A 72,089-nucleotide genomic window follows, 5' to 3' on the forward strand; every position below is an offset into this window, starting at 1 on the left:
AGCACAAGCAATAAACACAGCAGCAACTGGATTCACTTGATCACCCCAGCCATGCAGTGTATGCTGGTGTATGCCGGGCGCTTCCGAGTATCCAGCCTGCTGCCACAGTTTGTGTGTTACTGAAACTGAGAAGGTGGCCTATTAGTGTGGTTAATGAATCATGAAGAACGAGGGTCAATTCTCAGGTTGCAGATGGTCCATGCCACCTGACATGTGCCACTGCCAACTGCGGCTTGAATAAATAAGTCATAATGGGCTGCCTGATCATGCAACCCAGCCCTGAGAATGAGGAGTGAGGTCTGGGCCTCCTCCCTTCTATTGCCTTATGCCAGCTTCTCAGGATTCCTGACCATTGCTTATACTAGCTGAGACTGAAACACTTGGCTAGAGGAGGCTGCCCCTGGCTATAGTGGCAGGGTAATGGAGATGGAAACGAACAGAGCCCAATCCTGCCACCCTCTGTACAGGCGGCTAGTGTTTCTGTGAAGTAAGGACTGTCATTCAGAGACAGGGCATGTAAAAATTGCCCATTAAGTGAGACTGTAGAAGCCATGAAGTGCTTCTTTGAGCCTAGCTCCAGGAAATGTCACCGGCATCTCTCTCCATTACTCATAAATATAAGAACGATAATAATCTGCTGTCATCTCTTTATAAGGCTAAACAGAAATGAATAGAGGAGCAATAGACAGACTGCTGGATCTATTTCCGTCCATCATTCCAAGAAGGCATGAGTGCGTGCCCGCACGCGCAAACACACACACACACACACACACACACACACAATTAGACACACTGAAAATGCTCATTGCTCCGCATTCCAAAGCAATACATTTTAATGTGCATTAGAATGAGCTTTGCTATCAGATCTCTGTGAATGGGACTATTACTGTGGATTGCCTAATGCAGGATTTCCTGACCTGGCACCCTTCAGATGACTGGACTCCAACGCTCACCACCCTGAGCCAGTGCTAGTCAGAGCCTTGAATGTAACACAGCAGGATTCCTCATCTGTAACATTCAGATGACACCTCTCCACCAAAGCTAGAAATGCTTCTTTAAATCTTTGGAATGGCTTTGGAAGAGCTGAAGTTTCCTTACCACTTGTAACTAAATCAGTGTGGGAAAAGAAATAACAAAGAAACAAGGCAGGGTAAGAGATGGACAGACACAGGCTGGCTTCAAACAATGAGGGTTGAGTATGGATCAGGTGAGGCATCCAAGTGCAGAATAGTGGCTGAGGAGTGGAGAAGGGCATGATCTTAGAATTTAGGAGCAGGGGTGTCTCTGCACACGTGCTAAGCCCCCGAATTTTTTTTCAGTGTCAGAACTGAGCTCACAGCTTATCTCACAAAAGCCACCCCTGGTTTTCAGCCTAAATTGCCCCCCCCAGCAACTTAATTTACGTGGGGGAGGGCATTTTTGTTGTCAAAACAACTTGGTGATATACAAACGATTCCCCAGAGATCTATCAATTCCAGTCTACCTTTAGCCCATCACTGTTGTGAGCGAATAGCAAGTTGAGGCACTGTCTGGAGCATCTTGGAGTGCTTTCCTATGGGCTGGCTTTCTTCTGGGGTGCTGAGGCCAACTGCATTTCTTGTGCTCACATTCAACCTGCCTAGTTTGTAAATCAATGCAAAAATTACAAAAGTTCTATAAGCTTGAGTGGGGTGGTGTAAACTGGTGTCCTGCAACAGCAGAGGGTTGGACCTGTTAGCCTTCATGGCCCTTCCAACTCTAGTATTCTGTGATTCTATGATTCCAATAGTGACCTTCAAAAGGTAACTAAATTTTCTGTTCCTGAAACTCCCATTGCACAGAATGAGGGAAGTTGTTTACCTGCCCTGCCCAATATTCATCCACCGGCACTGAAGTTTACCCTTTGTTCTTGCTCTCCACTTCCAGATGTTCACATCACCATTTCTCTCCCCCTCCCATCTCTCCCCCTCCCATCTCTCTCTCTCTCTCTCTCTCTCTCTCTCTCTCTCTCTGTGTGTGTGTGTGTGTGTGTGTGTGAGAGAGAGAGAGAGAGAGAGAGAGAGAGAGAGAGAGAGAGAGAGAGTCACCCATTCCAAGATTAAGCAGGATCAGGCACTTCCGCCTATACAGAAGCTATATGTGTGTGTGTACGTGCAAGCATGCATCGGATTGCAACTTTCAGTGGGTATTTGTTACACTTCTGAGTTATCAATTCTGTGAATTGCTTTTGAGCTCTTCCACTTGTGCTGTTATTGGAATAAATTACTTGTCTTCCAACTAGCTAACTCTTCATGGAGCCATTACATGACAAGCCATTTTGTGGTGGTGTCTAGAGAAGTCTTTCAAATCCCCCAACAGGTTTATGGGTCCATAAAGGTTGGGGGTGCCTGCAAGTAGGACTAAACTTGGCCCTCACCACCTGGCCCAAGCATAACCAACAGGATCCAGCTGCATTGGTGGAAGGGGGATTTGCAAATATCCTCTGAGAAGGCCTCATCCTCCACAGGAATTATACCATCATCATCAATATATAGACCCTACTTGTACAGCCTGCCTTTCATTTGTAAATTACATGTGGCAAATAATAGAAGACCAATAACATTATTGAACAGAACAGGGAAGATTTCTAAAAGAGCAAAGCTGTAAAACATGCTCATTAACCGAGATCGAATTTAGCTGAAGGAACAGAATGAAAACAAAAGGGTCAGAGACATTGTCATGCCCACCATAAGTCATGAGGCAATCAGCAAGTGGCTAGCAGAGATATTGTTTCAGGGGAATCATTAAAAGCCTGCAGGCGAGAGAGTGGCTCCCAGGCAAATAGGACAGGCCTAATCATAGCTTATCAGAATAAACATCCTGAGAAACTACACCCTCTGGGACCTTGTCCAAAGAGGCTTTGTTTGCTTGCTTCTTTATTCTAGAGAAGATAGTTCTTTAAGCCAGAACCGATCCAGTTAGCAAAATGTTATTTCCCCAGGGTCAAAACCTATGTGTGGGAAAAATGACAGTGGGGTTGTGCATTTCACTGTGCCCCCAAAGTGAAGGTTCCTGGAGATTTAATATCTCACACCATCTTCGTTCTAAATCATATATGGAGTTTCCACAAGTACGGGAGCTCCTCTGATTCAGTTATGCTGAACGTGGGGACAGTGAAAGCAGAGGTAGAAGGGGCACTGATACTTTGGTGGAAGGGCTCAATATATAGCCCTATTAACCCTTTCACCATGGGGCTCTTGAGTAGTCACTGCCAGAAAGCAGTCTTATGGTACAGAATCCCACTGCTGCAAAACTGCTGTAAATTGCTGAAACTTGCCATGCTGGTATGAACCATTTTCCATAAAGCATCACTTCTGCTGAAACTAAAACATAGCTAAGATGAAGCAACAGCTAGGCCAAAATTTCATGGCCAACACACATAGGTATTTCCTATGACAAGCAGCAGCCCAGCTCAGACTGAGCCAGTGTCAAGGACATGATCAAGTTAGATCAACTCCTGCAGGAACTGGTCTCAGAGTCTTTCTGGAATTGTATCCAAGGGCAGAACCATGTCAAGGTAAAAGTTAGAGTAAGGGTTTGCATGTAATAGCAACCCAGCATGGAAAATCACCAAATGGTAAACTGCCGATGACTGGGCTCATCATGGTTGCTTTGCTTCCTCACCCCATCTCCTTTCTTCTAGTGGTATTCCAGGGGCCATCACATGGTGCAATGAGGCTGCTTTGTCTGACAGCAATAAATGTGAACCAATTCCAGTTTAGTGTGGCTTTGTGTAGTCTCTGCTGCACAAACAGGGCTCATGACCTGGAAGCTGATCAGGCAAACCGCCCTCCTTCTCCAAAGAAGAAGATCTTCTAGACCTTTAGAAGAAGATCTGGGTCCCTGATCCACTCAGGCAGAAGAGAGGGGAGCAACCAGCTGAGCAGAGCTGACAAGAACTGGGCAGCTGTCATCTGTGCTCTCTGGCTAGCTGCTTGGCAAAAGCGGCAATGGCCACTCTTGCCAAGCAGGTCTCTTTTTCCAGGGATTACCACAAGATGGATTGTGTTGGCCAAGTTGGGGTGACACAACAAAGAAGAAACCCTAGAACAGAGCTTCTTCTCAACCATGATACATCACAATGGTCAATCACCCCAACTGGGTTTGGACAACTTGATGCACAATCATCTATAGCAATCAACAGTTGTTTATCATACGATGCAAACCTAGTCCAATTGCAATCAGTTCCTGGATAGGGGGGCACTACAATGGAATTGCTTGACAAGGGAACTGTTGCCACCTTCTTCCTACTTCCCTTTGCAGAAACTGCTATAATACAAGGATGAGATCAGAGCAACAGCTTGTGCAGGTCCAGCTTGAGCAATCTCACAGGTATACTGAACTGGTGGGAGATCAGGAGAAGCACTGCAGTAGCAGGCCTTGCACCCATCCTGCAAAAGCTCATTATGTCTTCCATACAGAGCCTAAACAAACACTTGCTCCATCACCAGGAATTTGTTGCCAGCTCATAAGTCCTATTTTTTACCTTTTCAATTTGCTTAACATCTGTCAGTTTGCCATTGTACTTCCACACCTGACTGTGCTCCCATTTCTTCCCTGTGACTTATTTCACCTTGCCCTTTGCCTTGAATCATCTTCTTGAAGGACTTTCTGACCAGTTTTTTGCTGAAATCGCTGCTCCTTTGTTCGTAACATTAAAAGTTCTGATCTTGGCATGAAAGGGCCTCTTTCCTGCTCTCCAAGGCTCTTTTTGTCCCAGTATTTGCTAGGGTCCATTAAGTATACTAGCTATCATATTCAATGAATTGGCTTTACAGAGGTAAAAGCTGTTATGCCAATAAGTAGCTTGTAGTGTTCTATCCTGAATGTTTGGCACTGTGTCATATGTACAACTGCAAACAAAGCAATGACTTGGATTCAAAGGTGCCCGGCTGGTGCATCTCCTATTTCCCAGTTACAGTAGACTCTTGCCCAAGACAGTTTACCACAAATACATTTGCGCAAATACTTGCCCAAGACTTTGCAGAAACCTTTTCCCAGTTTCCTATTATAGACTGTTAGCATTTATATGTTACTGGCTGTAACTTCCTTATCCATAATTTCTTCTAGAGTTACAATACCAGAATATATTCTAGTGCTGGATTTGGAGAAATCTGCTAATACTTGTGCAAGAGTCTAAGGTACAGACATAATACATTTTCTCCTCCTCACAATTTCTTGGATACAAGCCTATGAGATCCATTGATGCACATTACTGATTTTTACAGGCAACTTTTTTCTATGCAGATTTTTTTTTTCCTGGGTACATGATTACATAGAGAAACATTCAAATTGCAGTTGCATTGAGAGATGGCAGCTGATTCACCACAAGTTCAACCTGCTTCACAATATTAAGCAAGCAGTTCTGTGTACCAAAAAGTAAAAGCGTACAGTGAAGTTCAGCCATGAGAACCAGTCCTTGTTATGGCAATTAATGATGGATTTCTCTTGTTCAATTTTTTCATTTAAAATATAAATGATAATGTCTATAAATCTGCTGATGACCTACAGTATCTGTGTGTCCTCTTTTATAGAGGACGGTAATCTATTTTGATAGAAAGACAAAGAACTATCAAAAGGAATTGCTGAGCATTTAACTTGCCCATCAAAAATGCATAGGCAATCGTTCATCTGCTCACAGTCTTATGCAAATTGTGAAATGGACATTTCTATTTAAACTGTAACCATTCTAAATTTGCATCTATATCTATACAATAGAAGATGCCATGAGTGGGGGGAGCAAGATACCACAGTACTGGGTACACATATACTTTTTGATAAGGATGTGTGTTTGAAAAATTAAAAAACACACACCAAGAAGAGCCCTATTCTTACTAATTTCAGAAGTAATAAATATGAATGAAAGTTGATCCAAATTCACCAATGCAGAATGAATTGCTTCTCTTCCTGGTTTCTCATTGGTATGCATAGTCTTTTGGATTTATTTTAGATTTAATGACTTGCACTTTTTACATTGCAAAGTTCCCAGTCCAGAAAAGATGCAAGCAGTGTTCAGACTGGGTTGCAAACTTGGGAGTGGGGGGATTCCAAAAAGGTATCCTTCTCCCTAACCCCCTCCTCTTCTTCCAAGGTCTCTGTTGCATAAGTGTGGGGTAGGGAAGGCAGGAAAGGGTATAGGACAGTGTGTAAGGAGGAAAGCAACATGGGATCACTAGGCCCATAAGCCTCTCTGGAGCCCATCACAGACCACATCAAGGGAAAACAATCATTTTTGTTTGTTTTCAGGGTGGATCATGAGCTGGTGTCACTGCTGTCATTCCACCCACCCTGTCTGCATGTCTCAGGATGTGCAGAAGACACCAATCTCAAAGCCTTCCAACTAAAGAGTGTCTATCCTTATTGACCAGAGGATATTTTTCTATCCGTTAGTGACTGAAGAGATATTTATTTATACATTTATTTGTTTGATTTAGCAAACCACATCCAATAGTCCCAACTGGGACTTTCTGGAAGGTGAGATGGTTTTGACTTTCTCTCTAATCTTAGGAAGGGCACATCTAAGGAGAAAGAGTAGAGAACTGTTCCAACTCAACTTGTGCTTTGAATCAGGAGACAGATAAACAGAGTTATAAGCTAGATAAAGGTAACACTCTTTGCTGCTTCAAGAATAGCAGCTTGAGAACAAATTGAATAGGGGTCAGTTTGTTCCACTATGCTCTGTCTTTAGAACTGTAAATAAATTGTTAGAGAAGTGCTTCCTCATTCAAGGGAAAGCTTACCACTACCATTATTCCATTATATTATCTCAGGGAAATGTGATGCTCAAAACAATGTTAGATGTTAATAAAAATAACATGCCTCCATTTTGCCTTTCCCTCCCCTCCCCTCCCCTCCACTGACATTGGGAGAAAAGTGCTATTGCAAACTAGTAACCCAAACTGACATAAGTAAACAGAATTTGAAGGTCACAGTATTCTCTAGAAATGTGTATACTCCATGGGGTACATTCAGACAAGTATACTGAGAGCAGATCTTTTAAAATTAATAGGATTTAAATTAGTTGTGGCCAACTAATTCCCATTGACTGCAATGAATCTACTCCAAATATGGCTAAGTCTGGATCCCCCTCCCATTTTGAAAAATTAACAGCAATTTCTGTTGTGCTTAAATTATACTGCAATTTAAGAATACATTATTAGGTTTACTATAGACCCAGTAACTTTCATTTACTGTTACTCCGATTTAAAGTTTTCTAAAAATGAAAAAAGGTTCTCATCTCTACAATGTTTATACAATTAGAAAAATGCATTGCAATCATCCAAAAGAATACATGAGACATTTCTAATAGATGGGATTGCTGCACTATAAAATGAAAGACAGAAGACACAAAGTTAAAGTAGAAAACTATCTGTACCTCTAGGCTATGCTCCTATTCATGAATTTTACACACAACTACCTTTCTAAAACATTTGGCTTATTACCATACCTTTCTGTGCCATTCCTCTTGTGCAGCTAAATAGAACTGGTTTAACGTTTGCGTCTGCAGCTACATCTCTAAGCTTTCTGAAGCTTTAAATAGAGCAATATTTGGAATGCATTGCACCTGCTTCTCTCACAAGCGCCAGTTTTAAGTTATCTGCATTCAACAGTTGTAAAACCCAGGAATTTAGGATCTCATACTGCAGTTCACTCTGCTTGTTACTTGTACAGAGCAATGCATTTAGACAACTTGGATTATGTTTTCTGCAGTCAAATCCTAGTGGACAATGAAAAAAGCTCTCTCCAGCTGTGGCAAGCTGCTGCACAATCCATTTGTCAAGGCATAAGGGCAAAGGAAATTGACTCACTTTGCCAATTAAGATTAGGTGTTAAATTAATTTTCACTCAAACTTAAAATGGGGCAGAATGGAAAATCTGACCATCTGACAGTTTTGGGTTTGAATATTTTCATGGGTTAGCTTGGAAATCAAAATGTTTGATTAGCTCCTGATTATTAATTTTAAGACAGTGAAAGTGCATTCTGACTTTTCAGATCTGGTGCTTTAATGCAATGGGGTGCTCCAGTCTCTGGAAATGAGATCATCAAATACCAGAAGAGCCGGAGTGTAGAAGATAGCGCAAACTTGTTCTCAATGCTCCACAGCACCCATTTAAAACTTCTTCCAGCCTTAGGCTAAACTTCATTTTGGGGCAGGTCTCTCTCATGTACAGTATTGCAGTTGTAAGTGAAGCCAAATGCCCAAGAGGAGTAGATCAAAGGCAAAAGGAAAGGCAAAATAATAAAATATCAGTATATTTCAGCTCAAACAGAGAAGAATCATGTCCAGCTGGAGAACCCCAGAGTTCCAGCTTGGGATCCCAGACATCACCCCAGGTCTGGGGTTCTCCATCCTTGCTGCAGAGGGCAGGACTGGAACTTATGGATGAAAAAAGTAAGGACAGATGTTAGCTAAATATTAGGAGAAATTTTGTAACAGTAAGAGCTCTAATCCATGAAACAGACTGCCTGGCAGTGCAGTAAGCTTTTCTTTGCTGGAGATATTGCAGCAAAGGCTGGACAGCCACCTGTCATGGATGCCACAGTTGGTAGATCCAGTACTCAGGAGGGGTTGGACTAGCTGACTTTCAATTCCCATGACACTCTGTTCCCGGAAGCAAGCCTGCCTTCATGCCTAATTTGCCCCCTTTGTCCAAAAGGCTGCTGCGAGAGGTCATGTCACCCAAACCTTTGAGCATTAACTGACTTTTGTACCAGACACTGGGATCCAATAGCATACAAGGGCCTACTGCTGCAGATTTGTAACGCTTCCTCCCACTAAGCCTACCTTGTATTTGCAGTGGGGAAAAGGCTAGTTCCCCCATCCCAACTCCATCATCCTTTTTCCAGAAATGTGTAGCAGTCGCAGATCTAGAACAGTGTCCAAAACTGTCACTGAATTAGGAGAGTCTACTTTGGGTGGGAGGGTGGTTTGTTCTTTTTTTTTTTTGTAGGAATAAATGTGTATTAAGAGAATTCAAGAAGAATTGCCCCAAATTAATTTCAGCTCTAGTCTGCATCTAGTTCATTACACCACATTTATACTTTTATCTTCTGATATTAATATAATGCCCATTTCACTGAATATTTCTAGTAGAAAGTACCTTGGATCTCATCCTGCCCAGTCCAGCAATTTCCCAACTGCAGAAACCCTGGCTCATGGTCACCCAGCCTTCCAAGATATACTGTTCCACTGCCAAGGGAGTTCTAACCACTAGGATGTTTTTCTCAATGTTTATTATTTATTATTATTATTATAACATTTCTATGCCACCCCTTGCCGAAGCCTCGGGGCGGCTTACAACACAATAAAATACATTGAAATACAAATATGTTTACAAGCATTGGAGCAGCAGAAAATAAAGTCTCCTCCAGCTCTGACATGAGAGCTCTTCATGTTTAAAGACAGCTAACACCTCTCCCCATAAACTTATCTTCTCCGTGAAACATTGACACTGTGTGCAGCTACTATGAAAGACAAACTCCTTGTTCAGCATAATTAGGAAGGAACTGAAAATATAACTGCCGATATCATACTGCCCTATGGTGTGCAATGCATTTCCAACACAGTTCTGGTCCCTACACCTCAAAAAGAACACTATGGGGAGATGCAAAAAGGGAATGCCAAACTAATACAGGTATTGGAGTGACTCCTGTTTGAGGAAATGTTACAACAGCTGGGCTTTTTTAGGCTAGAAAAACAGTATGGGAAGACATGATAAAGGTGTATGAAAGTATGCGCTGTGTGGAAGAAGTTCATAGGGAAACATTTTTTCCATCTCTAATTTCAGAACCCGGAGTCTGAAGCAGATTATGGAGAGATTCAGGATAGTTAAAAGGAAGGACTTCTTCACAGAGCACATATGAAAACTATGGAATTCACTTCCAGAAGATGCAGCAATGGCCACCAATTTGGATGGTTTTGAAAGGGGACTGGACAAAGCCATGGAGGAAAGACCTACCAATGGCTACTGGTCCTGATGGCAGAGGCAGCAGCCCTCTTTAAACCTGCTGCTGGAAAGTTGGGAGGAAGGCAGGCTGCTTTTACATGTATGCCCTGATGGTGGGATCATGTGCACAGCTGGTTACCCATCTGGTCTGATCCAGTAGGGTTGTTCTTATGTTCTTAAATATGCATGGGTATGTGTAGCTTCGTAATAGAGCTTGGATTCCAGATTACTCACCAGGCCAGTTGTCCTTCCACTTGACTTGCTCCATTGTATAGTTTGTATGTGGAAACTGTGCATTATTACTATAAATTGTTTTTAGTACTTGCAAAATGCTGAGAGAGACCCAAAAGTGGGAATCCTGACATAGGCATAGGACCTGCAGAAGAACATTCACACTGCTTTTCAAGCTTGAGGGCACCATGCTATGCACGCTCAAGCAGAAGTTCTACAACTCCCAGTATTTCCCAACCAGCCATAATAGTCAGGGAACATGGCTGTAAGTCCAAATATGCATGTGGCTGCATACTTTGAAAGTCTAAAACTTGACATGCTATGGTTCCACACTGTGTCTGACAATGGCCAAACATATGCCCTGGGGAAGTACACATACCAGGCAAGAAAGTGATATTCATCTCCTGGTGGCTTTGTCCCAAAATAGTCCAGGAAAATACATGTGTTTACATGAGGACACAACTGACCCAGAGTAACATCAGAGGTGACCAGATTTAAAGCCATTTGATCAACAGAGCAACAAAAACGTTGGCCCATTTCATTTGTCACACATGCTTTCTCCAAGATTTGATTCTGATAATGTAGATTTTGTTCCCATGCAGGCACTCATGAGAAATATTGTAATATGTCAGATAGGAAATAAATTACTCAGGTTAATTCATTTGGACTCCATGTCTTAAATCCATTTATCTGTAAAAACCTATGCACATCTTCTCAGAGATAAACCCCATTAAATTCACTGGAATGTACTCCCAAATACATATAAATTTGTATTGGGCTGTAGTCTACTTAGAGGTAAATTCTACTGAGCTCAATGGGATTTATTTCCAGTTAAGTGTGTCTAGCAGGGATGGGAACTGGGTTGCTCCAAGGGACTGGACTGACTCTCTGGACAAATCCAGGGGTCAGATTGCATCCATGGAGCCCTCCCCTTCCACATAAAGACTTCCCCTTCCACATAAAGACTTGTCCCATTCTTCCCTTCACAGGAGGAATAAATAATATTTGAAGCCACACATGAAGTTTCCAGTAATGAATTTGATCTTGGCAATCAATATCCTAGCAGGATCTTAGTGTGCATTGTAAAAACACTGTTTAGCAATTGGAGTAAAATGGTTTGAATAGAAGAAAAGTAGCTCATTGTACACTGTTGGATTTACTTCTGAATAAACATGCATAATTTCACACTGCAAACCCCCAAAATGGGTACATATCAAGTCCCCTGTAGATCTCCACACTTCATTTCAGCTTAAAATTCACTTTTATTGCACTTTCCTTCCACTCTCCTCTGTTTATCAGTCTTATGTTTATATTGAAAAAATTCCACTCAGTCCAAATGAACAATCAATTCTGTGATTTAACTTCCCAGTGGTGGTTTGACTTCATCAGAATAGCTAAGCAGAATCCTGTATTGAGAAGAAGATAAATGGGAGGCTGGCATTGGAAAATGAGCACATTTTATGTGCTACAACACAGATAAAAATGACCCATATGATGACAACAATTGTTGTCATCATATGGGTCATTGTCTAGGATTGTTTGCCTAATTGTCTAGGATTGTTTGCCAGATTTGTGTGTGGCTGGGAGGGTGCAGTCTGATATAACATTCTATTTCACAGCTTTTGGACACAAAATATAAAGAACTGAAATACTGGGGTGGAGAGAGTGAAAAAGGGGTTCCACATCTTTGCAAAACACTCTGTTGGCTCCGCCAGAGTATATGCAATCTCCTATTTCATACAGGAAATAATTCATAACCTATTCTGTGATAAATACATCACTGAAAATACTCCTATCTACCAATTCATGGGGGAGGGAACCAAAATAAATTAAAAATACTTTCAGTTGTTTCAGATGTGATGTTCAGCAAGGAAACAGGTAGCACAGTTGGCCTACACTTCTCATACACAGTGTTTTTCAGTCCCAACAACAATCTGAGCACCCCAGGGAGATCTGGCTCTGTAAACCGAGCTTGCTCATCTTCCCCTTGATTAGACGAAGAAATTCTGGATTAGACGAAGAAATATGAAGACCAGGATGTGCAAGAGAGCTGCATGACCCTTTCCTCTTTGCTCTTTTAGTGCCATGCGAAACAGCTCAGCCTCTCTGTGCCTATTCCTCGAATGTACAAGACAGCATGTTTCTAGCTGTCACGTTGTAAAGTCTTGCTGATCAAAGGCATATCCCCCAGCATCTGCCAGGTGGAGCTGATCCTGTCTATAAATTCAGATTTTTGTGCAGTTGCCTTTTGTGACCTGCCAAATTCATGCAAGAAATCAACACAATGGGAGTCAAGAAAATTATATAACAGTTTCCTACAGCGTTGTTGCCATTTTTTCTTTGACCACATCTTAAAAATTATCAGAGAAAAATGAGGATATTTTATGACTTTCTTGTAGTAATATACTATTCCAAGATACTATCTCACAGCTGATTAAGCAAGAGCAAAGGGGACATGATGAAGGGAACTTGCTTGCAAATTCCAGACTGTAGGCCAGGGCAATTACTGTTCTTTGCAAAAGGAGCAATAAAGCAATTGGGAATCTCTATTTGCACTTTGTCCTGTCTGGTTTCCACTTCAGTTGTTCCACCCACATCCAGCAGGCAGCGGTCGAGTGAAATAACCACTTGTCCTGCCCCTGATTAGAGTTTGGTATTACCAACCTCCCATGGCACCAAATGTCAAATGTTCCTTCATAGCTGCAGGGTATTCTAAGAGTTAAAAATCATTAAGACTGAACCTGCAAGGTCATTTCCATGCAGTAAGTCTTCTGGAACCAGCAGATAGGTAGGAGCAGAACCAGAAGGCTCCAGGTTTTCCAGGGCTCTTGGGCCAAGACACCTTCGGTGAGTCTATCTTCTCAGTCTGTCTTCTCGCATCACCCACTTCTATTGTTCTTTCTGCTTTTTCTCACCAACAACATTACTTGCTTCCTTGAATGCCAGTGAGACAATAGGCAGTGGCATCTACTGCCCTTCCTTTCCAACACTGCTGCTGGGGCCTGAACAAAAAGCAATTAAAGAAAGGAGCTGTAGTGATGGAGGAACAGCAACTGCAGGGGACTCTGTTTAATGGGTGCCTAACCTCCATGCTGCCTTGTTGATTATTCCAAAAATGATGAGAGGCCTAGAAGAATTAGCATTGTTACATACAAGCTTATATCTAAATGAAGGTAGTCAACTAGAGCATCTTCAGTCTGAACTTATTGCCTTTATGTGAACCATTAACACCTACTCCTTCACAAGGGGTACCTTTTGCCATAGATGAAAAGCTCCCTCCACTACTGTGACCTCAAGCACCTCCATTTTTGTTGGGCTGCACAAGAATACAAGAACCCCTTTGCATTTCTTGATGCAGAAGAGTTTTAGTTGCTAAATTCAAGCCATTAACTTTTCTCCTCATCTTCATTTCAGTTTGTTTTGCAGGGGCATAGCTCTCTGTTTCAGTGAGTTCATTCCTTCTTATTTTTACTGAGCCATTTTTGATTTATACACAGGAATAAGTCTCCATCAGTGCATTGAATCAATTAAGAAGTTGCCCAAACAGGACTGAGTAATCCGAGCAGTCTGCAGGCATTTAACATCTTTTCTACTGCTTGCTTTCTTTAATTGCAATGATATCTGAATGCACGATTTTATTAAAGGAGTTACTCCCAGGTTCAAGACCTCCTCACTTCTGGCCACCTTGTAGGTCTTCATTTTTGTGTCCTTCATGATCATTCTTATGGTTTTATAGACAACCTTTAGCACTCTGCCGTTGATTTTAGCAGCCTGTGTCAGGAGCTTTTGCTGGAAAGGCAGATACATTTCCAAGAAGAGCAGACCCTGCTGTAGTGTTTTGGCAGGGTTTTTTTCTCAGTTGTGTGAGCTAGAAACTTGCTGGAGTTTGATGGCGGTCTCAAATTCAGCATTGCGATCAGGTCTGCATTCTGCTACGTGATCGCAGCAATGCAATAACAATGTGCCTGACCATATCTGCACATGACTTAGCATCAATGTGCTGTTGGCACCAGCCAGACATTCTCTCACAGGGGCATAATTCAACTGAAATGACTTCTTCTGACAAAACCTTCATAAACAACTTCAAGTACATTCAGGAAGTCCACAAAGCATCCCCAAATATGCTCTGCTTTCTCGTGCTAAACATGCCACCAATACTGTCTGGAGTATTATGACATGTCAGAAGAGAAGGATAAAGCAGATTGAATTTGACACTGCAGTTAACAGATCTTTTGGGAACTGGATCTGGAGCTGCAAAAAGATAAATGGTTCTGTTCTCTTTATAACAAAGAAATATTTACTTCAAAGTTCACTGGTACAGGAACTTCTTTGACTGGGAAGAATTTCTTTGGCCATGCCAATCCTATCTAATGCACTTCTGCTAATAATACACCACATACACCTGATGTAGTGGAAATAATTTCTCCTGTGAACAATGTATTCCTAACAAGACATGTTGACCTTTGCAGATTGGTTTCTTTCCAGTCCTTGTTGTTTTGAGCAAGGACAGAGCGTCAACATTGTCTCAGCAGTTTGAACAAGTAAATTCATTTAGATGAAAGCTCTAAAACAGTCAAGCAGCAAAACTAGACCTGGAATGTGCAGAGTTTAAGGACATAATGAAAATGTTAGGAAAGTCATGAAAGACAAGCAGAAATGACTTGCAACAGCTGCGGTTTGGCATGCAGGAGTATTTGGCAAGAAGAATAGCAGCAACCTGTTCTCACAGTTGCTTGAGTGCATTGCAGCTAGGGAAAAAGTCCTCCCATGGTGCCTTAGAGAAGGAAAACAGATAAGCCTGGATAAAGAAAACAGTGCTGCAGCTGCAGCTGCAGCTGAACTCTGAGGCTGAAATCCTGCAATCCAGCCTGTCACTTCCTCTCCCCCATGATCTAAAGAGTTGCAGATGATGAAGCATATGCTCAAGGTATGTGTGTGTATGTATACACATATGTATATATGTGCACACACACATGCACACATACAAGGGATATAGCAACACTGGCAAAGGATGGAAGAGCAGAAAGGAAGAGAAATCTGGGTTGTGTGCTTCTCATGTGGCTGTCTAAAGGGTCTAACATTGTTTTACTGCACCAGTGAAAGAAAGCAGTGCACCCCAAATTTTGCAGCACAGATGTATAAAGAATCACAGAAGAGCTATCCCAGTGCAATCTTAAAATACACTGGATCAGATCACAGCACAGCTGGGCCACATTCCCTGTCCCTGGCCAGCCTTCCTCTCAGTGCCATTTCTCCCTCTACCCATTACTACACTAACTGGGGCCCTGGCCCTTGCTCACATATTCTTATCAGATCACTTCACAAACCCAAATACCTCTTTACCCATTATTATCTAAGGATGCCATCTCTGGACTGAGAATGAGCCCCCAACTTCCTAAATGAATGGCAGGCAGAGTGAATTACGTCATTCCAAAGGATCTGCTCTTCACCACAATAATCAACCTTTTCCAGGCCCCCCACACAGGGGAAGTTAGCGACTCCTGTGTCAGGAAGGCTCCTTATCCATTTCAGCTTTTATTCTGAACTTTGCATGAGCTCTCCGTGGTGCTGAATTCCACATCCCAAATCATTTGCCACCATGGACAGAGTTAAGACAGCACCCAGCACCCTGAATCGAACCCTAGACTCCCCAGTACAACCGCTCCCTTTATTATTTATTTATTTATTTATACAGGTATTTATAAGTCACCTATAACTACAGAGGCCTTCCTAAGCAGCTTACATAGCCTCAGGTGCACCTTCCATCTGCACCTGAGGCTACATTTTCAATACAAGTGGGAGTCTTCTGCATTTATTCAGAGTGAAAAACTTTATTAGTAATTCAGCAAAACAACAGGTTTAGAAATAACTTAGGTCCTTAGGACATACCAAAGGTTAGGGTAGGCAGGGGTTTTTTTTAAGAAAAAAAGTTTAGTAGGAAGTAAGCTGATTACAATGGTTTTAAGATCCAGCTGTGATGCTGGATGTGGGAAACTGAGATAGAGATAGCTAAGATGGTGCACTTCGAACTAGAGCTGGGCAGAAAACCTCTTTGGACCCATAAACAAACAATTGACCTGAGTAACCTACCTGGACCACACCACAAAATGGGCATGTGGTGAAGGGAAACACTGGCTGGCAGCCGCCTGCCATCTTCATTGTTGGGTTGTAGCTGCAACTGTGTATTTGACTCTATCTTATGCTGGTGCTTGTTGAGTTTTTTATAACGTTTGCGGCTGTTTTTAATCACCACATCAGATCTTATGATGTTAATTTAATTTATACTACCTTGGGAGGGCTCTTGTGCTGAAGGCAGTCAAAAATGTTGTGAATAAAGTAAAATCAATTTCCTAACAATGCTTCTAGGTTCCATATGTAGACCAGAGGCATTCATGGGAAAAGAAAAGCAGAGAAGCAAATAGCTCTTACTTTGTTTTGAAGCAAGCCAAACTGTCAGTTACACACTTTGTTATTTTAAAAAATAAAAGAAGCGTAAAGCACCTTGGTGGGTGCCAAGAAAGGTGTCCAAGTGTGCCATAGCGCCCACCTCTGAACTTAAGCTTCGCCTAACCTTGCAATTTTCTCTCTCTGCATGCCCATTTGTTTCCAGGAAGTGAGGCAAAATGAAGGTTAATGATAGGAGAAATATCTCCCCAAATTGTAAAGGATGGGTGAACAGGTTTCTTCCTTAACTTAGTTCTCTTTATGGAGTGGTTGATATTGTTGTTGTTCTTGTTTGCTATTTGAACTTAAAAAGAGCTGTGCAGACAAGTTCAGCTTTAGCAGAGTTCTTCAGCATCTGATTATGCAACATACCATGGACAATTTTCTCACAATCTCTCCCTCTAGAAGTTGTTTGATAGTGGGGTTGTTTTGTTTTGTTTTGTTTTGTTTGTCTGTTTGCTTGGTGCTTTTGGAGTGGGGTTTTATGCAACACCAGAAAAGGGAAATGGAACATCAAGAAAAAAGTCAAAAGAGGATAATAAGTTGCATAACATCTACATATGCAAGTTTATATTGCTCTGTATAAATATAGAAATTATCATTGTTCTACTTTGGATAGAAACATAAGACATCTTACCACAGCAAATAACAGGTGATCTTCACTGCCACAGGTGACCTGTGTTGTCTTCTCAGTCCACTTTTATTCAGGTCCTAACAGGATGAGCAACTTCAAGGCCCCTACATACCTGCCATTTTGTTCTTTTACTCTAAAACGGGTTTGTACTGGACAGTTTTTCAGACACTTTAAAATAGAGGCCATCCACTGACAGCTTTTTAAATGGAGGACTGATCTTTGTAGCATAGGACATCTGGCCACCCAACCTTTCCTTGGGTAGGGGCATTTAAGCATCACTTAAGGCAAAAGATGGCACAGATCTGCATAAAACTGTTCTAGGACAATTCATCTGTTTAGATGCAAATGTGAGAAATAGTACTGCAATTTAACTAAAAATGCAAGAGGTCTCACCATGGCGGAGAAGACTGACCAGCGACCTGTGTGCATGCTCAGTCAGCTAGTGTGGGAGCTAATTCAACAGGCAACTTCAACACTTCTGCTATCCTTCTCTTATGGTTCTTTGACGTTAAACCAGACAAGAAATAGAAAGGGCATCAAACAGAGGGCTGACTTTTGCCAGCACTCCAAAACAGAGGACTGTGAAGTAGGACACCTGACCACCCTCACTGCTTCTTCTCCCTTCTTACATTCTTTTTCTTCAGTTAAAAGGATGTGGACTGGGCAGGCCTTCACATAAAGGGGATCTTCAAATCAAGGATGGTCCTTGGACAGGCCACAACATAGAAGGCTACCCTCTGTAAAGCAGGGTATGCTGCCACCCTTCCCCTCTTCCCAGGTCCTGTAGTCATAGAGCTGAGGGGTACAGCTGCATGAGTGATCTTGGATGATCTTCTTCCAGTGTTCCTGGGTGATTGGAAGGAGATCATCCAAGATCACTCCTCTTCCAGTGTTCCTCAAAGGAAGTGCTGAAAGCACCTCCTAAAAAGCCTGCTCTGTCAAAGGCCGAATTTTTGCAACCTACAAAAAATAACAGTGGATTTTTCTGCAACGGCAGAAGGAGACACAATGGAATCTAGTTCAGCATCAGTAACTGGAGGGAGGGACAGAGCTTCCATCTTCCTTCCCACTAGAAGACTTCAACTTCTTCATTTTAAGAGTCTTGACAGGGCTTGGAGGTCTAGACTTGGGGGCCTGAAAAGCAACAGCAAAGGCCTCAAAAGTGACAACCTACCCAACTGGATAGACCTCACATGTACTAGAGCTGCTAGGGAACCTGAACACTGATGTTATATTCATGGCACGCACCGAACCCCACACAGCCTGAGAAGTGGGGGGAGAATTCGATCTCTGCTCATGTTCAGCTAATTCTGAAATGCCTTTTTAATAGAAAATGATTATTAAGATGACAATTATGCCTCCACCAATGCAGCATGTAATTGAGAGCAATTATAGAAGTGAACGTTGGGGGAAATCCCAATTTCTCTCTTCCTTGGAACCGGAATGATTCATCTCTTTTTTTAAGGGCTGGAAGTTGAGACCCAGGAAAGTATCTTTACAATAGCTGAACCTGGAACCCCACATGAGAGAGCTGCACCTTGCTGCTTTTATAGTGACCTTCTCTCAGATTGTTAAATGGTTCTTTTTTAGGATGAGTGCTAAAAATGAATGCTTTAAAGAACTGCCTGCAATGGTTTTGAACTGCCAGCGATCGAACCCTCTGATGAAATTTATTTTAATGGTGCCTTATATTTTCCATCTTTTTATCTTGCTGTTTTTGGTGATTTGATAGTTCTTCTGATTTTGTTCTTATTCACAGCCTTGATCTCTACAGCAGACTTACAAGTAAGTTAGATATCAGTCCCAATGGGAACAGCTACAGGCACAATACAAAGATGGATCTACTACTCTCTCACCATGAGCAGGTTATAGGGGTTCTTCACAGTGGATCTAACGCTTGAGACAGTGCAATCCTGTGCACGCCCACTTAGAGAGTAAGTTCAGTGGGACTTGCTGCCAGGCAAGCTTGCATATAAAATTGCAGTCTAAAGCCAGAAATTGGTCTGTGTGCGAGGGTTGAGAAAACTTTTCCTCATGCTGCTGCTGAATGAGATGCCATGCCCTCTACTTCTGCTTTTAAAAAATGATGAAATCGAATCACAGAGAGTTCATATCTGGGTAGTTTTGACCATAAGATAAGGCAAATATCCATTAGGAATATATAACAGACAAAATAAATGTCTCTGAATTTTCATGGATCCCCAGATACATTTAAGAGACTATATAAAATTCATTGATTTTAGAGCATTTCAAGCATTGCTTTCCAACAATTGACATACTATACATGTGTCAGGTAGGATAGGCAAGATATTCCATGAAAAAGCAGACATGCATTGATCAATGTATCAATATGCAGTAGCTGTTTTGAAGATAAAACTCAAGTGACTGTGCAGGATGTCTAAATGTTCAAACTATTTGTTTGTGTGTCTTTAATACACTAAGGTCTCAAAAGTGGACCCTCTTTTCAGACTCACTTTCTATTGATGCATTGAGAAAAGGTCTTCCCATTACTGCAGGATTAGTCTCTTGGAGACCAGGAGTGATCAAGGTATATTTTTAACATTTGCCATTTAAAATGAACAGGTGATGTGGACATATGTCTAGGAAGCAGATATATAGTTCTTGATAAAGCCCGTATTGAGTCTCATAATGCGACAGCTTGCCCATTAAAATGGTGCCACAATGTTTTTCTAGAAAATATGACAGCACCTTTTGAGTGTGACATGTGGAATGCTGGTTGACCTCTCATGACATCCATTCAAGGAGACATGACAAAAATCTCATTTACTCAAACATTTCAATCTTCTCTGTCTTTAGTGAAACTGAATGAGAATTTGGTTTTGAGTAAAGACAGCAGGTTCCTTGAATTCTGGAGACATGTATCCATTAATACAATAATGAGTACTGGTGCTGGGAGAAATAGCAAATTGCCAATTTACATATAATTCAGGAATTTTTTTTCTATTTCAGAAACCTGATAAACCACTTGGTCTTTGACTTCACTTTGTCCCTGAAGCTGCTGAGTGTTTTTGCTCAATGAACCTGCTTTGGGCCGGCACAGGCATAACTGATCTGCATAAATCTTCCTGACAGGCTGCTTATGAACAGCGGAATCATGCTCCATTTCTTGGTAATAGGTCTGTGCTAACTGGAAGGCAAGTGACATTATAAATTGATAGCAGGACAGCCAATATTGTTCGTAGAAACTGACCTATCAGCATACTCCAGTTGTGGGTGCAATAAGAAGAAGAATATAAAGCAAATGTTGACCTAAACATGAGGCCATTTCTAATCACAGGTGCTTTTAAAAAGTTATTCTTTCACACTTTTTATAAAGGGATCATAACAGTCCTAGAATCTATTTTCAGTAGATCCTATTACAGGATCTAACTGTAAAATGTATTAAGAAGCATATCTCTGAACATGTGCAGAATACATTTCTGTCAATACTAACCAACCACAAGACATCCTTACTTATCTGCAATTAAGGGGAACCAGTACTAGCTTCCAGGAGAGCTAAGCTCAAGGTTTTTAAATTATTTGTTATTAAGACATGGATGGCATCCTTCACCAAAATATTAACAACACATTACAATTCACAGCACCACTGCTACTAAGAAACTTAGTAGAAAACGAGCATCAGTTGTATTAGCATTCTGGAAGCAAAACAGCAAAGCGCTATTCAGTCAGTCCAATAAAAATGTTTTTCTTCCAAGAGAATGAACAAACTACCTGAGGCTTCACTGCAGTGCCCCAGCCCACCAGTCTTTTTAAAGACAGGAAGGCTCTCCTTATAAATTGTTAATAGTTTCTTCCATGCATCACCCATCAGGTAAGGGCATAACAAAGGTGTTTTAATCCCCAGCAAACACTTTGCAACACAGATTGGCTTGATCAGTACACCTTTCTATGATCATGGCAGATAAGGACTTAAGGGCCTAAGCCTATGTCAGCTTAGGCAGAAATAGCAACTTCCACGGTCCCCCAGCCAGCAGTTCATTTGTTAGATTCAAGATTAATCAGGTTACATTCAAATTAAGTTTTCATCAGCAAGATTCTTTCCTGATTAATAGAAAGCATGCAGCTCTCACCACTAGTCACTCCTTCATTCCTGATTACGGTAACCGCCATTTTCTCCTTGAAACAGTGGATTTAGAAAAGATGTTCTGTACCCAACCAAATGTTGACTTCAACCTCCACCCAGGAGGTTGGTTGGTGGTTATACTCTTGACAGATATATTTCAACTGAAAACTGAGAAATAAATGGCTTTTCTGCTGGCAATCCTACATGTATTTGCCAGAAACTAAAAGTAAATTGAATCACACTGAATGGAGCATATTTCTAAATAGACAGTGAGTTAAATCCAAATTTTGTCAATTTGAAATCAATGAGACTTCAGTTAGTCATGATTAAATTGATTCCCATCGATCTCAGTGGGCCTACTCTGAATAAATCTGGACCAAAATCGTATATAGGATCAGGTTGTTGCAATATTTTAAGAGCTTTAAGCAGCAATCCTATGCATCTCAAGTTGGAAAAAAAAGTCCTTCAATTCCCAGCATCCATCTGGGTAGCCATGCTAGCTGGGCATGTTGAAAGCTGCAGGATTTTCTTCTGTCCAGACATACATGTTATTGTGCCCTTAGGGACTCAGAGCAAGCATCAATACTGGGCTACCAGGCCCTGGCAGCTGTCCATAAATGGCTGATGTTGCTTCCAGCCCTAATGATGACTCAGCCTGACTGCACAAAACCTTCCCTTGGTTTCAGTTTTTCAATGCCAACCCTCTGAAGCTCTGGGCAGTGTGAGGGTACTGACCACCTAAGCGGCACACAGCTGTTCACCCAGTGGCTCGTCAAAGCAGTGGCTACTGTGGCTTTCTTCTTGCTCACCTATCCTCCCAAGGTAAACAGTGGTTGGGGATACCCTGGTTCAGTCCTCTATACCTCAATGGCTCCTGTTTATTTGCTTTCCTATTCTCTAAGCTTCTGCACCCAGTTCATTGCTGTGCCAACTCTGTCATGGCAATGGGATATCTATTTTATTTATTTATTTGATTTATATCCCACTTTTTTCTTACAACAAACTCCAAATGGCTTACATCATTCTCCTCCTCCTGCTCTCTAGCTTTTTCAACACAATGCGTAGCACCCCTGTGAGGTAGGTTGGTCTGAAAGTCTGTGACTTTCAAAGTTACTCAGCTCCATGGCCAAGCAAGCACCAGAACCCACATTGCCCCAGTCTCAGTCCTGTTCTCTCAACCAATTTAACATCTACTAACCACCAATTTAACATCTTAACCAATTTAACATCTACAAACATCTTAACCTTGAACTTAAAAACAGGGGTCTTTGAAACAAGAATGCAAAGAAGAATTTTTAGAATGAAAAAGATTTTTAGAAAATGCCAATTTATTAAGCTGTATATGCTTAGTCAGCCAGCCAGCCAGTTGCATAGCTGGGAACAGGGGTGCAGGTTCAAACCACCTGGCTTATGAACAGGAGGGAGAAGAGCAAGAACAAGAGGAGCAGCTGACCCAGACCAACCAGAAACAAGGTGAACACTGAAGAAAATATTGTGACTTCTCTTTAAATAAAAGGTCTGCCTTCTCCCTTTGATTCATGGAAAATCCCAGAATGTTCACAAAAGACCAACAAATAGATCAATACGACATACTTTTCTGAATATAGATCAGTGTTACAGACATGGCTCACCACTAATCTCGAAAGCTGCAGTTCTGCTAGAGTTCTTTAGTCCTCTTCACAGAATTATAGGCCCTATAATTCCTTGGAGAGGTGGACAATTGTTTTACTAATTTGCTTCTAGTATGCAAATTAAAATCTAAGAAGGATAATGAGACACATGAGCATTTAGAAGAAGACTAAAGGGAACAATAAACTCCACCTGAACAATCTCCCAGGGACATCTGAGGCTAGAGGGGAAGTTGTAAATACAGCTTTAAAATTTATATACAGGTGAGCTTGGTAGCACTTATATCAGTGGGGTTTCTTATTCATTGCAGCTTTTATTCTGAACTGCTGAAGAGCTATGCATGGTGCTATCCATCCCATAGTACATTTGCCACCAAGGAGCACCATGAGCAGTTCCCAAAAACTCAGAATATAAGCTCCCACTGCCATTAGAGTCATAACACATCTAAGAAGACTGAAAATTTAAGTCTCAAAGGCACTAAATATACAGAGTTCAAGATTAGCAGCTCCCGGCATACCCAGTTTTCAAGCATGGTAAGCTGTTTGCCCTCCAACTTCTGACTCAAAAAATGATCATCCATCCAAAGACCAAAAGGTACCAGTACTCTTTTATGTTTCAGAAGCCCTCATAAGTGAAAGGAGGAAAGTTGGGCAAGCATGCAGCTGTTTCTGCCAGGCAGGCAAGATGGTTGACTTCACAGGAAGTGGGGTCCTGCTGGCTGCACATGAAAACACTGTCTGGAGAATACATGGAGGGGTCTTCATCAAAATAGTTGTAGGGTCTCAAGAGGAAGCCAATCATGTTTCCAAGTGTTGGTGTGTTGGGTATATCTTCAGCCTGTGGAATATGCAGGAAGCCAGTCGTGACCCAGGCAACAAGGTCCTGCCAAAGAGAGAAACAAATAACCACACTGTTTGGTTATCTAGGGCAAAAGCTTGAAAGGAAAAAGAGTGCAAAAATGAGGATTCATAGAAACTGACCCAGTGCAGCAGATGTTGAAAGACAGATTGGTAAAGAGGAAGGGAACCTGTGGCTCTCCAATTGTCCTTGGATTAGAATGCCAATCACCCCTTAAAATCGGCCGTATTGGCTGGACTGATTTGAGTACAGGTCAAACAATAGTTGGATGGCTACCAGTTCTCCACTGTTGACTTAGTATGATCTGACATTTGGTAGGTGATAATTTCATAGGGCAATCTTATTCATGTTTATTCAGAAGTAAACCCTAGTGGCATTTATTCCAAAGAAAGAAGGCAAAGAATTGCAGGGTGGGTTCATTAATGGTGTACATCAGCACAGCAAGAAAAGGGTTTTCTTCTTTAAGATATGTGCTTGAAATATTTTCCTGTACCTAAAAGGGCCAGATGTTGGACCTATTTTTTCTGACAAAAATTAACAAACTTTTTAAAAAATGGTTTTGAGCTGGAGAGAGCTGAATTGTTGTCCAGAAGAAATGGCACATATGATGTCTTGAACTGGGAATAAAGTATGCAAAATGTTATCTCTTCGAACAATAGTCAAAATTCAATCAGAGAAGTTCAGTACTTCTCCCTAAGGAGGCCAGGATGGATATGGTAGAAAAGAAATATGAACTGCAGAAGGAAGTGTCATAAGAACTAAACTCAGGAAGAGCCCAGAAACACTGAAACTACCAAAGGCAACAAGTCACTTGAGAATACACTACATTTCCATCTACAAAGTAGAATGCACACATTAAGAAAACACATCTCTTCCTGCTGGGTCTTTAATTGTATTTTTCACTGTATGTTAAAACAACAAAGTAAAAATATTAAAATAGCTTTATGTTATTTGTATTGTTTTTATTGTTTTATACATTGCTATAAATTGCACAGACAGGTTCAGCTACAGGGTGGTATAGAAATGGAATAAATAATAATAAATAAGAGAATACACTACATTTATATCTGCAGAGGAGAAGTAATAGAAATCATGCCTTTGGAAAGGAATGAGTAACAGGATTTGGGTTACAGCTTATGGCCATGTTTTTCAACATTATGACAAGTGCTGCAGAAGGGGAACTGGTTCTTCAGGTTCCACACCCATTTTTAAGGAATCACTTCAAAGAATCATAAGCCTCTTCAATTTTCTCATGAGCTGGTTATGCTTACCTGTTACACTATGAACCCAGGAGGAAATTGATGGGAAAGGGAGGAGAAGAGCTGCATTTAAGTGGGAATTCTAAAACTAGCAAACATTATAGGTCAGATTGCTAATTTTATACATACACACAGAGAGCTATCCAGATTCACATCACGTTTGCCATCTGTGAAACAGAACTGAAGCAAATTTAAAAAATGAAAGTCTTGCACATTCTGTGATATTTACATTGAAGAGATTGTCTTAAAATTGCTCCTTTGCAGGAATATTTTAGGGAACCACCCTTTTATGAGTAGTCTGGGCTACTGTTTCAAAACAAGGGCAATGCACAACTGAAGAGTTAGATGCACATTCCATTTCATAAACCAGATTTGAAATCTCATTTCTCAAGCCTGTTTAAAGTAGCAGAGGACTAATCTATGCTTGAGCTCCTTCCATGTATCAGGGAGCACTGACACAGTCTGGGGCATGTGCATTTTGTGTAAATACCATGCAGTTTCCAATATGCTGAAAAAGTGATATGCATCACACACAAATCCAGTTGTGGGTCCAGTAAGAGGAGCTGGAGTGATGGTGTATGCAGGGGCAATGGCACTTCTTTCTTTTCTTTTTTTAAACCTCCAAGCTTATGTGCTGGTTCAACTGTTATAAAAAAGTAGAAACTGGGGAGAAAAGAAGGAAGCTGTAGCCTTCTGCTTTCCTTCCACCAATGTTCTTCTCTACCCAAAAGCAATTCCTGAAAGCCAATGCAGTCTCTCTTCCTTGTCAGTTTCTGCAGAAGTAAGTGCCATTGCAATCAATATGATTTACTTCTGAGCAGGCATGCACTGCTGTCGTTGCATGCTATCAACTCATTTCCAACTTATGATGACCCTCAGAATGAAAGCCATCCAGAATGTCTTCTGCTTGTCTACCCTGCTCTGCTTTTGTAAACTCAAGGCTGTGGATTTTAATGAAATCAATCCATCTCTTAGTTGGTCTTCCCCCTTCTGCCTTCAACTTGCCCTGGCATGATCGTCTTCTCCAGTGAGCCTTGCCTTCTCACGATGTGCTCAAAGTATGACAGCCTCAGTTTCATCATTTTTGCTTCCAGGGAAAGTTCTGGCTTGATTTGTTCTAGAGCCCACTTGTTCATCTGTCAGTTGAGGGAATTCTCTCTTCCATCACCACATTACAAATTGTCAGCTTTTCTCACTACTTCGCTTCCACACCCATACATGTTAATCAGATCATGGTTGATCTTTGCCTTCATTTCCAGTAAAACACCCTTACACTTATCTTTTCCAGTTCCTTCATTGCTGCTCTTTCAAGCTTTTCTTTTTCTAATACCTTAGCTGAAATTCCCCTTTGAATTGACAACTGAACCAAGGTATGCAAGCTCTTTCACATTGCCAACATCTTCATTGTTGACAGTAAAGTTACATAATGCTTCTGTAGTCATGAAACAAGATGTGTACGATCAGTGCATTGTCACCTAGTTGTTCCTTGAGGCAAGGAAATAATCTAGAGAGGCACCTATACTATCTTTCCCTGTTTATTCTATCTGCTAAACTAGCAGTAGGAGAAACTGATACATCTAGCATCCAGTTCCAAATTAGGCTCCTGCTTATTGGAAACTTTGTGGTGATCCTGTATTTTTGAGGTGGCTGGGTTGTCAGTGTTCCATGGGGATCACCAGGACTTACCTCATTGACAATGCTCTCGTTGTTTAGAAAGTCCGCAAAGGCAACTGAAGGTGTCCATGGGTCAATCTGGTTATAGATGCTGGTGCTGAATGGTTCCTTCTCTTTCCGCTTAGTGACAGCCAGCTTGTACCTGAAAAACATATGAAGAGCCGCATCACTGAGATGCAAGAGTGAAATTTGCTTACTTATTTAAGTAAAGGCAACCTATGGTGATGTGTTGGGGTACAATTCAGGTATAACTGAACTATAACCATCAGAACACAGAATTGTAAGGAAGAATACAGAGTCCCAAGAATCAGCAAGGTAAATTACTGCTGAAGGAAGGAAGACTGAGAGCCCAATGTGTTTTCAAGGTGTGTTTAAAGGCCTGAACCACGGAGCCAAACACAGTTGCACAGAAAGAGTGTTCCACAACCACAGGACCAATTGTCCCCAGTGCCTGCCTACCTAGTCGATCTCACGTGCGGTTATGTTAAAAGGGCCTCCATCTTAATAGACTAGTAGGATCGTAAGGGTGGCAGCAGTCCTTGAGATAATCTGGTCCCATTGCAATATGGGCACTTAATCAGGTAAATTCACATCTGTTGGGCTGGGGGTTCTAGCTAAAGAGTAAGGAGTGGTTAGGAAGTGACAGATAAAGTGTGACAGTTTTGGTTAGGGAAAGGAAGCGTGTGGAAAGAAAGGGAGAAAATCTGTGGGTTCGTGTGTGGGATTTGGGAAGAACTAGGAAAAAGCTGAAGAGAAAGTTAATTGCTACTCTTTCTTGGTGAAATAACCTTAAGTGGTTGTGAAAATCTGGAGTAAGGAGCAGGTGATGCCAAGAGGCTGCCTGAAACTCTTCACAGAGAAGGTTGAACAAACAGACAGTAGTATAAAGTAGTATAAAGGAGAGGCAGTGTGGTGTAGTGGTGAAGAGCATGGGACTGGGACTCAGGCGATCTGGGTTCTAGTCCCCACTCAACCATGGAGCCAACTGGGTGACTTTGGGCCAGTCACAGACTCTCAGCCCAACCTACCTCACAGGGTTGTTGTTGTGGGGATAAGATGCAGGAGGAGAATGATGTAAGCTGCCTTGAGCCTTTTGTAGGAAAAAGGCAGGATATAAATTGAAAAATAAATAAATAAATAAATAAAGTTCTACTCTATATTATTTAAGATCTTGGTACCCCAGGAAACAAGAGTTCAGCATATAGACATGTGTCACTCACCTGCCCCAGCTGATGGCTCGTTCCATCGGATCTTTTTCTGGTAGGTGTTCTCCAGAAAAGCTGACTATCTGGATCCGGTAGCCACGTTGATGGCCCCATCGGTTTGTACTGTTGGATGCAAAATATATGATTCTGGGGATATCATCATGAAGGCGGAAAGCAGCTTTGTCCTCAGTATCTAAGGTTTTCCTTATCCTCCTCATTTGGTTGATCGTATGTTCTGGACTCCAAGGGGCCTTCACAGTCTCAAAGGCCATGTCATTGGCTAGCAGTGAATTTTTAACACCTGAGGAAGGAAAGCACAATTACTGCTCAGAAGTTGTACCTTTGAGCTGCTTGGTTGCTATTTATCCATATAGCTGTAGCTTTTCCTGCCACAGAGATGTGATTGTGAAAAAAAGCTTGCTTGTTGAATTTCTCAGTATGATGTATCCATTACAAGAGTTCCCCAAGAACAGAAGGGCAACACTAATTAGAACCTAGGTTTAAAAAATATATATCTAGGAAGGAAAACCTGATTTGATGGGCTGATAAAAGGATGACTAACAGGCATCCTTTTGAGAACTTTGTTTAGCATATGTGCCAACTTGTCTATGGGCAATCATATCAAAGCCATATTAATGCACACACATGCACACACTGACATGGCTTCACTTGCCCACTGGCAAAGTCAGCTGACAATTGAGGTAGGAGCTTAGTCAGGGAATACAGTGGTACCTCGGCTCACGAATGCTTCAGTTCACGACCAAATCGGGTCGCGAACAAAAATTTCATAAACATTTTGAATCAGGTTGTGAACTCCGCATTGGGTGGCAACTGCAATCTCGGCCATCTCCCCCTCCCCCTCCCCCCGAGTGGGGAGATGGCTGTGATTGTGCTGGGGGTGGGGGGGCGAGATGGCCGAGATCGCACCCGTCTTTCTTGCACGAGCACACCCATGATTGCACTCTTCTTTCGTGCACCTCGGCCATCTCCCCCCTCCAGCACAATTGAGCCTGTCTCTGCCTCCACCGTGTGCCCATGTTTGCACCCTTCTCTCCGTCCCCCGTGCACCCACGTTCACTCCCATCTCTTCCCCCCAGCTCACCTGTGTTCGCACCTGTCTCTCCCCCCCCCCCCCAGGCCCCCATGTTCCCCCCCCTCCCCCCCCCCCCCCCCCAGTGCGCCCATGTTCACGCCCGTCTCTCTCCCTCCCCACCAGTGTGCTGGGATAATGGGCGTGTGCAGGGATGACGGGCACGATCACGGTCATGCTGGGGGATGGGGAGATGGCCGGGCTCATGCTTGAGGGAGGGGATATGGCCCCAATCTTTGTAGTTCTTTATCACGTTGCTTCAAATGTTTGTGAGTAAAAAAAAGTTGCAGAACGGATTAACCTTCTTTACATTGATCCTTGTGGGGAAATTTAACTTGGCTCATGACCAGTTTGGGTCATGACCAGAGTCCTGGAATGGATTAAGTTTGTGAGCCAAGGTACCACGGTACTCTTCCATATTTTCTGTCTTCTTTACCAGGGCGGAGTCTTTGGGAAGTGAACAGGAGTTAATTGCCTTTACAAGCATGGCAAACTGAATTTGGCCCATGCACCAGAGGTTTTCTCTGCTTTTTAAAAGCAAGAAACATAACACCAGCCTACAGTCTAATGATCACAGTTATAAATCCAACCAAAAAGTAAGTATCTACTTTCAAACTTTTGCTGCACAAATCTGCAGAGTAAGTTCATTGTCACCTGCAAAGACTTCTAAAGTGCTGATTCCAGAGCTACTTGACATTTTTTGCATCAGATGAAAGGGAAAGAGTAAAAGCAATAGCTTGATATTCTGCTGTTATCTTCATGTTATTTTATCTCCTGCTGTATTAATACTATTTTTAAAAAGCATATTCTATTGGAATTAAGTTGTCAGTTCTTTTGTGACAAAATAGAAATATTTTTAAATGCCTAAAACAAAGCTTGAGCCTCAAGACACATTAACCTAAGGATATTTTCAGAAAGAGCATTTCCAGTCCCTTCTGCCTGTCTCAACCAGTGATGATCCTCTCTCCAAAAGCATTTCAAGAAATCAGGGGATCCTTCCTGAACGGTTCAGAATATTGCTGGAGGAGTTGCTGGAAAGGACAAAAATGGTGAGAGAGCTGGATCAAGGCGTGAGCCCTCTAAATACCAACCCACATCATTTGGGAGCACCTCAGCATGCTTCCGATCAGCGGGAAGGGCCATAGGTGACTAATCCAGGGAGAAAATCTTCCTTCCATGAACTTCTTTAGGACTCAAGCTAAAGACTTTTATAGAAGGAGACTTGGCAACTGAAGAAAATGTGAAAGGGTGCAGTCTGCTCTCAGTTACACTTTTCAAGTTGCAGGGGCATTCCTCAAAGCGTGGCAAGGCAAAGCAAGGCAGAGCAGAGCAAAGGAGGTTTTAATGATGTGGCAGGTGGCCCACAGATATTCAAGATCCATATAGCATAGCATCCACCTACAACCTGTTATTCCCTTCCGGCCTAACTCATTCAGCAGTGAATTTGTGCTCCTATATCTGGTAGTCCATTAGATTTGGGATTCCATAAATGAGCAAACCAAAGACAATTAAGCACACCAAATGCTGGAATTAGCTTCAGGACCACCCGAACTACTCTACTTGAACCAGGTGGTGGCTGGAACACCCAATGCTGAAAAGATCTGTTTGCCTGACAGCCAGCCCACCTAAAACATCATTTTGATTTCTTTTTTGCTTTGTTTTGGCTTTTAGAAGAAAAGCTGTTCATGAAAACAGTAAGCTAGAGAATTAAGACACACCAGTTCTGATAACAGCAACCCACACAAGGTAGCTATACACTACGCACATAGAATACATTGCCTCCTCCTGGACTTTCTCATACTCTTAAAAGTAAAGCGGACAAAATATACCAAGAATTGTTGAGACTGAGTCTTCTTTCCAGATTTAGGAACTCAGGATAACCCCAGATGTCTCTTCAATGCAGCTACAAACTGGCATGAGGCACCAACAGGCACTAAATTCTGTGGAAGTTACAAAAGAGAAAAGCACTTACCACCAATGTCCATATCCACTTTGAAGTGCATATTGTGAGTGTGAATTGTTCCTAGCACCCACTGTTCAACTCGGTTGCCAAATTCTGCAGCATCACCAAAGTAAAAAGCAGATGTAATATACCCAGTGGCTTGAACCCTAACACCAACAGCCCCATTTTGGTGAAAAATAAAGTCCCAGATATAGTCATAGTTACTAACTGAAGATATAGATCTGAAGACCAGAGAGGAATCAACCAAGCCTCCATAAAATGGTGCTTGTACATTGTCAAAATGGCGTCGTACAGGTCCCTCTGCATTCTCCTCAAAGATGCAAATGGAGTTTTTGCGGATAACAGGCAATGAAGTATCAATAAAATATTGACTGTCTAAATAAGTAGCTAAGTAAGGACAATCTACACCACGGGTCAGTGTGGAGGCATGTTTTCCAATACCATAGCTTAAGTCCATGTATCTGGTGAGCATTGATGAGGGACTGTTGGAGCCATAGATAGCACTTGCATCTTGCAAGCTTAACTCATAGACTATCCTCTGACCTTTAAACCTGACGTCAAAGACACGTGGTCCCTTGAATCCATCTATTCCAAAGACAAAGCTCCAGGACATGAAGCCAACTTGGTTTTCGGTGATGGTGTAACGTGGTCCACGAGGTATGTAGTGCAAAGGCCCTGGACCCTTGGGTGGCACTCTTGGCTTCAGCGATGCATATCCCCCATCAGGAGGAGCCTTTTTAACCTTGACTACTTTAACTTGCCCCTCATTGAATTTTCTCTCAATATCATCCATATTCTCAAAATATTGTCCATTATAGAACACGTTTAGCACCTTCCACTGAGAAACATCCTGGCTACTTATATCCACATGGATCTCTAAGCCAAGTGGATGCAGATAAAAGCCAGAGACGTTCTGGTAATGTGCCATCCAAAGTTTGCGGTCTCCTGATTTGAATCCTGGTGGCATTCCATGGGTGTATATTAAATTGCTTCCATTGTACTCAAGTACCTTTTGCATAAAGTTTGGAGCTTTGGGATATTCCTTCTGCTTCAGAAAGGTATGCAATTCTTCGAACTCATTATTCAAAACAAATCTTCTAGAGTAAGGCAATGCTCCTCCATACTTCTGCACTGTAACATCTTGGTGGTACATTGGCTTTGGAATGGGACCCACCACAAATTCAGTGACATTGGGCTCCCTCTGATTTCCAAAATGAATCCTAGCCAGAGCTTGCCGGGCAGGCCTGTGCCCTTGATAGTCCAAATATTTCAACACCTCTGCTTTGGGAGGAAGCTGAAGGGTGATGGAATAGAGGCAGTTGTCAGATGGCTTGGCTTGAGAGGGCTCAACTAACGGCACCCCCAAGTTGTGTTGCAAGTACCTCTTCACTTCAATCAGCTCTCCTGGAGATAACTCTGCAAATACCAGGCTGCGAACATCCTGTCCTTTCTCTTCCAATCCCATCTTCTGTGGTTGGTTCTCACACACCATGGGCATTTCTCCTCTTGGCTGGAAAACCCACACTAAGAGTAGGACTACCACTATGATGATAGCTAAAAGAGGAAAAGCCAATTTCAAGTTCATTTTCAGCTGCAAATCTGTAAGCAGGTTCCTGGAGGTTTTGTAGAGCACAGCCTGAATCAACTGACTGTGCCTTCAGAGTCCCAAATGAGAGTAATGACACCAGAGTTAAAAGGGAGATGGGAAGGAAACCTGTTATGCAACTGTTTCAGACTTGTACGCTTCTTTTCCCTGACGAAATACCACCCATATTTCCTTGAAGTGCTGTGTCATGAAAACAATTATGCATTCACACCCTTAACTTAACAAACTTATCAGTCAAGTCTCAACACCAGCTTTTAATTACTCACAAACTGCACACATAGATAATATCTAAATTAATCTATACATTCCATTATAAGTGTAAGGAGCCACAACAGAACCCAGTTTGGAAGGAAAATAATTGGTATGATCCTTTAAATAACTGTATGTGGGTAGTTGGGGTGGGAAGAGCCTAACCTTCAGGACACTGGGTCTTGATCCAGTAGTAAAGCTGAATTCTTGAGATTTCCTTCCTGGGGGTAAAAAAGTTTTTCTTTGCCCTAAGGCAACTATTCCTACTCGCATGTTAATCCCTGACTTTTGTTTGAATTCTATTGTTAATTGTAAGCTTGTCATGGACTGGCAGCTTCTCTCAAATTGAGCAGGATTACTTTTGCAACTACATGTCATCAATGCAATAAAACTAACCTGTTACACAGTCTTGTTACATCAGCTTCACCATTCCTGTTGTAAACTCTCAGGGCTAGGATTGAATCACCTGTTTTACATGATGTACTTCCTGATTGCTCCTAAATTCTAGCAACTCAACTACTGGTGGATCAAGATAAGAATCGAGATTATTAATATAATCAGAGGCATAGGAAGTGTAAATTCAGATTTAATCCTCTCCTGCTAGTGTGTTCTGATGCAGTTCCCCATGAGAGGTGTGTGCACTTTCTCTTGAGTAACACAGCAAAAGAAGATACAACTAATGCTATAAAATTAATGTGACAGCTGGATTCACACATCACAACAAGCAACCCTGTGAGTTTACCATGCCTTGCAGTTTTTCACCTCGATACACCTGACAATTGTAGCATCTGTGTGCAGCTCCCACACTTGTTGCACTGAAGCTGAAAACTTTTTAGTGAAGTACCTCCAGGCCCTGCACTGTCTTTGCACACTAAAGCTGGTCACTGATGGAAAGGAAGAGTTAAAGGACCTCCTCTCCCTGCTGTGTGCTGCTTGAGTGACAGCAACTCCCTGATGTGTTCTGCATTTCAGATTATCTTTGACCCTGCTCTCTGGTTTTCCCTGGGGTTCTGACTCTGCTGCCATTTTCCTGTGATTCTGATGTATCCTTTAGTCCCAACCTGGCTGATCCCATGACTAAGACTGCCAAGCCTTATGAATCCAATGATGAAGACACTTTGTGGAAGCAAAGCAGATTGGGCTTTGTTCAGTAAGTGGAAAACTTTGTGAAGTGACATGTAGACACATAGTGCTATTAAATTAAGGGTGGGGAATTTGTGGTCTTCCAGTTCTTTGGCTTACAACTCCCATCCTCCCTTCACATTGGCCTTTCTGGCTAAAGCTGATGAGAATTTTAGTCCTTTAATGTTCTGAGAGCCATGAGTAGCTGTTGTTGTTCTGGAATTAACTCTTGTTTCATCAGAGAGTTTACAGGGTAAGAGGATTCTCATTTCCTTCTTCTGCATAGTACTAACCAGACTTAGCATGAGTGTCACTGCTGTTGTCTGTAAGGAATCCTCCACCAGTGCTGCCTTCAATGACCACTGCTGCCCAGTAGCTGCCTTCAGGAGTTTCCCAGTCCCCATCGCCATTAGAGAGATCCATCTTCTGCTGGTGTGACTGAAGAGGGTGGAAGCTTCTTAGTTTGGGGTCTTGGCTTTGTCCATTCTGCCTTGGTTGTCCCTGCTAGGAGAACAGTCTAGTAAGTAAGGCTGTTCTGACCTCCTGGTGGCAATGCTTTCAGCTTCTCTGACACAATGAAACTCCTTCACCTATTTAAGGTGTGCTTCCACATTGCCTGCCCCACATTAGTATTTTTCTTTAATATAGAAAACAAGCAGCTGAGTTGACATCTTAATAATGCCATTTGGGATATGGAAGCACTATATGTCTAATGCTTCACATTTTTTAAAATAGCTATAAGAAATCAACTATCTTGGGTGGAGCTTTCTTATCACAAGAATGAGGAATACTTCTTTGAAAAGAAGTATGCCTATTAGCTCAAGTTGGGTGTGGGATAATGTATGATTAAAATGCTCCAACCTTGAAATACATAATAGGAATCAAGACTTATAATTGCTGGCAGAAAGTGGCTCCAAGAACTGGTGAAACAGAAGGAGCGAACATATCCCCCTGGCTCCATCGTAGTAGGTTAAGGCTGAAAGTAAGTTGCTCCATGCTTTGATGTGGCTACCAGCAGATGGCAGCCAAAGACCTGCTCACATCAATGGGTCTCAAACTAAAGATTGCTGTCTTTTTTTCAGCCAAACTGTTGAGTTTAACCACTGAAATGTTTGTGAAGAACATTACAACTGATAAATATGGGAAATTGCAAATATTGCAGAAATAGGAAATGACAGAGCGTCAGATATCTCAGCTGAGAAAGACTGATCGATTCACTTTGACAGCCAGATATAAATGGCTTTTCACCTCTGTTTTGTGAACCCATTTTCTGCAGCTTTTGCATATGGAGCTATCCTCTCAAAGCACAGAGATCGCTGACTCACTGGGCCAAAATAAATGTAAGTTCTCAATAAATTTGTGTCTCCCTCTCCACTCAGGATTCCCCTAAATTGATCAGGACTACTTTTTCCTTTTAGCTATTTTGACTCCTTCTCCCAGACTCAAACTCTCCACAGGTTTTTCTCCAAAAGAAAACTAACTGAATTAGTAATGAACATAATTATGCTGATTTTTAAATACTGTGTGTCAGGTGCAGACTGAGATGCAGTTTGCATACACTGTTGGATGTGTCCTTGTTTCCTTATCAAAAACATGGAAATACTAATTCAGAAAATGCATGTCATAATGGAATGATTCATAATCCCTAGCAATGATGCCTGCTCTGTGCCACTGAACAGTTGGGCTTTGAAGCTTCAGTCCAAGAAAATTTGTAGCTTTCAAGTCTTTGTCTAAGCATATTTTTGTGTTGTTGTTTTTTGCCTTAACAGTAATCAGAGGAGATTAAATTCTATACACATTTACTAGGAAGTCCCATTGATTGGTTGCTACTTTTAAGTACTTTTATACAGCTCTACATTCTTAGGCTGCAGTTTTAAGATGTTGGTTTTGGTCTTGGAATAAATAGAAAAGTTTAGATCCTACACATGTTTACTTGGAATTAAAACCGCTGAGTTCAGTGGAATTTACTTCTGAAAAGAAATGCCCAAGATTGCAGTGCAACAGTACTCATAGCCTATTGGCTGTTAAGGTCTGAAGGAATTATTTTACAATGCCAGAAATGGCTAATTAGGAACTGGAACCTTATATGACCAGGAAAAAAGCTTTTTCCATCTTTTGTTTATCTTGCTATAGCAATTTGCTTACTGATTGCTTTGACTATATTTTTCTTTCATTGTAGGCTGCCCTTCATCTGCCACTGGGATGAACGTTTGGAGAATAAAAAACTACTTCATTGAATTGGTCAAAGAGATTAAAGAAATGTCTGTTCTGGCTATGACTGGACTGGAAATCAGTCAATCAATACTTTGTCCTCTCTGAATCTTGGGAGCCTTCCCAGCCTGGAGCCCTGTAGATACATTAGACCACAGCTCCTACCAAATCCATTCATCTGCATGGAATGCAAGTTGTGATCCAACACATCAGAAGCACACCAGATGGGGGAAGGTTGATCTCGAGCTTTGTAGCGCTTTCCTCCTCCTCTTGACCTTCACTGAACCTCACTTTTGGGATATGCACCCAGCAACGCTTTTGCTTTAGAAATGACAACAGTCTAACTTTCCTGCATAGGATGAGCTGAAGAGAAGCAGCATATTTGGGAAGATAGGAAGCTGCCCTACACTGAGTCAGGTCTCAGTTCATCTATCTCTATCATCCACAGTGACCTGAGTTAAACCTGGAAATGTCAACATGCAAAGCAGGGCATCTGCCACTGAACTGCAGACCCTTCTCCGGATTTTGTGATGCATACATGGTTCCATCCCAAAATACTCAGCCTAGTACCTGTTAGCTAAAACACAGAAGCAGTGTTCTCTGGGGAACCACCTGTCTCCACACATGCACACCCATATATTTCAACCCTCCTTTGGGTGTCTCTGTCATCAAAGTTGGGACAGATGACAAGTGGAAAAATTGCCTTCCCAGTCATGGTGCCTCAGTTGCTACATACTTTCCCAGCCAAACACCTACTCTGATACTGTCCTGGTGTCCAGGGAAGATTTTTTCTTTATTTTCCCAGGCTTCTAAAATAATCTGGCAGTTTTATCTCTGCCGATCCTGTTTATGATGTTCTGCACTTGTTTTATCTCTATTGACAGCTTTTTGTGCTGCTCTTTTAAATTTTGCTGCTTTAATCTTTTTGTGGGCACTGTAAATGTTAATGCTTTGTAAGGCCTCCATGGAGGTGGTTAAAGGGTAAGGAATAAATCCCCTTAATGAACAAACAAACTTTAAACTAAGGAGGATGTTTCAGATTAGATATAGGGGAATTTCCATTTCCTCACTCAGAGTTCAATATGAGTTGGGCCCCATCTAGACATTCTAGGGCCATGCTCTGTTGTCACTGCTGGAAACCAAGAATGAAATATGTGAAACAACACTAAGGAGAGGATCTCTGAGCATGTCCAAAGTTCCTTTTCCTTCTGCAGCATATACAGGAGATGGCCTCCAAGTTCCAGTTCTTCAGGCCTTTGCAGTCCTGAGTTACAGAAATTTTCCCTTCCAAAATTTAAGCTCTGGGCACAACAAACATTAGCAAGCAAGTGAACAGAAAAGCCATCCTATTCAACAAACACAGTACAGGAAAAGATTTCATAAGTATCCACATATCGACAGTGATTGGGGCTGCTGTTGCTTTAAAAGCAAACAAGCAAACCCAAGGCTCATGCACTTAGCTAAATTTAGCAAGACTAGGTCATAGAAACAAATTTCTGGAGCTGGACTTATCCCAATTTAAAAAGGCTTAAGGATACAGTATATCCCTACCTCCCTGTATAAACCAATTCAAGTTATATAATGTACATGGCTTTGCTTACAGCTGGATTCCAGATGGTAATGTGGTATTAAGGCAATTGCAATTGGGCAGAAAGGAGATCAGGACTTATTTTCAGTTAGAACTATCAAGCTGGTCAGACTTTTTCAAGTGAAAAGGGCAAATGGAAAGCACAGATAATAGTTTCTAAAGGGAGAGGCAGCATTGCTAATCAAGACTTGCCACTCTAGTTCCCCAAGTGGAGTAAGATGACTTCAAGCTAAACATGAATCAGCAGTGGGATGTGACTGCAAGAAAAGGCTGATGCCGTGTTGAAATGCACAGAGGATGGAAGGTAACCCGACAAGGCAGAGGTTGTGAGGTGGAAGGCAGCTCATCAAGCACTGCCTTCAGTCTCCCCAAAAGAATGGGAGCCATGGAAGCACTGTGCCTGTCAAACCAAGGCTAGACAAGTGAAACAGGAGGGTTTCAGTGGTGTTAAGTACAGCTGAATTCAGTTGTACTCCACCATTCAGCTCTAGGCACAAGTCATCCACCAAGACAAACGAGGTTGTTTTAATCCTGGAGCTGAATCTGAACTCACTCTGGAATGAATCTCAAGAATTGATGTCCTCCAAGCCCACGTGGAACTGAGAAGCCGCAATCCACTCCAATGCCTTGTCCAAGTATGGCAGATTAGAGACTGAACAGCGGCTATATGAGTTTAAAGGGTCTACAGTTACTAGCATTCATGACCAATGCCCATGCTAGACATGGCTGAGGGGAGCCGAAGCCCATAACCTCTGTATGGCATTTTCAGTTGATATGGCACCATTGGGACAGCTGTAGATGTTACAGGCAAAGAAAGAGTGGTTGGGAAGGGAAGGGAAGGGAAGGGAAGGGAAGGGAAGGGAAGGGAAGGGAAGGGGGAGGGGACAGGCACTCTTGCTTGCCACTAGAGGTATAAACTACATCAAAGAGATATTCAGCCAGCTGTCCAGACCTCTATACTTTTATAATATCACTGGTTCATGGAAAAATAAGGATAATCTAGAACAATTAATATTTCTCAAACTGCAGCACCTGATGCATAGAGAAAGGGTATGGCATCCTTTCCTACCCTGGCTCTGTCTAGTTGTTCTGCTGGTATTCCTGACCATTGTCTATCCTGGCTGAGGTGGATGGGAGCTGAGGTCCAAAACATCTGGACAGAACCAAGCTGTACAGAGTACAGAGCAGAGAAAGGTAGTTGTTTGGCTTTCCTGTCTTATGCTAACCACTACTCTAGCCGTTTACCAAGAAATAAAGAGAGGGATACACAGTTAACCCACAATAAAAGGCAGAGGCATGTCTCTGCTGCAGTTTCACTTTTCAGCTCAGATCACTAACACAAAGCAGCATTACTTCTCTTTCCATTGCAAGCATGGTTGACTTCCAGGATAGTTCTTTGTATGCCAGGAACCGGAGCACTGGGCCATTTAATAGCTAATGGGCTGTTTAATCATCTTAAATTGTCTTGCAGTGGATACCTAGAGCTCCAGGGACTATTCCAACCATCACCACATATCAACACCGAGTAACTAAAGATACAAAATTATTTTTTCTTCATTGCTCTATTTTAAATTCTATTTAAATTTTTAAATGTTAAATTCTCCCCCTTTTTCTCAGTTTTAACCAGGTAACATCAGTCAGTCAGAGTTTGTCAACATGATGAGATTCAATAGGGACATGTGCCAAGTCCTCCACCTAGGAAAAAGAAACCAAATGCATCAATACAGGATGGGTAATACATGGCTCAACAGAACTGAAAAAGAAAAAGACCTTGGAGTTATTGTGGACAACAGGCTAAATATGAGTCAATGATGCAGTGCAGCTGCAAAAAGGGCAAATGCTATTTTGAATGCATTCACAGCTGTATTACTTCCAAATCTTTAGAAGTAGTAGTTTCCCTGTACTCCTCATTAGTCAGACCTCATCTGGAATACTGTGTCCATTTGTGGGCACCAAGATTTAAGGAAAATGCAAAAAAATAGAGAGGGTACAGAGAATGGCAACAAAAATTATTTATCATTTGGAAACGCTGCCCTGTGAGGAGAGTCAGAGAGAACTGGGTATGTTCAGTCATGAGAAGAGATGACTGAAGGGAGACAGGATATCACTAGATATTATGGAAATGTTTCTTCACTATCAGTGCAATGCAACAGTGCAACCAATTGCCTAGAGAGGCGGTGGGCTCTCCCACACTAGAGTCATTCAAAAAGAAACTGGACAGCTATCTGAGTGGGATGGTGCAAATTGGTGTCCTGCAACAGCAGCGGTTGGACCCAATGGCCTCCTTGGCCCCTTCCAACTCTACTATTCTATGATTCTGTGACATCTCTCCCCCTGGCTTTACCCTCCTAAAAACATTCTTGGAGTTCTTTCTGAAGCTGCCTCCTTGTCACTGCAAGATAGGCAGAGACAAGAACTTCATCCCAATCACCATTTTAATATATTTGCTGACAGGGTCATGTATTGTCCTTTAAGATTTCTCTACTTTGCTTTCTGATAGGGAATTTCATTTTTAATAATGTTCTGCTACTCTGACATCTTAATAATTTAACATCCCCTAAGTGTTCTGAAAAGATTTTGCAGGAATGAAGAAGCCAAATTTTCGTTAGAGACTTAAAAGGATGACATAAGGCAAAAATTCTTCCATGACCTTTCTTAACTTCTTTACCGGTGAAAGGGAAGCCTGCAGTTCTCTTCTAGTCTCCTCCCATTTCCATCCAGGTAACTGGCTTCTCCGTACCTCAGAAACACCTGAACAGCATGCAACAGGTCAAGGTTAAACCCAGGCATCTTCAAGTAGGCTAACTTCAAGGCCCCTGTTCTGCCTTATTGTGGTAGTTTATGTTTAAGCTGGTCCTGGACTGGATAGCCCTTCAAAGTGAGGATACCTCCATACAGAGGAATGTTGTCTTTCAAACAGAACATGCAGTCACCATAAATATATGCTCAAGATCAGAAAATATCATACCCAAGGTACAAACCCCTTCCTCAAGCCCTTTTTTTACAAATTCAATATCAAGAAATGTTTTTTAAAAATGAAAACCTCAGCAGAGGCATAATGTATTTAGCTGTTCCTTATCACAAGACTCCAATTCAATTTAAGCTGTCAAATCATTGTCTGAAAGCAACCTTTGTATATGTGTGAGACAGACTTATTTGTATGCAAAGGTTGTATGACTGAACAGATGGATTTGACAGCTAGAGCATATTATTTCACACCAAATGGCAGCATTATAAGTGGAAATCTTGTAAACTTGGCTACTGTTATCTTAGCCACTTGTTTAGTAATATTGGCAGTCTGTCTAGGGCTCATTAGGCACACAAGATATTAGCTTTGCAAGGGAGGGGCAGCAGCTCAGTTGTCAAAACAGCACCGTGAGTTGTTATGGGATGGATTTTATATCTAAGACATCAGCAGAGGAAAATCAAGATCCTCCGGTGGACAAAAGAAAGTTCTCAGATCGCTGGTGGAAAAAAGAAACTTTTTTTACTTGTAGAATTTGTTGAGGGCATTTTAGGCAAGGGAGCCAAAACAGGAAATGTAAAATTAGGCATCACTCTCAAAAATTCAAGGCCATCACTACACAGAGCTGGAAGTCGTTTCCCTTCAAGTATACTGCAGATGCCTTAATTTAATTTTTGGTTTAAAGGATGAGCAGCAGTACCTGGATATCCATTGCCTTGGCCCCATGTTTCAACAGAACTGCCTGCAAATAATCCAAGATTCCAAGCTTAGGGATACTTACTTGGAGACACATTCCACTGAGTTGAAATGTTTTCTCAGCAACTATGCAAATAACCAGGTTCTAAATTATCCATGTGACCTTTTAGGATTCCTTCCGGTGGCTGTGATCCACTCATAACAAAGGGCTACTTGATTCAAGTCTCTTTTCTGAACAGCAGATCTAAAATGGCTGAAAACAAAGTAGGATCCCACACAGTGGTTTTTTTGGTTATTTTTTTGGTCCTCTGTAAGCTGTCCAGAGATTTTTAGTAATGGAACAGCATAGAAAAACTTTAAATAAATAAATCCATATTCAAAGACTTTCTGAATTTACACAATGCATAAACAAGCTTAGTTACATGCACTATTGAACTAGTAGGCAGTTCTTTGCCTAGTATTTCTACAGCATTGCAACCTTTTACTTTCTGCAATAAACTGATATGCTTCATACAGATGTCCCCAGAGCAAATCACCATCTCCTGATGTCCTTGAGCACAAGAAAATTAAGCTGAGCACTCTCAAACTCTTCCTTCTGATTTGATTAAAATAACAGAACTTCCTGCAGTCTGCTGATAGACGTGAATTAGTTCTACAGGATATGCTTCCCTCCAGCATCTTCCTCCTTGCAATCAGAGCTGCATAATGTGAGAGTATGATGTAAAAATTAATCACTGAACAATGTCTAGAAATTTGCATTGACTGTTCATGCACTGGCTGTGGGCCTTTGAAGTTGTTTGCATTCTCCTTATCATTGTTCTGGTCCTGATTATTTTGTGGGTGCCGAAATATTGCTTCCAAAATAGAGTTGACATACAGGAAGAGGCAATTTGAGATAATCAGACCCAATGGAGAAGGACAGCACTGGATGCTTATTATACATTAGTGTACCTTTACAATCCAAAAGGAAAAATGAGTGACTGAATCACAAAAGTACCTGTTGAATGTGTGCTCACCTCTTGTTTTGGAGAGCAAATCTCTTTACAGGTGTTTTAACTACTGTCACCTAAAACAACTGATAATTAAACAATTCAGCAAAGGCCATGATGAAGTTATAGATGCAAAAAACAAGATTTTGGCTTGTGAGAAAATGGTACAACATTGAGATCTCCAGCTTCAGGGTTCCATCCAGCTAGCTAATTATCCTTCTTGGTGTTTTTGAGGATTCAATTCTCCCTTGCTTCCAGTTTTCTCAGCATTATGTGTGTACTAAATATGATCAGCCTTCCTTGAGCTGTTGGAGCAAAGCCCCCTAAAGTTTCTTGGTGGTATTTCTGTGATTCTTGAGATTCCTTTCCTTTTATGAGTGGATGGTGCTGCTTTGGCTCTATCTGTACCAGAAGAATCATTTTGCTATTGCTATAAAGACTATTTTAAGCTACCTTTGTTCTTAAAGGCATTCCATACTTCAGTTGTTTCAATAAATGTACCCAAACATAGAAAGAGAGGATTGTGCTTAGAATTTGACTGCATGTATACTGTTTGCTTTCAAACAAAGGAAAGCAATAAATGAACATTAGAATTTTTGATGTAAAACAAACTACTGTGTAGATCACTTTGATTTACCATCCTCAGGAAAGATAGCATATTTTTAATAAACATAAATAAATATTAGTAATGACTGTGAAGAAGTCCAGTGAGTTCAGTGTAAATTACTCTCCAGACAATGTACAAGATTAGAGCCAAAGAAGTCAGTTCAAACAAAACAGGCAGCCATGGGTTAATTAACCCAGAAATCAATAGTATCATACAAGAGTGAAAGTGCCGCCTACAGTGTGTTATCACTTCCAATTTCAATTAACAACCTATAATTATTTCTTTCAACAACAAAGGGTGGTTTTACTAGGTTGTGCAACCTTTAAACAACTCGGGAGTGTCAAGCATGCCAAAGCTTACTTGCTCTTGCTAGTTTTTGGCAATTAGCGGCTTAATTAATCCATTGCATGTGAACTAGGTCTTCTTGATGCTAGCACAAGCTCATCTTGTGTTGCTCATTCAAAGTATTCTTAACACAGCTGAATGGCAACATTTATGGCTTATTTTGCAGGACTGCATTTATTATTTAAGCTTTATTTTGTAGCTGGCATGTCAAACCTTAGAAAATCAAAATGCACTGTATACTGAAGAATAAATTCATTAAAAACTATCCGCTCACTTCTCATTTTATGATAGTTTCATATTCTGCTTCAACACCATTTTGAGATGGTTAAAGGGCAATATCAGACTTGATGCTCCTGATACAGAAAGAATAGAAATGCTGCAGATGAGCACGTCAATGCTACAATGGCACACTGTAGCAGATGAGTTGCTGGGGAGAACGGCTGCACAGAAACTCAACTATACAGTTGGGTATCAATCAAACATCATTTTTATTTAATGAGAAAAAGTACTTGACACCAAAAGGCTGGAATCATTTTGTTCTGATGCAGCACCCAAAGTCACTTTCCAATTGTTGATGTCATGCATGTGCACCCAGATGAGGTTTCCAGGCGTGCATGAGAGATGGAGGGCTCTGGTGGGAATGGTGGCTTAGATGCAGAGGAGGGGGAGTGCATAGCTGACCCAGCAGTGGCTCAGAGTTCTCACTCTGATATTGGAGCTGTTGAGACTAGCGAGGCCCCGGCTGCCCAAACCCTCCCAGCCAGCCAGGCCCAGCCAGTTCTGGATCAAAGCACTTCAAGAACAACCGCTGAGCCCCCCCCCCCCGCCCCCCCAGTCCTGAGTGTGGAAAAGAAGCCTGTGGAGAGCAGGCTGGGGAGGGGTTCTCGGGAGGAGGACTTGACACCCCTGGAGACAAGGATGCAAGGGCCCATCGATGCATTCACTGGCTTCAATGAGAAACTCAATGGGAAGAGCCTCGGTGTGCCCGATTTCAAGGCATGCCCCCCTACAGGAAACACCCCCGAAGGGTTCATAAACAGAGTTTTGGGTGAATAGGATCAGAGCAGGAGGTCAACTTTCCACCTGGAGTGCATGTTTCAGAGCTTGTGAATACTTTCTTGCTGTATGGAATAAAGGCTCTTTTAATAATTGCTGAAATGCTTGTCTTGTTTAGGAGGGGACAGCTAGCTCACGACAGTTGTAATATCAGCATGTCTTAGTATTTCTCCCATTTCCTTTGTTATCTCTTGCTAGATTGGGAACTGTTGGTTTGTATCCAATTCACCCAAGGATGGTGAGCATAGGCTTGCAAAGGGCAGCCCAGGCCAGGGTGCACCTCACTGATTTGAATGAGATGGGTGCGTCAACATACATTCAAAAGTGCATTCCTAGGCATATCCTCATGTGACAAAGTGTGTGTGTGTGAGAGAGAGAGAGATTGAGTCTGTGTGTGTGAATTGGGTCAGTTTCTTGCTCTGCAACGCGTCTGCCTCCATATTACGCAAACAGACGTATTGGATGCTGTTCTGTCAGCTCAGACTCTTCCTTCCTTCCTTGCAGCCCTGATAGGCCCTTGCTTCTAAATCAGGATCAGGCAACCTTTATTTCTTTCTCAAGGGCCACTTTGGCTTGTGAGCCCAAGCCAGAAGTCAATGGTGGACAAAGCTATAGTAGATTGTAGATGAGTTACTCCCTCCCTTTCCCTTTCATTTTCTCTCTTCTTCCTCCTCCCCATATGGGAGGCTGTCAGGGAATGGATGGGGTGCTTTTCCAGAAGGTCTGAACTGACTGTAAGTAGGCCAAGCACCATGAGTTCTGAATGAAAACAAATATTTAGAAAGATTCCTTAACATGACAGAAGTGTGTGCATCTTCAAGTGTCTGCAACCCATAGTTTCCACAGATATCACTTTCTGGAAGGTTTTCTTTTAAACCTTCTATGTTTATGACAACTGTAATCCATCCAAGTAAGGGAATTGTAATTGTAAATGTGTATTTAAACAAACATCCAACAAAGCCCCTTGATGTTTCAGACACCATAATCCATTCAAGTAAAGCACTATGAAAAAGTAGCATCAAGGAGATTATAGGTGAATAGAATAAAGTGCTTTTAACTGCTGCCATTGTCAGAAAATTCTGTTGCTTCCAATTTACCAGTCATAAGAGTTAGGTTTATCATAATCCCAATCCCATCAGTGCTTGATAGAGCTACCATTCTGTTTTTAAAAGGAAAAGGGGATCATTATGTTTTGACTGGAGAAATAAAGATGGAACAGTTTAATTTACCTTTCTATTCATCTCAATAGAATCGATGCAGTGAGTTCAGTACACAGTCGTGGGAACATGAGCTGCATGATGAAGATAAAGACTACCAGAAATGAAGGAAAAGTTTAATATTTTTCATAAATTTGCTGAGAAAACAAGTTCTATGTCACTAGTCCTTTTCAATTGATTTATATTATTCTGCTGAACAGAAATATTGGAGATGCAATTCAGACAATCACTGGAAAGTCAGTATTCTTAATGAAAGCCCATCATCCAGTTCATGTGGTAATGGGCCATGTAGGAAGGACCCACCTCCAGCAGCACCACATGCTATTCTGTTGCCCCTCGTTATTTCATGACCAGAACAAAATGATGTTCTCTCTTGTGCTTTTTTAGTTCATCTTTCTCCTTTCTGCATGAGCACGTTCCTGTCAATCCAGCCAGTGATGGGAAGGAACATCATGAATGGTGACAGAACTATCCATACGCTACTGGGGTGATGTAAAAACCAAAAGCAGGGGGTTTTTTCCAGTAGTAGCCACGTCACCATGGCAAAGATTTGAATCCAGCCTGTGTGAATGTAGGAGGGATGGCTAAAAAAAGCATCTCTCACACTGGGCTGGGAAACTTTTCATGACTCCTCTTATTTATCTGTCAGATAGTATAAAAGAAATATAGAAGAACATAAAAGGACTTGGTACAGAGGTTAGAATTCTTTGACTAGGAAAATAAGCACGGATACAGTATAAGCCCACTAAACTGAATGCCCCCTAAAATGGCAAAGAAAAGGAGCTGGTTGATATCAAGGAGAATTGGATTGCAACCTGTCTTTATTTGTTATGTGAATTTATTACTTGCCTTGTAAAATATATTTATTATCTGGGTGCTGTACAAACATAAAATACATAGAAAATGGAATGGGCTGCATTTAGATTTACTCATATGTAAAGCAAGTACCTTACATTAATTGTAGCTAGCTAAGCTTCATAGTGAAGTCAGTGGATATGCCTATGATTCACTATGACTTTAACTATGACTAACTGGATCCAAGACAATATAATAAAATCAGCATGAAAATTTTAAGCATCCTGAACAATCCAGCACAAGAAGAAATAATAAGCAGAGCTGATTTGTTCATTAAGAGGACAAAATACTATCCACCTACCATCAGCTTCAGAGGCAATAATACTGACAGAGTATTATTGTAGGGGTACTAAACATCATAGGAGTATTGCTTCTCAGCAAACTTCTAAGGGAGTATAGGAATGGTCCCTCAAAGTCCTTTTAAGTATTAACTTATATGCTTTTTAAAATCATTGATGTTAAAATGGGTATGAAAAATGACAATAAAAGGCCCAAGAGGTTTTAGACTGGGGGAGCAGCTTTGATGTTGCACTTCATTGGAACTATCCCTGGTGCTGAACCCTATTCCCATGGAGAGGTCCTAGAAAGCTCAAAATGAAAGTAGCTGAAACAGCCCCATATCAAAGCCCCTTTGGAATTTGCAACAAGGCAGCATCAAATATGTGGGAAAGGATTTTCCGGCATGATGAAACCAATACTGGACTCTTTGACCTTGCTGCAAAATTCTACGTGCAGTAAAAAGCTAACAGTGCTCATTGCTGTGTTAACAGCAGCCCTTTGGTGAGGCAAGATGGTCACAGTATCATGTTGTAGGGATGGTTTTCCTCAGCAAGGATGAGAAACTGCTCAGCATTCGAGGCAAGAGGGATGGAGCCAAACACAGGGAAATTCTAGAGGAAAACTAGTTTCAGTTTGCAAGGTTCTGGAACTGGGGTAGGGATTCCCCTTCCAGCAGGACAATAACTCTAAATGCACAGCCAAAGTAATGCTGGAGTAGTTTAAAAGTAAGGATGCAAATGTCTTAATATCACCAAGTCAAAGCTCAGTCCTCAAGCCAAAATCTGTAGCAAGACTTGAGAAAGTCACTGTTCACTAACAGTCTTCATCCACTCTGACAGCTGGAGGAGTTTTGCCAAGAAGAATAGGCAAAACATTGTGAAATACGGTCGCACAAAGTTGATAGAAATGTACCCAGGAAGACTCATAGCTGTAATTTCTCCCAAAGGTGCTTCTACCAAACATTGACTAGGGGAGTGAATACCTATTCAATCTCATCTGTCTGTCTGTTTTTGCTTACCTTACTTTTGCACCACAAAATATTTTGCACCTTCACAGGGTTGACTATCTTATGCACATCAGGCAGTAACCATGCCAATTAATTTCATTTCTATTCCAGGCTGTAAGTAACAAAATAAAACATAGAAGAGTCAAGAGGGGGTGCTAATTCTTCTGCAAAGCACTGTATTTGTGTGGTTATGCTTCATTTTACAAAGATGTGTCAGATAACACTAAAAATTTGCCAGTATAACAGCCTAGAAAGAACCAAACCATTGTCATTAGAACAGTGAGCTCGACAGGAGTCAATTCAGCTAATAAGGAATGCTTTGTGGAAGTGACCAGCTAAGAGAAAGTAAAAAGGGAGTGAGTTAGTGGTTAGTTATCCAGATTATGAGAGAAAGCAGGAGATGGGGAGACAGGTCTTTTAAGGTGGGCACTTCAAGAAGAGGAGCAGCGTGATGAGAAATCTGGGAGAATTAGACGCTGTGGAGGTGATTTTTCATCCAAAAATGTATGATTTATGTTTTTTATCCTGTAATGAGTTGCTTTCATATTTCTTGCTCAAGCAAAATACTCTGACCCTGCTGACTATAAAGTAGTAGTAGTAGTAGTGCATTGCATTTATATCCCACCTTTTTCTTCTCTTGTGAGGAAACCAAGGTGGCTTACATAGCTCCATTTTCAATAACAAGACCTGTGGAATAGGTTTGGCTGAGAGACAGTGACTGGCCAAAGTCTCCCAATGAGCTTCTTGGCTGAGTGGGAACTAGAACCCCAATCATCTGAGCCCCAGCAGTTTGACCACCACTTCACACTGGCTCTTGCCAAGTAAACTTAATTTATTTTTCAGAAGAATTATGTTAGCTAGACAGAACTCATAGTGGAAGTGAAGGAGAGGAGCGCTCCAGACCTGACGTGCTTCACCCATTTAAGCACGACAAGAATGAGAGAAGCCAAACTATGTATTATGATTTTCAAGAGCACATGGCGGAGTCCCCTTTTATAGCCCTGCTGACCCGGTAGCTATGACAGATGCCCATTGGATTGAATTCCCCGCTGTGAGCACTGATTGGCACATTTGAATACAGGTGATTCCCATGCTCACCTGGGAAGTTGGGCCACCTGGAGGTTGGGCTGGCAACTTCTGTGGAAAATTGCTCAGTCTCTAGCTGCAAGTAATGCTCTGATTTACTTGATAATGAAGTGCTCAACATAGGAGTTCTCAGCCAAAGTTTTCAAAAGGCACAGCTCAGAATTTTTCAAGAGGCATAGCTCAGAAAGATTTCTAGCAACTCCCAGACTTAGCTGGGAGATTTTAAATGTGATTCCACTGAAATAAATGGGACTTAAACAGTGACTAAATTTCAGTCCAGCTCCAAGGCATTGACACTTTGAATATTGACACTAGTTTGTGCTATTTCTTGGCCTTAACAAAGGTATTCTGTTCCTGGAGAGTGAGAGTTAAATATTAGAGTTATTCTGAAATTTTAAGAGGGAGAAAACCTTGTCCAATGAGTTACTGAGTCACTGTCATTTCTGATTTCTAATTTGACTTTGCATCGGCAAAAGGACATAAGAGATAATCCCTTAACAGAATTCAATTTGTTTCTTCCAGCTTTTCCACATCAGAGCAGAATGACAATAAGTAAATTCAGTCACTCTTTCATCTTATACATACATAATGGAGACCAAGCAGGGTTTCCTAACACATCTGTCAACACATCAGTAAAAATGCAGCACCTTTATGGAAAGAGGTTTCCATTGTCCACATCTAATGGCATGTTAAAATTCACTGTGTTTTATACAAGTGCTGTGGAAACTTGCTCACTTTTTGTGTTTCTCTGTATATGTACACATAAGAAATATCGCACATTTGAATTAAGAAATATTGGAAGGTTAGCTCAAAGTAAAGGAGAGTAAAAGAGAAGGACCAAGAAGAAGAGGGGAATTGGTGGTGCAGGCAAGCAGTGGAGGTAGAGCTAAACTGTCTAGGTAGCTTAAGGAACAATGCTCATGCTGGTTTAGACAGAATAAAAAGACCTCCAACTCTCAGCATGCCCTAACCAGCATCTGGTTGCAGCATGCTGGGAGCTGTAGGTCTTTTTCTAACTAAGCTGGCATGGGATTGTACCCTCACTATGTTCTGGAAGCTTAGAGTTGGTGGAATAAACAAACCCACACCATTAGCTTTATGGACAAATATGAGCAAACCAAGACAATACTACAAGTATGTCTGTTGTCCTGTCTCTAGCACCAAATAATACAATTACCTCTTTGTTTGTGTGTATTAATTCTAATTGTATACCACAGTTCAGCACAGCTTTCAAGGCATTTCACCAAAACAAGACAAAATACAAATAGAACACAATGTTTTGTAACCCACACAGTACATTAAAAGGCGCAAAAGTTTTGAGAGAGTAAAAACACCTTGGCCTGGCATAGAAAAGATAACAGCATTAGAGCACTGCTGGAGAGAAATTCTACAGATGAGACACCACCCTGGGAAGACCTGTCTCTGTAACCAACAGCTGGGTTTCTTCAGAGGATGCCAGGGCATGAGGGAGAGCCTCAAAAGCATCTGAATGCAGAGGAAGATAGATTTGGGAGAGCATGCAAGCAGCAATTCCCCAGCAGCTGTCTCCTCTCTGTAAAAGTATTTCCTATTTACCATTGTTATCCCCTGCTCTAGAATTGCACATGTGTCTACATGTATACATATGATTCTACAGCAATACATTCAGCCTCTTTATTCTGAGTCTCAAGTCAAGTCTCAAGTCTTTACTATCAAGTCCAAGTCAAGTCTCAAGTCATTGCAATACATTTTTGAGAAGAGTCTCAAGAGCCAACTTTAACAGAGAAAAGGGAGGTAGTGGAGGGTGTGGGGGCAGGGGGCAACGTTGTTAAGCATCCCCATGCCAAAAAGGAGAGCCAGAGCCTGCCCTTCACCGTTTTGCACTGCCTCTGCTGTGTTTATGCCTACCTTCCAGCCTGTTGCAGTTGCTGCCCACTGAGATTGCCCCGGGATATCCTGCCACAAGTCAGAAGCCCTGAAGCAACTCAGTGGTAAGAACAGCAGAAATCTCAGGTTCAGTCAAGTTATTCGGTCACTGCTCCTGAGCTGAGGCCAAGTCAAGTTGCTCATGGGACTCGAGCTGAACTTGGGAAGGAGTTGCTCAACTTGAGACCTCAACAGTGTGAAACTGTGGTTGAAGATACACTGGATGATAAACAAGTAGAAGAAGGTGAGGATAATCAGCAGCAAGAAGTAAAAGAAAGTGATTCCTTGCACCTGGAGATCCTGACTGAATTTGTTTTGCTTTCCTGCTTCTTGGATACTATAAAGGGACTTTGTCAGCTGCAAGTCTCTGATGTTGGTTGAAAGGCAAGGACGAAATGGCTTTTGGCCTGTGGAACTGCCCGAGAGACAAAGACCAGTGGCTGCTGGTGGTAATCAAACTTACCTAATTCATTTAGGATCTCTAGTCATGTTCAATCCATTTGCTTTTAGTCTACTGAATTTGCCAGAATCTAGGTTAGACAATCTACTAAAATTGTACTGGTGCATGAAGAAGTTGATTCTTTAATGTGCTGCTATCTTCTCAAATATGCATGTTGAATGAGTACTCAGATTTATTTTAGTTTACCAAAATAAGGGACATGTACCATGGTGGCTGAGGAAGAAATTGAATAATTCATATTTATCATGCCATTTTTATCATGTATCAGTTGCAGCAACTTACAGCCTCTTAATAGTTATATATAGGAGGCTAGCATAGTTCAGAGGGCACTGACTGCTCTTCAGAGAATTCATTTAAATCAACAACAGCTCTGTTTATTGCCCTCTTTTTCGCCTCATACTCTTTCCAGTGAGAAACTGCATAATGTTTGCATAATGTAAACCCACTCACATGAATCAACAAACTTTCGTAGGCACAGAAATCATTCTTAAGGAAATTTTCTTTGACAGTTCTGCTCTTCAAGAGCTAAATATCAGGAATAAGCTTTAGGGAAGGAGATGATGTTCTTTGTTTTTCTGAAACAGAACACACACATGTGTGTGTTTGTACGTGCATGTGTGTCCTTCCATTCTTCCAAGGGCCTGAGAGTAGTATACAGTGGTACCTTGGCTCACAAACTTAATCTGTTCCACGGCTCTGGTTGTGACCCAAATTGGTTGCGACCCAAGTCAAATTTCCCAACAAGATTCAATGTAAATAAGGTTAATCAGTTCTGTAACTATTTTTTTTAATTAGAAAAATTTGAAACAAAGTGACAAAGAACAACAAAGTGACAAAGAACAACAACGTAACAAAGTACTGTACAGTACAGTGGAGAACACTAACCTAGGTGGTGGGGGAAGGTTATTGTTTTGAGGGAGAGTCCCCCTCCATAAGGACATTGGGGAGATCTCCTTCAGGGGTTTCCTCTCTTCTTGGTCTCTTAGCTGCAGGGGCAATTTGGGTGAAAAATCTGTCTATAGTCACTTGTTTTTTCCTGCACTGCATAACCCTCTGGAAATGAGAGACCATGTTATCGTTCATCAGATTCAACACTTTGTTCATTACAGTTATGTCGGGGTGGTGCTTCTCAAAGAAATCCTGGCACTCATTCCATTTTTTCAGAATGGATTGTATCACATCACTGCTAACCTCCCTGTCTTCCTCTTCCTCAGCGGAATCCTCCTCAGCAAGTGCCTTCTGCTGCTCACTCTGGAGTTCAGCAAGTTCTTCTGTCGTCAGCTCCTCTATGTCTTCCCTGCACGAACGCAACTGTGATTGCGCCCATCTCCCCACTCGGGGGTGGGGGGGCGGTGGAGATGGCTGCAATCTTGGTTGCCACCTAATGAGGAGTTCGCAACCCTAGTCAAAATTTTCATGAAATTTTTGTTCATGACCCAATTTGGTTGTGAACCTAGGCGTTCATGAGCTGAGGCACCACTGTATTTCATTTTACACTCCAACAAGCTTGCAAGTTAGGTTTGTTATGCCAGGTAATCTTGGGGAGCAATGCACCTCAAAAGGAGATGCTTGCCCTCCAGATTGCCTCGAAAGGTTTGGGACTGCTTGCTGGAGTCTGATGTGTGATGCCAGCGAGAACAAGTCCTGGTTTTGCATTTACACAACCATGCACAGCACTTAGAAAGGAAAAGGAAATTTAATAGATCAGAAAAATATAGAGCAGGCACAAGCTTTAGGCCCGTGTGGTCCAGACAGCAAATATTCCCATTACATCCCAATCTTATTATATATTTCTAAAGAGAGAAAGAGCTTCCTACCTAACATAGTGACTAACAGAAAGTGTGTGTGTTGCGGAGGGGGGGGTCCATTACCCATCCTGCATCAGTGGAGCTTGTTGGCTGTTGAGTAGAGGGGAGAGGGAAGGAAGAGCATCCCTTCTAATACCCTGATATGTATACCATTTCTCTTTCAACATGTGGCTTATGGGAAAGATGAACTTCCCAAGCTTATCCTAATTGTTGGAATGGTGCTTGATGGCTTCTTGATGATCTTAAATATTGTTTCTCTGAATAAGGGGTTAGTTCCTTGTCTGTATTTTCTAGGGTCTATAGATGAGTTAATTTCCAGGTGTCTTGAGATAATGGGTCATCTACCCTGCAGGGTTGTTTTGACTTATCTCTTTAAGGAGGGAAATGCTTGGCCTTTTGTCCTGCAAGAAGTCCCGCATTCATTCCATTCTTACACAGGCTAGCCCAGAATATGAGGTCCTTCTTCCTGAATTCAAGTCTCCCTGACTTGGTACTGGCCTACAAACCCATTCTGGCCTGGGAGTTCATGGTTATGGTGCTAATATCGAACTATTACATGCATTACAAATTAAGCTAGGAATATAATGACACAAACACATGAACTTTCAAGCAGCTTAAGACACCATGCCAGACAGCATAACAGAAGGGACTAAAATGACTTCTTACCCATGAGGGTGATGTTGGGTTTTGCAACAAATATTAATTATTGGGCATAGAATTCTGAAAGAAATCTGTTCTCACTCGGTGAGCTATTGAAATAATACGGAGCACTCTCTTTCAGGAGGTGCTCCTGAGGATTTCTGAGATTAGGCTGACAGCCTCATGTAGATCTAGGGTTGGAGGTTGTCCTAATTAGGAAAAACAATATATCTGTATCTCGCTAATGCAGGATTATTTTTTTAAATGGCCTTATTTTCAACCTTATTGCCAAAGCTGGTTTCCAAGTATAGGCATAATCCATTCATCAAGAGAGAGAACTTCATAGGCCATAGACATTACATCCAACAGGAAGGCTTCCTACACTGCAAGATTCAATACTCCTTGGATTCTAGAGTGGAGCAAAACCTTTAGAGCTACACGAAAGAAACTGATTAATCTATTGTTGGACGAAGTGGCTGACAATACTGTATTGCACTCAGTACTCAGCCCTACCCCATCATGGGTACCCATCATGTACCTATCCAAACATGGAGACAAGCCCTTTAAAATCAGAGATATTCACTTTCAGAGTTGTTCCCTGCTCAGGCAAGGTGGGTCAGCTTTGATATATTTGTACATATTTAAATTTAAAGGACATTCTAATACTTCAGTGATATTGATACTCTTGTGCCATTCTTCATCATTCTGTACAGATTTGCTAAGTAGATGAGTCATGCTGTGCCAAATGTGTACAGTTTTTCAAAAGGTAGTTTGAAAACTAATTAATGTAATCTATTTATGTGACATTGTGAACTACTAGTCTTCATCATGATGGAGTAATTGCTTAGTCCACATCTTGATTTTAAGCCACAAGCATGTCAATTCAATGAGAAATAGGAGGAACATGCCATTTGGAATTCTTTACACACCTCTCCTGAAAATATCCTTTGCAGGAAGAACTACAAAACGAGAGGTCCTCCATAAAGCATTCTTGCAGCCTAATCACAATTTACTTCTGGGAAGAAAGGAAAGTGACTAGCAGGGGAGCATGGTGGTAGAGGGACAGACATCCCTTTATTTGCTGTTAGATCATTTGATTCACTTATTATGGTCACAGACCAGCAAAATCAGTAAAAGAATAGTAAAATAGTAACAGAATTAAAATGAGTATAGCAACGGAATGAATTTCATGCAATGCCTCAGGAAGATAACACCATTTTTTCTAATTTTCTTAAAATCATTTAAAAAATGGGTGATCTTTCCTTAAGAAGATAGATCCCTTAAAAAAAACTGATAACAAGACAGAGGGATTACCATAGAAGACTGTTATTAGTAGACTATTTATCTTTTCTCTTCATTTCCCATCAAAGTTACAACATGTTGGAGAACATGTTTGACTGACTCTACTGCTCCAACACAATGGAAATATAAGTGTTGGTTGACCAGGATCTTACAAGATCACCCTTTTCATAGTGCTGATGAGAGCACTAAAAAGTGGGCAAGAGCAAATCTTCTTACTTGGAATAGTTACTGTCTGCGCATTTCGGGTGGTGATGATTTCAGCATTCTGACAGTTGGAGGAGGAGCCTGACCCATGAGATTTGCTAGGACCAGAATTCACTGTTAGTGAATTCCAGTGCATGCTGCACCTACTGTATCTTTGAAAGGGAGACAGAAAGCACTGGCAACACACTGGGTTTCTTTCAAGATGGAGAGACCCTGGGGGGAATTGAATCTTTGTCCAGCTTTTGTTTACTTCAGCAGGGTAGCTAAGATTCACGCAGCAAAATATTCAGCAAGTAGAGGATCTATTGTATTCTCTTCACTGTTCTAGTTTCTCCTTCTCATAAAGGCCATTGAGTCCTCTATAGGTAGAGATAAATATCACACCTTTAAAACATACAGATGGGCTACTCCTTTACACACTAAGTATTCTTGGCTGCTGAGAGAGCACCAGAAGTTGGGCCTATTTCAGAAATGTTTTGCTGATTTTAAAATATACAAGCTGGGCATAAAAGAGTTGGCAAGCATCCAGATAGATAATGCTGTGCTGTAAATTAGTGTTAGTTCCTCCCAAAGCAAGAAGCCTGCTTTTGCAGAACCCTGCTTTCCCCAGACTTCCTCTTGTTAACCTCTTGGAGAAAAGGAAAAACTGATTTCAGTCTCATGTTCTTACAGTAAAGCCGATAAATAAGAACATGATAATGTAACATGGACATTTTGTTTCTAACCCTACCCAAGCAGGTGTAGTGTATCACCTACCTGGTAGATAACATGCATAGGATCTGCATAGGATTGCACCCTGAATGTATATTTTGTGAAATAATTCTACTTCAAATTAAGTTTCTTATTTTTATTTTCTGGAAATATGGGATGGTCCTTCAGAATATAAGGAAAAATCCCACTGAATATGAACCCCTACTTGATTTCATTTGCATCACCTCCTGTTCTCCCCCTGCCCCCCATTCTGTCATTTACAGACTGCCAGTAGCATATATGCCATCTGTGATGGCTTCATCATCATTTTATTCAGTTCCACATTCCAATCTCATTATGGGAAATTCTATTACTTTCAGATGTGATTTAGTAAGGTTGTATAAGTCTGATTGTTTTTGGCATATGGTATTACTGCCAGTTGCAAAACTAGAATTGGTTTCCAACCCCTATGTACATTTATACACATCAAAAGAGAAGAAAATGCCCTTTGCCCACTCCATGCCCCCCAACCCTGCAGTACAGCCAAGTTCCCAACCGGAAACCAGTTTGAACTACAACTTCCTTTCCAAAAGTATCTTCAAAGGATTAAATTCTCAGCACTAAAATCCTTCTGTACAATGCAGTGCAGGTCCGTGCTGTTGGGAATACATCTCTCCTCCCTTTTTCTTTCTCCAGTGGATTTAGTTGACTCTGTAGCAGCAGTCCTTTATTTCAGGTCAACAGTTTTACAAACAACAGGAAGTACAAGTAAAAATAATTAAATGATTAACTGCAAATTTGCAAATGATACAAAACTGCAGGCAGTTGATGGCCTGATGGCCTTCTTCACCCCTTTCAACTCTAATATTCTTTGACTCTATGGACATAAATCAAATTAATAGTCCCTTTGATATGAGGGAGTAGTGTCTCCTGTGAAGAGTTGACTCCAAACTCCAAGAGACTTCCCCTCACTTGGTCAGTGTAAACAGAACAGCAAACTAGGTAATCCTTGGTTGGATGCAGCATGGCTCTAATGTTCTCATGAAAGTCTCCTGTCCCTGAACTTTTATGACACTGATGCTGTCTTCTTTAATCTTAAACGTCGCTCCTGGTAAAAGTTGTTTGCCAGGTTGTTCTTCCTCTTTCTTCAGCTCTAAAGCACCTGCACAGAAGACAACTAGCCAATGCTTTTTTTCACTCACCCACCAACCACAATAGGCATAAAAATTGAGTGGAATACTTAATAGCAAAAGATCTGTTCAACTGAACCTCTTCTTCTCTTTTTAATTTTTATAGCATTAATGTTTACAGTTGTTTTAATTTATTGTTACTATAGGTTTCCAGATAATAAAACCCTGAAAAATAATATGATTATCAATGAATAACGTTGATACATAAACATCAACAAAGGCAGATAAATTGTGTATGTGTATGTGTATATGTATATGTATCTTTATCTATCCCTCCATCCATTCAAAGTGCAGCCTATGACACCCATTTAAATGTTTAAAGCATTATTAGGTCCTCAGTCTATCATGTTATATGCGGTGAGCTTTTATCTGTCCATTGTTGTAAAATTAGTCTTTTAGGGCACAATCCAATGAAACTGCCCATAAGCCTCCAGACTTGGGAAATTACAGGCATCCTAGGCAATGAGTGTGGAAGCAAAGTTTGTCTTTATGATCTTCCCATCCTGCAAGGCAGCTAGAAGCCTAATCTTAGCCATCTAAATGTGGTGTTTCTTTCCTTCTCTCCACTCCCTGCCCCTTAAAGCTCCTCCAAGATCACTTTTACAGCCTTGGAGATGCGGCCATCATGGTTCTTGCTGTGCTGGCCATGAGAGATGGAAGAGGATGCTCAAAACACTGACCCCGAGACCTAAGATTAGAGCTGGAAATCTGAAGGACTCTATGGCTCTCTAAATGTTGCCCAGGAGCTTTAAGATTGCTCTGCCCACTGTCAGAAGGGCATGGAAAATCCATTCATGTTGACCATGTGTTAACTTACAAGAAGCAGTCATATAATTTAAAATAATTTAGTGCATCACTAAATGTTAAACAGTGTTCCCATCTGTATTCATCATTTATGGATAACAGTATCCATATATGATCCCTTCCCCAAAAAAGGAAATTCCTGAACATTGCCAAAAATCTGACATAGGGAAGCATTAGCTGTTACGCCTCCAGCAGCTATCCAATACACCCTTATCAAAGAGTTGATTGGCATCCAGTGAGCATGAAACAAGAGGTTTTGCTGTGTAAGTTGTAACCGAAGATGCTTCAGATACAGACACTAATACATTAATCCATCAATCCATTGATCAGGCTATGCAGAAAATACTAATTCCGTACTCCATTCCTGCTTCAAACCCTATGTATATTTATTCACCAATAATGAAACACTTAAAGTCTGCATGTTCATGGAGCAGGGAAATAAAGGAAGAGATTCTTGCATTGGTCTATTTAGAGGAATATTCCCCAACTGATTCTCTTCCCTTTTCGATCTCCTTTTCTTTTCTGTCTAATGTCTTTAACTTTTGATTAGGGGGTGCAGAGTTTCAGGTGTACAAGCCAAATTTGGCCCTCTTGAACTCCCAGTTCAGGCCTCTGGTTTATCTAGGTACACACATCCCTTCCCTTGACCCTACTCTTCCCCCCCACCTCCCCAACTACCACTTGTTTGGTGGTTTCCTAGCTTTTATGAAGTTCCTTTCATCCTGTAAAAGGTTGAAATGCCTTCCTTCATGGGAGCTATTTTTAAAATCACATTTATTGCCCACCTTTCCGAAGGAATTCAGACCTATCTAATCGATCCTCATGAAAACCTCCACAGTAGGTTAGGCTGAGAAATAGTGACTAGCCCAGGGTCATCCCATAGTGGGAATTTGAAGATGGGTCTCTCCAGTTCTCCTATATTCTTACCTGCACACCCCACCTTGGCTCATGAAAATGGGAGGGGGCAGTAGCGAAGTTTCCCTCTATATTTAGTCTATGTATTTATTGTCATTTTATACAGAACTATTTTCAGATTGTGCACCCAAGGGTATTAGGTATTTTAAAATGTGTACCCTTTTCATATGGAATTGAAGGCCAGATGTACATTTTACATGTATTTTAGAAGAGGCTTCCTGCAGAATATGAGACTGTGTTTGGAACAGTCAGAAATATCTCATGGCACATGGACTTCGCATTATTTGCATCCTTGCGCAGATACACATTTCCCTGAGAAGTATGGCAAAGGAATCTGTTGTGTGCCAGCTTGAGATTAAGGTGTACTTTTCTTGAAAGATTATCTTTATTTCTCATCCCTGATGACACCATGGCAATGTCATCATGTATTTTGCATGCCTCCACCCCACATACAGGTAGCCGCATGCAAGCAGGCAATTTGAATAGTGACACCAACCCACTGGAACTCTCTCCAATATGTCATTCAAGAGGCAGAAACCATGAATGGGTTTGCATGGCACAGCATGGCATACAACCCCGTGCAGCTTCCATGCCGTGCAACATTTGCCCTAACCCACTGCTCAGACAGTTTCCATGTCAATGTAATTTCCTCCCTGTCTCCTCCCGCTGTCACCATGCATCTCAGAAGCCCTCATAAGCACAATCCCCACCTATCCAGCCTTGCTCCCAGGCAACCACACCTCCCTTTTCCTGGTTGCCCACAGTATTTCCTTGCCAATCCAGTTTATTTTATATTAATTGCGATTCCTCCTTCTCTGTCTATGCATTCATCCAAGTTCTTCCCATTGCAGAATGTAAACAGGGTGATGAGCACAGCACTCAACCAATAAGAACAGAGTGAGTGCTGACATACATGTTGCTAGAAAGCTGAGGGTGGTCAAGATCAGATGCCTGGAGTGGCCCCTTCTATTACCAGGCTTTCTGTGGGATTCTCTCTCTCTTCACTACAAGCAGAAAAAAGGAGGTCTAGGTTCAGACATAATAGAGAAGCATGGAAACCTTACAACCAGTCGTTTTTCTTTGTGGGTTCCTTAAGCCAAACATGCCATGCTGAAATTCCACGACCAAGTTCAGATTTTGCGACAGATGAACAAGGGTAAAAAACCACCATGGCTTCTTGTGGCATATGAACCTGGTCTATGTCAAAGTCTTGAAGTCACACCTATTTACTCAGGGGTTCCAGGACCAACAATTAGAAGCGTAGAAAATAAGTCAGAAGGGACCCTCCTGGGCTCTCTATTCTGACCCCTAGCTCCAGCCAGCTCCACTCACATAATCCCCAACATGTGGATGTCAAATCTTTCCTTGAACACCATCAGTGATGGGGCCTCAACCACCTCCCTTGGAAGCCCCGTCCATATCCTAGAGGTCCTAACCATCAGAAAGTACATTGTACTGCTCTGTTTGGCTGCATTTGTTAACTTTGCTATATATCGGTCATATTTACAGTGGTTTTTAGCTAGTATTTGACATATTTTCCTGTAAATTGCATAGAGTTCCAATTACAAGTGCTACATAAGTAGTTTAAATAAATACCACACACATTTTATACACCTTTATCAGCTGAGAACTCAATTGCTAAATTCAGAGAACTATACACATTCCTATCTAGTCTAGTAATTGTGGATTATGTAGTTTTCTTGAAAAATGTGGGTGAATCCAAGTTCTCCAGAGTCCTTGAGAGCATTCCAAATTCCGCTGATAAACCAACATATTCCTCATTTCATTAGGCTTTGGGGGTCGCTGTGGAGTTTGCTGTTTCACATATAAGTGGCAACCTGTCAGACCAAAGCGCTTGTGAACCGCTTCTGGGCAAAAGCACAAGTTTGTTACTGACTCATAACTCTGAGCATACATTGCACTTTCTAGCATTGTATGTATTTAAAGGCCAAACTCATTTCTTAAGGTACAGTCTTTTCAAGACTGAGATGCTAAAGGTCTGAAATTCTGACTTCGGTCACAATGACCTAACTCATGATGACAGATTTCACTTTTCCTGTTTTTTTTTTTTTTTTCAGGCAAACCCCAAAGTCACTTCCAAGTAGCATCTAAAAGTAGAACCATACTTTTTATATTGTTTCCTATTTCCCATTACGCATCTATGATTGCACAGTGATTGTGTAAGAGTACATTTTACTTCAAGGCTTTAGTTCCTTTTGTTACCAAAACAGGAGCTGCTGCATCAACCAGCACAACCGATTCATGCATGAACCAGTCCTCTTTTCCTAACAGAGCAGTTTCATTAGCCAAATATAGGACTTAAGGTGCAAGTCCTCTTCATGCTGGCTGGAAAACATAGGGCTTTTTCCTCTCTAAAAATGCATGGGATTTTTACCCTTAAGGGCAAAAACTAGTTAGGCAGATGTGAGAAAAATGTGAAACATTTATGTGGGTGTGCCAAAACCCTGATTTTCCATGTCTGTCTTTTATGGAAGTCCACAGGAGCAGAGTCTCCCTGCTGCAGAAGTTTGCCCTCTCTTGGAGGTTATCGGTGAGGAATGTAGGAACCCATTCCAGATTTTTCCAGTGCTCACAGTGCTTCAGTGCCTTGTTGTTCTGCATGAATAGCAAAAGCAGAGTGATGTAAAATAATGAAATTCATGAAAAAAAAATCCCAGTTGCAGAATGCAAGCTTCATAAAAAACAAAACATAATTTGTTGCCATGGAGCTGAATAATATTTTAGTACAAATAATCCTAAATATTGATGTAGCCTATAAGTAAACCCCAAATAAACAGGAGATCCTAAATGGGAACATATGTGTATTTTCCCGTCTTTAAAACAATTTATCCAAAGGAAATAATAAAAAATGGTGTGTGGCTGTTTGCACACAACAATTAAGAGTCCTTGCTATTGTTAGGTTTCACATTTTCCTGTCCAAGAATACTTAAAGCAGACTGTCACACAATCCATTCTGCTACATACGTACATGTTAGGCCAGAAATGAAGTTTGTGCAGGTTGATTTGAATGCTCTTCCATTCACATGCACAAAGACATGAACATACTACGTCCAAGCTGTTAGGATACAGAGAGTTATACAGGATCACTGGGAAGTCTTTTCCTTGAATAACAACGTGAATGTGAATGACAAGTTAGAATGACTACAGGTATAAAATGCCACACAGTTAATTTTACTTCATTTTCATAAACATTCACTTGGGTGTTTAAAAATGTATTTTAATGTTTCCTTCAACAAATACAAATATCCTGTATTACAAAAGGAAAGAGGTATTTGTTAGGTACATAGCTGTCATACAAAACAAAAACTATCTCATCACACAATGAAAATTAAGCCCCATGGACAGAATTTTGGTATTTTAACCTACAGGGAACAGTTTGGACACTTTTTGTTGATATTTTATTTTATTATTTTATTTTTTGCTTTTATAGCAACTCTTCCCCACCACACCACCACCACCAAGTAGAAAAAGCCCTTTTCTTAAAACTACAGAACAATAGAAAACCTACCCGCCTTTTCTTTTGGGTGTCAAATAATCACAGCTTCATTGTGTACTTCTTTGCTACTGTGTTTCAATTACTTCCCCAGTCAAATACATACGGAACACTCATACACAACATGGAAAGCAGGTTTTGCTTTGACCTTACCTTCATGCCCATGAACATTTAATAAGATCAAGGGAAATGTAAAACTTTTCTACAGGGAAAGAAAGGATGGAGAGATACATTTATTCCATGAAGCTAGGCAGATTTTTGTGGCGAATACATAAAAATACCTTTCCAGTTTGCATGCTCCCATCCTTTTCTCTCCTTCTGTTGCAGGACCTTCTCTCTACCCCAACCCATCACAATGAAAGCAGAATTAGGTCGAGCTATATCAATGCAAGGCATGGTTCATGATAACCAGATTAATTAAAAGAATGACCTTGGAAAACAACATGGGAGCTCTGATTCCAAATGCTAGTTACAATGGAAATATTGGTTTGCATTAACTATGGTAGCCTCTGATATAGAGGCCACACTACTGCAGGGCCAAGGGAAGGAAGAAAAAGGAGGAAAAATCATACAAATGGGAAGACAAGAGAAGCAGCTTGTGGCACACCATTTTACTAAATCAGTGGGCCTCTGCCAGCTGCATTGTATGAAGACACCTGTCTGTTTTAGAAAATAAGCTGTTTCTGTAGATAGGAAGAAATGGTTGGCTGTGTTCTCCCCTCTTCCTCACCTTGAGGTTTCAGAGTTGGATTTCTGTCACTAGATGCTGCTGCAGTACTGTTTATATTGAAACAAAATGTGTGCACCCTTTTTTAAAAAACATGGACATACTCTTAGAAAGTTGCTAGTCTTTAATTCATTATCTATGGGAAGACAGGATTAAACTCTCTGGATAGGACCCCACAGAGTGCTTATGCCCCTGCCAATTGTTTTGCACCCCACCAATTCTCTTCTGCAAGCAGAAACCCTACTGCTTGTTTAATCGAGATTTACCAGTTCTGGGAGCAAGCCAGAAATACTCAGAATGGGGCAGGCCAACAAAGCTTGTCTAAGTAAGTTCTGCTGATTGGTCCCAATGTGGAAACAAGTGCTTCTGTTAATTTCAGAGCTTCCTCTAGAAAAGTACACACCTTCATTGTGTCCCACTTGTGCATCCAGCTTGGGAGGGCCCACTGTTTGTGGAAGGCAATCAGCAGGGCACTGGGGAATTGGTGTGGCCTGCATTGGACACTCTTTAGTTTCATGGATTGATATTCTGCTTAGTTCACAAAGCCAGGAAATTAATGGTGGAAGCATTAACTTACAAACCACTTTGAAGGACATGTACTCCTATGAGGATCCCTTTGAAGTATTGTAAAATGTTTATGAACCAGACCAACTTCAAAGCAACCACAAAACCTGTACTGGGATACAAGTAATATGAAACAAATCCTCAACAGTGTTTGCTCATGTAAACTCCCTCTATAGTACTGCATATCCACCATTTGAGAGTACATCTGGACTTAAGAAATACAGCAAAATAACTGACATAAAAGACAATTCAAAGCACCAATGGAAGCCCATAGCTACATCTTCACTTTTCATAAATAATGGATGTTCTGTTCTTTTCAGTGTCAGGGGAACGTTATATCCCTAGATGAGCATCCAATACACTAGGTGCATACAGAAGGTTCTGTGGCTGAGGTAATTTCTCCTCCCACCCTCCAGTCCTACTGACATGTGAGTTTCCTATGTCCATGAGTTAAGTATAAGGCTTTAGGTCTTTGCTACAGATTGCTGTTTTAGTTTTCTTTTTAAACCAACTTTGACTTTGTACATGAAAATTCAAAGTCATAATTTTAAGATAAGGAGTTGAAAACTTGCACCTTCAAACTCTTTTCAGGTCATTGTAGAAAGGGACTTAAAAAGATATTCCAGTTTTATTACTGTACAAGAGCTAATTACTCTGATGTGTTTATTATTATCATGCTCATGTAATAAATAAAGGTGCAAAAATTTCATTCTAGGATACCTTACTTTCTCCTCTAAATGTTTTAAATGTCAAAGGCATCAACTGAAAACTCCTGTGGCTATGTTTAAGTGGACACCCATAAGATAATAAACTCTAAAATTCCCTAGAAGAAGTAAAAATGATTTAGGATAAAAGGGAAGATAAGGCATGGAGTGCAGCTTTTGGTGGCGACTCACACTTGGACCAAGTTCCGTTGAACATGCATTTACAAATAGAGGACATCAGAACCTATTGCATTTATTTCATGCAAACAACCATAAACGAATATAGTCTCTAAAAAAGAAAGAAAAAAGATACAGAAACAAAATTTTAAGCAATCTTTTTGCACAAACTTTGATCAAAATGGACACATTATTCATGACAAGACAAAAACAGTAGCAAAAGATACATTTCAGAGTAATTTAAATGCTAATGGGTGCATTACTAACCAATAATCCTTCATTCTGTGAGAAAGCTTGTAAACAAATGATGATGTACATTTATACAATTTATAGTCTCAGGAGAAAATAAATTTCGGGCTTATCATCTTCACTTGGCTTGGTTTCCAAGAGAGAGTCATCAGTATAAAACCGGTCACCATATCCAAAGCGCAAAGAGGTACAAGAGCCTTCCGGGACACCTCGGCCTTCTAGATCCTCTGTACTGAAGTCATCCAAATAGCTTGCTATGTAAGAGCCGGTGGAATGTCTGTTGATGATGCGAGGAGGTACAGGTGTCTTGTTTCTAAAGACAACTCCACTTTCATTGCTGCTAGCATTAGAGAGTTTTTGTTTGTTGGCTTCTTGTCGCTCTTTGGCACGGCTAGCAATGTTCCGCACTCTGCTTTGACTCCTTGATGACAGTTTTCTGACCAACATTTTAGGGCAATCTTCATTCTGCTTGGAACCAAATGACTGGCTGCCGTCTTCCTGATCAAATGACACAAGCTTGCGCAGCTGTTCTGTCAGAGTATCTGTAGCCTGCGGTTTCTTAGCCTTCAGAGTAGCCACCATTTTGTCTCTCATACCAGATGTGATAAAACCTCTACTAATATACTTGTACTTGCTTTCAAAATTGCAAGAGATATCTTCCGAAGTTAAGTCTCCAAGACTTTTGGACTTACAAGGGCTTGGTTGTTTCTGAACTGTGGAAGAAGAAGGCAAAGCATTCTTGGGCAAAGAAGGGGAGTCCATGTTGACTGTTTGAGCTTTGTTTATGTATTCACTTTGTGTGCCTGAAATTTGTAGGTAATTACTATACAAAAGATCGACACTGTGACGGTCTGTGTAAGGAAGATACTGATTTTTTTCACTCCTCAACTTAAAATCTTTGACTAGGTTGGCACTATGGATGTCCACACTGTTTAGATGTTCACAGACTGTTTTGTTATAATACAGAGGGTCCTGATTATGCTTCAGCTTCAAAGGAGAAGCAAGCTGACTCATGTCTTCTCTTTTGTATTCATAGGCAGTGATCAAAAGGTCTTGCAGATCTGCATCTACTTCCACTAGGTTGCTGCCTGTAGAATCTGCACAAGTAAGAGGAACAAGTATTGTTTTTTCCAAATCTGTGCTGTCAGAAATGTGGGAGTTACTAATGCTGAAAGATTCCCAGTGTGTTCCACACTTCCTTTTGGGGTCTCCTTTCAACACAGTGGCAGGTGAAATAGCAGACGGTACAATACACATGTCTTCTGCACCATGGCTTGTGTCCTTGTAAGCAAGTCTGCCCATTGATTCATGGTAAGAGGCTGACGAAAGAGGAGCCTCGTGGATAATACTGGGCTGAGAACACTCTGTTGTCTGAGTTGATATCATAGCATTTTCTGGTGTTGAATATGATGCTTGTCCAACTGGTGCTATGCTACGCAACTGGTGGTCAAAAGTTTTATTCTGTTCACAGGACATCATATGTGGTGGATGTGTGGACTTCATATTATTGATCTGTTTGCTAATTCCAGAAGGACTTGGGAAAACAGTCAAATTAGTTAGATCATTTGTGACATCAACCTGGTCTATCAATGCTGAGACAGAACTACCAATATCACTGGCATTGGATAAAGAAACCTCATTAATAAGGTGAGAAATGTCACTATCTTGTATGGCTGGTGCAGAATGAAAATCATTGACATCATAACCGGTTGGAGAGGATCTGTCAGCTAGTGATAAATTAGTTAAAGTGCTATTTACAGCCATGTGAGATTTGATACTAGTTTCTTGATCTCCTTGAGGAAGAGAAATCCCTACAACCATTTTTTTCTCCTTGCACAGTATAGTGTCCTCTGAAGTTTTCCGATCCATAAAACATATGACTTCCTTCTCTTCCTTTACAGATTCCTCCTTTAGATGAACAGACTCACTAGAAAGATTACTTTTCCAATACTCTGTAGAGAAATAAGTTTCAGCAATACCAACTGCAAAGTCTAGGCCTTCTGGTTTTTCATATGCCAGTAAAGTTGTGTAACTGCTTGTCTTTGGAATATCACTTTTAAATGGAGATGCAAACTTTGTAAAAGATGGATCTTTCTCAGTTGAGGAGACTAGTTCTTCCAAATTCCCTCCGTCTTCACTTAAATCCTGTTTACTTTCTTCTATATCAAAATATAAAATATAATAACTGATTAGGAATGCCCTCTCATTTGCTTATCACTGTTTTGTCTACAAACAGACAATGAAGAATGTAAAGTTGGGTCAACATTGTGAGAGGACTTAATTATGGGGTTGTGCGAGTTTAGTATAAATTATCCATGTGATATGAAGAAATGAGAAAATATATAATTGGAGGCACTTCATTGAAACTTTTCTTTAATGTGCTATTACATCATTGTTGATATGATGTAATATTTGTTGTAAAGAATGTCAATGAGGTTCCATAGTCTGGACATGTGGAATTACCTTCAGCTGTGTTCCTATTCAGATTTCTAATATAAAGAAGCATGGCAAACAAAGACAGAACAAAACAGCTCTGTTAAAATACCATAGACAAACAAGAGGCATGCTTATCAGAACTCTTGAATTATGCATCTAATACCTGGACTCCCTGCATCCTGGCCCCAGAAAGGCACCTAGCTTTCTAATATCACACTTCTATTAAAAACAAACAAATAAGCAAGCAAGCAAAAATGGGATTTTTTTTGCATTCTGCTGAGTACACTTTGTTTCTCTATCTGCATTTGTACATTTCTAAAACCTAAAAAGATAACTTCAGATGATTGCAACTGTAATCAGCAGAATCTCAGAAGTGCAAACTTCAAAGGCAGGGCAATTACCTCCTGCATAGGTATATGCAGAGGTCTTGTTTAGCACCCTATATATGGCAACTAAAAAAGAGCCATCTGCCTGTTTGGTAAGCTATAAAAGAAGGACAACTGGAGAGTCTGAGAACAAATAGGATAATGGCAAAGATCACAAGTGGCAAAGCCTCCATTCTCAAAGCAATCCTAACTCCCAGACTCTATTGCAGGGTAAAAATTAGACAAAGCATAAGTTGACAATTTATGGAGAACCCAGGTGATCAGAGAAAGTAAAACAGCGTAGTCCCTTGGCCATGGTGGCTGGGGATGATGGGTGCTGCAATCTATATTTGGAAGGCACCAGGTTGGGGAAGGCTGTCTGGGATGTATACAAGTGAAGGGACTTGGAAGCTTCATTCAGTCATGATCAAGCAATATAGAAATGGACAAGGACTCCCACTGCTGTCTTTCTGGAAACACTCAAACATACCAGAAAATCAGTGTTCTTTAAAGATCAACTGAGTGCCGTTGCTTGATCACTGTATTTATATGCAGGTCCAGATGAGGAGGACACAGAGAAGCTTTTGTAGAGGCTGCTGTGTAAATCCAAGCATTCCCTACCTTTAATAGAACAGCCATTGCTGAGCTCTTCTGGAAGTCACCCTTCTCACCCACATCAAGCAGTAAGGTGCATGTGTGTGAGTGAAAGAGAAAGTGTGTGCATAAGTGAGAGAGGGTGTGGATGAGACAGAATATGAGTCAGAATGAGGCAAGCACCTTCTAGGCATGCCTTGCTAATTGAATTCATACCCAGCCAAATGGGTAAGAAACACTAAACATGCAATCAACTATCTGTTTATTCAGTTGCACTGCCTACACTCCCCATGATGCATTGGTCTGAATTCTGATGGTCTGGCCTCCCAGTCCCAAACATCTGCACGCCCAAGTCCCTCTGCAATGCTGCTGCAATATCGTGATTTGTGTCACTGCAGAGTGATTGGGAGAACCACCCAGAGAGACTAGTGGCAGTACAGAAATGTAACACACACCCACACTTTTCAGAATCCTGCCTCTTAGTGGACAGAGCAGTATCTGGATGACCAGACAGCTCCAAGCAGGCACACCACCTGACTGATTTTGCGGTAGATCCCAGTGCCACACATGGCAATGCGTCCAACTGGGTTCAGTGAAGGAACTTCAGTGAAGGAACTTACCAGAGGTATTTTCATTTTTGGTAGCATCAGCAACTGTGGTAGTATCCTGATCTGGTGTTGGCAAGCCTACCAGGAGATATTTGTCGACTGGCATGGAAACAGGACGTGCCTGCAAACTCCTGCTTGTACGTCTGAGAACTCCTTCCTTGTCTTTCAAGTCTGCAGCCTCTGATGTACTCTCCTTAAGCTCAGTGGCTTCCTGGAAGCCCATTTTGCTCTTCTTCCTGCCTTTTGCAGGAGCACTGGCTGTGCGCCGGAGAATTCGTTCTCCAATTGACCTTTTCCGAACATAATGACCACTGTTTTCTGCAGTATGATGTTTGGGGTTCTTGTTAAAAAGTCCCCGGAGTCCTATCAGTTGCTTGTTCTAAAATTAGAAAAAGGAGAAAAAAATACTACAGGTTTTGGAAATTGTAGCCCATTTTACAGAAACATGTTGTTAAACTGCTGTATTTGTACAGGTCATCTAGGTAATGAATGAAAAGAACCCCCAAGCAAAACCAAACAAAAGCTATCAAAGCAAACAAGTCCACATCAAGGAAAGAAGAGGCACAGCTCACCATGAGTTCATGCACATATGCAAGACTTTCCCTCCATCAGGAAGGTGGCCTGCCATGGTGACAAAGAAGCTGTACAAGTGGCTTTCCAGTTACACACAACACGTTTGCAAGAAATGTCCTGGGGTGAGAGGCTGCCCTGCCCAGAGGCAGAGAGTTTTATGACATGGGCCACTCCAAAGCAGCAGTGCACTGTTTCAAACTCTTGATGGGCAATGAAGTAACACAGCAGCTACAGATCATGCAGTTCAGAGCAGCTCCATACAAGAAAAGAGGTACCCATCAAGTGGAGAATTGCATGCTAAATAATGGCTACCTTTGTGGCTCCTAGAAAGTGCATGATAGTATAACTGGGGTTGAGAATTAAGGGACTCCACTGAAAGGCAAAGAAAGGCAAGCAAGTTGGACTGATTTCTACAGCTAGTCATACGTGAACAATGCAAAACATCAAGTGTTCATTACAGACAAATCTTCAAATCACGGCTCATGCCCTTTTGTTGCTTCTGTTGTATAGAGGTGCCCAAGAATCCTGAGGCAAACAGTAACATCAGACCTGACTCATCCCCATTCTTTCCTAGAGAAAATTCACTCCACTACAGCTGTTGAAATGGGATGTCACATGCCCGCAAAGACAGACAGTGTACAGTAAATCACTGTCAAAAAGTAGAGGCCTTAACTGAGGCCTTGCACCAAACCAGGTATCAGCTTCTCCATGTGGCTCCATCCCCAGAATTGGGCCAACTGTTCAACATGCTAAAATCCTTAAGGGTGCAATCCTATGCCTTTTTAGACAGAGAAAGGTCCTAAAATCTCAGCATGACCCAGACAATGAGGTTTATTTTCCCCTTCTAATCCCATGCATTGGATTGTCTCAAATGCCTGAAGTGGTTGGAATGCGCAATTTGACTATCTAATCAAGCTCAGCACCCAAAGTGCTCTAAAGAACATCCAGGGCAAATATTCCTTTAAAAACTGCCAAAAAAAAAAAAAAAACCTTTTTAGAGTATCTCTCTAAGTACCTTTTCACATTTTTCAATTGTTCAATGGTTAGGAAAGTCCTAATTTCCTAATTTACATGTTCTTTTTCTGCTGCAAGAGAGAGAAGATGGCCTTATAGAAAGAGCATAAAATTATATAAGGTGTTTGTAGCAAGTGGTCATTAAGTTTCCGTCATCTGTATATTTTGTTTATTTCTTCTAATTCAGAGATGGGGAGAGGCCTATATCTTCTAAATATGCATTTACCCAACTCATTTTAAGAAAAACCTAACTAAACAGTAAAAGGTTTATGTCCATGCAGCAACAAATCAGAAATCTTCATCAAGCAAGAAGGAACCAAGATGAAGAAAGTTACTCAACCATCCAGGGCATGTAACAATCCACAGTGAGAAATACAAAACTCTAGCATCCACATATAGGATACAGATCAAGTGGAGAAAAGGTTATGTCTATTAGCAGCAGGATTCACTTCACTCCAACCAAACACGATGTTCTTTGACAACAATGTCTACCCAGCAGCAAATTGGGCTTAGAAGTTCCATTGTGCAAAACTTGGCTTATTCAGACTGGAGAGGAGCTACCTCACAGACTGCAGTCCTGAACAGCATAAAGAAATTCCCAACATCTTTTAAAATCAAAACTGCAATTGATCCAGTAGACTTAAAATCAGGAAAACATGTGCAACATTATACCGAAGAATTTCTGTGCATCTTGCCTTTTTGATTACTGAGGCTAGAAAAAGGGCAAAATGTGTTTAATGCCAAAGCAGGGTAGAAGAGAAATTAGTTTGGCCTCATTGGCTTATGCCTGGATATGATGAAAAACTATTTCATCACTGCAAGATGAATCTAGATAGATCTTGTGTTTGCAAACACTTATTTTCCAGCATGCCCCCAAGAGGAACTAATGTTTGTGTTTTCAATTGACTGGAGTTCAGAGTTATGTCCAAACTGTAAACTGTGGCTAACTGTAACTATGACTTATCGAAGCAAGTCATGTTTCTCAGCCAAGATTAGAAGTTGGCTTGTTTCAGAAAACTGCAGTTAAGACTGACTGAAATTTGTCCAGGTTTGGACAAAATGACAAACTGTGGTTAGTGAACAGCAAAAACAGCTCTTTTTCAAAATAGTCTGAAAAAGCCACAAAAATCCCAGCATTATTGATAGAAATCCCCCTTGTATCTAATTCATTAATACATTTCTTACCCATCCAATACCTGATCTTCTCCATATTGATTACAACCAGTTTTAGCCCTTGAAATTATTTAGATTCATTTTAATGCATTCAATTATATTTCCCATATTGGCTATCTAGCTACATGTTGAGTTTAATCCTATATTATTTATTAAATCACAAGTAGGAAGCAGCCAAACACCACACTGACTTGTTTAATATTGTCTACAAATGGTTTCCCAGTGATTCAGACAGGGATCTTTCCGGCCGGCAATTGATTCTGAGACCATAAGCATGCAAAGCATGGGCTCTACCACTGAGTTATGGCTCCTACAGAAATTAAGAAAAGGCACTTTCATCGAAATGACTTTGCTGCCATTTAAAAATTTGAGGCAAGTTTTAAATTTCCCATCTTGTAAAAGAACAGAAGTGAATTGCAGCTGCTTTGCAGTAAAATGAATCCAAACTGAGCTCAAAAGAAAACAATTATCTTGAGAAAAACAAACCCAGCGAACAAATCCCAGTTAAGCATGTTGCCATATATTTTTTATAATTAAGCAATACCTTACAATTCTGTTCC

The 72,089-nt window shown here is 41.2% G+C and overlaps 2 protein-coding genes across 2 annotated transcripts in view; both read right to left on the reverse strand.

The window, feature by feature from the left end:
* Window positions 1-23,527: 23,527 nt before the first annotated feature.
* LOC123024704 (membrane primary amine oxidase-like) lies at window positions 23,528-34,437 on the reverse strand. Its single transcript, XM_044432750.1, has 5 exons — window positions 34,308-34,437; window positions 31,047-32,591; window positions 28,000-28,285; window positions 26,792-26,921; window positions 23,528-23,870 (listed from the first exon to the last, which is right to left on the reverse strand). The coding sequence occupies exons 1-5, from the start codon at window positions 34,435-34,437 to the stop codon at window positions 23,604-23,606; spliced, it is 2,358 nt and encodes a 785-aa protein (XP_044288685.1). The 3' UTR covers window positions 23,528-23,603.
* A 30,407-nt stretch (window positions 34,438-64,844) lies between these two features.
* PLCH1 (phospholipase C eta 1) overlaps window positions 64,845-72,089 on the reverse strand; it is a 129,369-nt gene continuing 122,124 nt past the window's right edge. The window contains exons 21-23 of the mRNA XM_044432751.1: window positions 69,655-69,714; window positions 68,782-69,148; window positions 64,845-66,925 (exon numbers count right to left, since the gene is read on the reverse strand). Coding sequence (XP_044288686.1) covers window positions 64,845-66,925; window positions 68,782-69,148; window positions 69,655-69,714 — 2,508 coding nt within the window. The remainder of the gene's footprint in view (window positions 66,926-68,781; window positions 69,149-69,654; window positions 69,715-72,089) is intronic.

This window comes from Varanus komodoensis, unplaced genomic scaffold (assembly GCF_004798865.1).
Source record: "Varanus komodoensis strain SLA01 unplaced genomic scaffold, ASM479886v1 scaffold25, whole genome shotgun sequence".
Lineage (NCBI taxonomy): Eukaryota > Metazoa > Chordata > Lepidosauria > Squamata > Varanidae > Varanus > Varanus komodoensis.

Bases quoted from the DNA above. Each gene is read 5' to 3' on its own strand.
- LOC123024704 (XM_044432750.1), bottom strand. From the start codon at position 34,437: ATGGATCTCTCTAATGGCGATGGGGACTGGGAAACTCCTGAAGGCAGC. The intron at 32,592-34,307 runs GTTAGTACTATG...TTCCTCTTTTAG, and splicing joins TGACACTCATGCTAAGTCTG to CTATCATCATAGTGGTAGTC. The intron at 28,286-31,046 runs GTAAGTGCTTTT...TTCCTTCCTCAG, and splicing joins AGTGGATATGGACATTGGTG to GTGTTAAAAATTCACTGCTA.